General features: G+C 49.6%; 1 protein-coding gene across 1 annotated transcript; it reads left to right on the forward strand.

The window, feature by feature from the left end:
* Positions 1-4,489: 4,489 nt before the first annotated feature.
* Positions 4,490-55,064, forward strand: ca12 (carbonic anhydrase 12). Its single transcript, XM_033014764.1, has 11 exons — positions 4,490-4,610; positions 4,854-4,874; positions 12,867-13,046; positions 14,576-14,718; positions 25,171-25,266; positions 25,494-25,557; positions 29,660-29,817; positions 34,178-34,301; positions 48,690-48,722; positions 50,539-50,620; positions 54,816-55,064. The coding sequence occupies exons 1-11, from the start codon at positions 4,541-4,543 to the stop codon at positions 54,889-54,891; spliced, it is 1,047 nt and encodes a 348-aa protein (XP_032870655.1). The 5' UTR covers positions 4,490-4,540; the 3' UTR covers positions 54,892-55,064.
* The last annotated feature ends 1,462 nt before the right edge of the window (positions 55,065-56,526 follow it).

Consider the following 56,526-nt stretch of genomic DNA (forward strand, 5'->3'; position numbering starts at 1 on the left):
GAACTTGAATAAAGGAGACTTTGAAGGTATGAGATGGGAATTGGCTGGAATAGACTGGCAAATTATACTTAAAGGGTTGACGGTGGAGATGCAATGGCGAAGATTCAAAGACCGCATAGATGAACTCCAGAAATTGTTCATCCCTGTCTGGCAAAAAAATAAATTGGGAAGTCGGCTCAACCGTGGCTGATGAGGGAAGTCAAGGATAGTGTTAAATCCATGGAAGAGGCATATAAATTGGCCAGAGGAAGCAGCAAACTGGAGGACTGGGAGAAATTTAGAACTCAACAGAGGACAAATGGGGTAATTAAGAGGGGAGAGCATGAAAGAAAGCTGGCGGGGAATATAAAAACTGACTAAAAGCTTCTATAGATATGTAGAAAGGAAAAGATTAGTGAAGATGAATGTAGGTCCCTTACAATCAGAGGCAGGTGAATTTATAATGGGAAACAAGGAAATGGCAGAACAGTTAAACGAGTATTTTGGTTCTGTCTTCACTAAAGAAGACACAAACAATCTCCTGGAAATACTAGGGGACCGAGGATCTAGTGGGAGGGAGGAAGGGAATCCACATTAGTCAGGAAATGGGGTTGGGTAAACTGTTGGGACTGAAGGCAGATAAATCCTCAGGGCCTGATGGTCTGCATCCCAGAAAACTCAAGGAGGTGGCCCAAGAAATTGTAGATGCATTGGTGATCATTTTCCCATATTCTCTCGACTCTGGATCTGTTCCTGTGGACTGGAGGGTAGCCAATGTAACTCCACTTTTAAAAAAAAGGAGGGAGAGAGAAAACAGGGAATTATAGGCCAATTAGCCTTACATCGGTAGTGGGGAAGATGCTGGAGTCGATTATTGAAGATGTTATAACAGAGCATTTGGAAAGCAGTGACAGGATCGGTCAAAGTCAGCATGGATTTATGTTGAAGAAATCATGCTTGACTAATCTTTTGGATTTTATTGAGGATGTAAGAAGTAGATTGGATAAGGGAGAGCCAGTGGATGTGGTGTATCTGGACTTTCAAAAAGCCTTTGACAAAGTCCCACACAAGAGATTAGTGTGTAAAATGAGAGCACAAGGTATTGGAGGTAGGGTATTGACATGGATAGGGAGACAGGAGGCAAAGAGCAGGAATTAACGGGTCCTTTTCAGAATGGCAGGCAGTGACTAGTGGGGAGCCACAAGGCTCGGTGCTTGTACCCCAGTTGTTTACAATATATATTAACGATTTAGATTACGGGAATTAAATTTGTGGATGACACAAAGCTAGGTGGCAGTGTGAGCTGCGAGGAGGATGCTATGAGGCTGCAGGGTGACTTGGATAGGTTGGTTGAGTGGGCAGAAACATGGCAGATGCAGTATAAAGTGGACAAATGTGAGGTTATCCACTTTGGTGGCAAGAACAGGAAGGAGGATTATTATCTGAATGGTATCAGATGAGGAGAAGGGGAGGTGCAACGAGACCTGGGTGTGCTTGTACATCAGTCACTGAAAGCAAGCATGCAGATACAGCTGGCAGTGAAGAAAGCTAATGGCATGTTGGCCTTCATTGCGAGAGAATTTGAGTTTAGGAGCAAGGAGGTCCTACTGCAGTTATACAGGACCCTGGTGAGACCGCACGTGTAGTATTGTGTGCAATTTTGGTCTCCTAATTTGAGGAAGTGTAAATTGCTCGTATCTAAGCTTCCCCCTAATCTAGTTTCAGTAAAACCACTGAATCAAGCACTTGAACAATTAATCTTTATTTTAACTAAAACACAATTACAGTACAACTACTGTACTTATCCCGCCGCGGGTTCGATCCTCGTATCTGCCTGCTCAAGCCCTCTAGACCTCGCTCAAACAGAGGCACAGCAGAAGGTCATGTAGTCCTAAGCACTCTCCCAGAAGATCGACGCTCGACCTCGTGGTAGCGGACTTTTATAGGTCCCGGGACTTCGAGGGGCCGAACCACATGGGGGTGGTCTCTGTACAATCCAATTACAGATATCGATTAACCCCATACATGACAGACATTTCCCTAACCCAATAATGCAGCAGCTCAGCACACTGCATTCAAACCGGGCTTCTCAAGGAAGCAAACATAGCAACATTTACCCTAATCTGCAAGAAACCCAGACAAGGCTCAATACCTCATCCAATGAACACTCGGCAAAGTAGAACTCTGCAACATTATTTACAATTATTTACAAGGTGTATGTCTGGTTTACAGCCATCCAATCCATTCTATGCATTTTGCACCTAATTGACAGGGCTTGCAGACGTTCTTATTCCTTTCTTGCAAATTGTATCTAGGCTCTAGACACACTGGCATCACTCCGCAGCTTGTACCAGCTCTGCAGAGAGCAATTCCAAATTGATCAAATCTTCCAGCAGCCCTGAGGCTTTTACCCCATTTTAAAGTCCTAGCCTCTCCAATTTAGCCAGGATTAACAGAAGGACATTATTGCTATTGAGGGAGTGCAGCGTAGGTTCACCAGGCTAATTCCCAGGATGGCGGACTGACATATAATGAAAGAATGGAGCGAATGGGCTTCTATTCACTGGAATTTAAAAGGATGAGAGGGAATCTTATAGAAACATTACATTCTTAAGAGATTGGACAGGGTAGATGCAGGAAAAATGTTGGGGGAGTCCAGAATCAGAGGTCATAGTTTAAGAATAAGGGTTAGGCCATTTAGGACTGAGATGAAGAAAAACGTTTTCACCCAGTCCCAGAGAGTTGTGAATCTGTGGAATTCTCTGTCACAGAAGGCAGCTGAGCCCATTTCACTGGTACTGATTTTGGATGATCAGCAAGGTCATATTGGATGGCTTGAAAAGCCTGCTCCTACACACATTTTCCATATTTCTATGTTTCCACGCAATAATAAACTAATTTGCCTGGGCAGTTTGCAAAGTAAAGTTTTTCACTGCATCTGGTTACAGGGTGACGTGGTGAAACAAGACTAATCTTGTTCAAAAACTAAATGCTGGTGGAACTCCGCGGGTCAGGCAGCATCCGTGGAGGGAATGGACAGACGACGTTTGTGGTTGGTACCCTTCTTCAGGACCCGCTGAGTTCCTCCGGCAGTCTGTGATTTGCTCGGAAGAGGACGTCTGTTTGACCACGGGTTGCGCTCTATCTCAGCGACCAGGTTTAAAATTGTCCGGAGTTTCGAACAGGAGAAACAAAATCTCTCCACTGCGCTTACAAAACATGGCCCGGGGCGGCACAGAGGGCCGCACAAACTAACTTGAACTTCACCCCATGTTGTGTAGGAAGGAACTACAGATAGACATAAAATGCTGGAGTAACTCAGCGGGACAGGCAGCATCAGTCTGAAGAAGGGCCTCGACCCATTCCTTCTCTGCAGAGATGCTGCCGGACACTCCAGCATGTTTGTGTCTATCTTCGGTGTGCCTTCCTGCACACAGCGGGCCAGGCAGCATCTCTGGAGAGAAGCAATAGATGACTTATCGGGTCGAGACCCTTCTTCAGAATCTTCAGAGTCGGGAGAGGGAGACACAGAGATATGGAAGGGTAAAAAGGCGTGGAAATGTCAGATCAAAGCATCGATGATCAAGGAAATGTGGAATGAGTCACCTTTCCGGTAGCTGATCATGAAACATTCTACATGTCCTTGTGTGGGGAATAACTGCAGATGCTGGTTTAAACCGAACACAGACACAAAATGCTGGAGTAACTCAGCGGGACAGGCAGCATCTCTGGAGAGAAGGAATGGGTGACGTTTCGGGTCGAGACCCTTCTTCAGATTACCTTGATCATCGCTGCTTTGATCTGTCGCGTTTACGCCTTACCCTTCCATATCTCTGTGTCTCCCTCTCCCCTGACTCTCAGTCTGAGGAAGGGTCTCGACCCGGAACGTCACCCATTCCTTCTCCCCAGAGATGCTGTCTGTCCCGCTGAGTTTAGTTTTTAGTTTTAGTTTTGAGATAGAGCGCGGAAACAGGCCCTTCGGCCCACCGAGTCCGTGCCGACCAGCGATCCCCGCACATATTAACACTATCCTACTGATGGCAATTTACAGAGGACAATGAACCTGCAAACCTGCACGTCTTTGGGATGTGGGAGGAAACTAGAGCACCTGGAGTCACGGGCAGAACGTGCAAACTCCACCCAGACAGCACCGGAGACCAGGATCGAACCCGGGTCCGTGAGGCAGTGGCTGTACTAGGAAGAAGGCGAGAGGTGGAAAGGGGAGAGCGAAGAGACGGGGAGGGAGGTAGAGAGTGACAGAGGGAGGGAGGGAGAAAAGTGGGGATGAGGAAGGGAGAGAGAGGGAGGGGGAGAGAGAAGGAGGGAGAGGGGGGGGGGGGTGGAGAAGCTGGCAGGGAGGAATGAATGTAGAGATGGAGAGAGGACATGGATGGGGGGAGAGGGAGAGGATGAGGGGAGGAGACAGGGTGCGAGGAGGGGCGGGTTCACTCCCCAGTGGGGCCGGGCTGGGGCGGGGCAGAGCCGGGGAGGGCAGTGGGTCCGTGTCCGCCCCGCCGGCTGGGCAGTTGCTTGCAGCGAGGGATCGCGGGCGGGCGGGACGATGGCGCTGGGACAGAGGACGATCCTGCTGCTGCTGATGGCTCTCGGCTCCCGGCTCCGGACCGCCGCAGGTGCGGGGACAGCGGGGAGCACCGGAGAGAGGAGAGGGGGGAGAGGGAGCTGGAGAGAAAGGGAGGAGAGGGAGAGGTGGGGGGAGAGTGAGAGGCAGACGAGGGGATGGGAACGGAGGGAGGAAGGGGGGGGGGGGGCGAAAGTTTGGAAGGAGAGAAGCGAGAGATGGAAGGGGAGAGGGGAGGGACATCAAGTGTCAACATTAACAGCGCATTTGACCTGATATATCTGTTGTGTTGCAGGTGACGAGTGGAGTTACAGCGGTAAGTCACTAAGTGTGTGTTGTTCAGTAGTTTCGGTGAGTGCGTGTGAGTGAGTGAGTGTGTGTGTGTGTGTGAGTGTGTGTGTGTGTGTGAGAGTGTGTGTGTGAGTGTGTGAGTGTGTGTGTGAGTGAGTGTGAGTGTGAGTGAGTGAGTGAGTGTGTGAGTGTGTGTGTGTGTGAGTGTGAGTGTGAGTGTGTGAGTGAGTGAGCGTGAGTGTGTGTGTGTGAGCGTGAGTGAGTGTGTGTGTGAGTGAGTGAGTGAGTGAGTGAGCGTGCGTGAGTGAGTGTGTGGGTGTGTGAGTTGCCCCGTGCGCTCCGGGACTGACAGGTTCTCCCAGCGCCGGTGGGGTCTGTGTGCGGGAGGGTGGGAGACAGAGAGGAAACGAGTGAGAGTGAGAGCGTGAGAGGGAACGAAGAGGACAGGGGTGGGAGGAGGAGAGGGAGGGCTGGCAGAGAGAAGGTGGCAGCCTGTGTGTGTAACAACGCGGCATGATTCAAGGACCCTGTCCCCCCTCCCTCCCGCCTGTCTGCCCCCGGGCCGGGTGCCAGTGTGGAGCGGGCCAGTGAGCCGGGCCGGACCGTGCCAGGAGGGAGGGGGGAGCGGTGGGCCTTTGAGGGTAAACCTCGCTTCCTTGTTCCTCGTCTGTTTGGCTGCGGGGAGAACTCAACACAAGGCGAGCAGCTCCGGAGAATCCTCGCCCAGCGCCTTGAACAATGTCCCACACACAGACTGAAGAAGATAGACATAAAACGCTGGAGTAACTCAGCGGGACAGGCAGCATCAGTCTGAAGAAGGGTCTCGACCCATTCCTTCTCTCCAGAGATGCTGCCGGACCTTCCCTGCACACAGTGGGACAGGCAGCATCTCTGGAGAGAAGGAATAGGTGACTTATCGGGTCGAGACCCTTCTTCAGATTGAGAGTCAGGGGAGACGGGAAAAGTTTAGGGAATTAAGGTCGGGACAATCTCCCGGCCCCTGTGGAAGATTTGCCAGAGACACGAGGAACTGCAGGTGATGCAATCTTGAGCAAGACACAAAGTGCTGGAGGAACTCAGGTGGTCCGGGGCGTCCTGTCCTCCATAGATGTGGCGCCTGCAATGTCTACTGATTCAAATCAAATGTCCCTCTCCCTCCTCCAGGAGTCGCGGGGAATGGAACAGAGAACTGTGTTCCTGCCCCCTCCCTCTCTCCCCTCCCTCTCTCCCCTCCCTCTCTCCCCCTCCCTCTCTCCCCCTCCCCTCCCTCTCCCCCCTCCTTCTCCCCCCTCCCCTCTCCCCTCTTCCTCCCCTCCCTCTCTCTCCCTCTCCTCCTCTCCCCTCCCTCTCTCCCCTTCCCCTCTCTCCCTTCCTCTCCCTCCCTCCCCTCCCCTCCTCTCTCTCCTCTCTCCCCTTCCTCTGCCTCCCCCCCCTCTCTCCTCTCCTCCCTCTCCCCTCCCTCCCCCTCCCCTCCCCTCCTCTCTCCTCCCCTCTCTCCCCCCTCTCTCCCCTCCCTCTCTCCCCCTCCCCTCTCTCCCCCCTCCCTCTCTCCCTCTTCGCCCTCCTCTCCTCTCCCTCTCTCCCCTCTCTCTCCCCTCCCCCTCTCTCCCTCTCCCCCTACCCTCCCTCCCCCCTCCCCTCCCCCATATGTGCGGAGCGGCCACGCTGTGACATTGCTGCGACCTGGCCCCGTGTTGCCAAAGACCGCTTCACACGGCAGTCATTTACTCGATCTGATAATGATAGACATATGTGCTTCAGCCACTGAGTAATCCCGCTGCCGGCTAGCGATGATAATGAGAAGCGTCTGTGCAATGTAGAGGTCAGGGAGGAGGGCAGCCAGCCAGCCAGAGACTGGAACATGTGTGTGGGTGGACGGTACAGAGAAGATGTGGGGGGAGGTGTTTACTGTACCTCGGTACACGTGACAATAAACTAAACTATACTAAAGATAGACACAAAAAGCTGGAGTAACTCAGCGGGACAGGAAGCATCTCTGGAGAGAAGGCATCTGCAGTTCCTTCCTGCACACTAAATTAAACTAAGAGGAGGTCATAAGTGATAGTAGCAGAATTAGACCATTCGGCCCATCATGGCTGATCTATCTCTCCCTCCTAACCCCATTCCTCTGCCTTCTCCCCATAACCCCTGTACTAATCAAGAATCCATCTATCTCTGCCTTAAAAATATCCATTGGCTTGGCCTCCACAGCCTTCTGTGGCAATGAATTCTACAGATTCATCACCCTCTGACTAAATAAATTCCTTCTCATCTCCTTCCGAAAGGAACGTCCTTTACTTCTGAGGCTGCGGCCTCTGGTCCTAGACTCTCCCACTCGTGGAAAAATCCTCTCCACATCTACTCTGTTCAGTCCACGGTGACGGTCAGAAAGAGCTAAGGGATTCAGAAGGAAGATAGACACACAATGCTGGAGTAACTCAGCGGGCCAGGCAGCATCTCTGGACAGAAGGAATGGGTGTCGTTTAGGCTCACGAAAGATAGAAGGCAGTGCAGATGTGAAGAAGGGTCTCGACCTGAAACGACACCCATTCCTGCTGAGTTACTCCAGCTTTTTGTGTCTATCTGCAGATGTGGAAAGGTGGCAAGTCCATTGCCTCCACAGATGCTGCCTGACCTGCTGGGATTCCTGCAGCACTCTGTGTTGCTGCAGCTCTCTGGTCTAATGCATGCAACAGTGCCATGCAATGCAGCTGCCTGCATGCTGCTGCTGCCCTGGGGTTGTCTGCCAGTGCCATGCAGTTCTTGCCAACAAGGCTGGCACTTGCTGCCAATTGAGAGCCCAGCTCCCAGCGGCTTGGCACGGTGCCAGGCAGCATTAACCCCCCGAGGTTTAGCTTAGTTTAGAGATACAGTGCAGAAACAGGCTCTGCAGCCCACCGACTCCACACCGACCAGCGATCCCCACACTAGCAGTATCCTGCATACACTAGGGACAATTTACAATTATACCTAAGCCAATTATCCTACAAACCTGTATGTCTTTGGAGTGTGTGGGGAAACTGGAGCACCCAGAGGAAACCCACCTGGTCACGTACAAACTCCGTACAGACAGCACCCTTAGTGAGGATCAAACCCGGGACACTGGCGCTGTGAGGCAGCAACTCTACCGCTGCGCCACCGTGCCACACCAATTCTGTGTTCCACACAGAATTCCAGGAGATGCAGGTGCCTTGTGTCTACAAGTGTCTTTTAAATGCTGTTATAGTACCTGCCTCAACTACCTCCTCTGGCAGCGTATTCCCTCTCAACCCCATAATAGGAGCAGAATTAGGCCATTCGGCCCATCAAGTCTACTCCGCCATTCAATCACGGCTGATCTATCTTTCCCTCTCAACCCCATTCTCCTGCCTTCTCCCCGTGGTCCTTGACTTACCAATCAAGTATCTGTCAATCTCCACCTTAAAGATATCCATTGATGACCTCCACAGCCGTCTGTGGCAATGAATCCCACAGATTCACCACCTCCTTACTAAAGAAATTCCTCCTCATCTCCTTTCTAAAGGTACGTCCTTTTTTTCTGAGGCTGTGCCGTCTGGTTCTAGCCTCTCCCACTAGAGGAAACATCCTCTCCATATCCACTCTATCCAGTCCTTTCACTACTTGGTAAGTTTCAATGAGGTCCCGACTCATCCTTCTAATTCCAGCGGGTACAGGCCCAGAGCCGTCAGACGCTCATCATGCATGCTCATCATGGGCATGCAGGTGCAGCAGGCAGTGAAGAAAGCGAATGGTATGTTAGCTTTCATAGCAAAAGGATTTGAGTATAGGAGCAGGGAGGTTCTACTGCAGTTGTACAGGGTCTTGGTGAGACCACACCTGGAGTATTGCGTACAGTTCTGGTCTCCAAATCTGAGGAAGGACATTATTGCCATAGAGGGAGTGCAGAGAAGGTTCACCAGACTGATTCCTGGGATGTCAGGACTGTCTTATGAAGAAAGACTGGATAGACTTGGTTTATACTCTCTAGAATTTAGGAGATTGAGAGGGGATCTTATAGAAACTTACAAAATTCTTAAGGGGTTGGACAGGCTAGATGCAGGAAGATTGCTCCCGATGTTGGGGAAGTCCAGGACAAGGGGTCACAGCTTAAGGATAAGGGGGAAACCCTTTAAAACTGAGATGAGAAGAACTTTTTTCACACAGAGAGTGGTGAATCTCTGGAACTCCCTGCCACAGAGGGTAGTCGAGGCCAGTTCATTGGCTATATTTAAGAGGGAGTTAGATGTGGCCCTTGTGGCTAAGGGGATCAGAGGGTATGGAGAGAAGGCAGGTACGGGATACTGAGTTGGATGATCAGCCATGGTCATATTGAATGGCGGTGCAGGCTCGAAGGGCCGAATGGCCTACTCCTGCACCTAATTTCTATGTTTCTATGTTTCTATGTTTCTATCATACGTTAATCCAGTCATCCCTGGAATTATTCCATCTTAAACCCATGGCCTCGACGTCTTCATTCCCCCCCCCTTGAGAAACATTCATGCTATCTATCCCTAATGTGAATAATGACCAGGGACCCACTTTCAAAAAGTTAAAATAATTAAAAACAAATTAAGTTTTACAATGTTTGAAAGAGGTGAACGTTATAAATCAGGTGTATGCTAAAGACAATTCGAGGATTTAAATAAAGTTTAGTAAATTTAGGACGGCACTGTGGTGCAGCGGTAGAGTTGCTGCTTTACAGCGCCAGAGACCTGGGTTCGATCCTGACTACGGGTGCTGTCTGCACAAGGTTTGTACATTCTCCCTGTAACCATGTGGGTTTTCTGCAGGTGCTCCGGTTTCCTCCCACATTCCAAAGACGTGCAGGTTTGCAGGTTAATTGGCTTTGGAATTCGTTGTAAATTGTCCCTAGTGTGAGTGGGATAGTGTTAGTGTACGGGAGGATCGCTGGTCGGAACAGACTCGGTGGCCGAAGGGCCTGTTTCTGCGTTGTGTCTATAAAGTCTAAAAAAAACAGCATCCCTGCACCACTTCCTCTCATCAAGTAATTATCCAATCCTCGTGCTTTACTGTCTGTCATCAACAATTTAAAAAAATATATCTCGTCTGCCCAGCTATTTATTGCTTGACCTTTACAAGAGAGAGAGAGAGAGAGAAAATACTCCAACACAAATTGCTGGTGTAACTCAGCGGGTTAGGCAGCATCTCTGGAGACAGGAATAGGTGATGTTTTGGGTTGAGACCCTTCTTCAGACTGAGCCTTTGATTAGTACGGGTGTCAGGGGTTATGGGGAGAAGGCAGGAGAATGGGGTTAGGAGGGAGAGATAGATCAGCCGTGATTGAATGGTGGAGTAGACTTGATGGGCCGAATGGCCTAATTCTGCTGCTATCACTTATGAACATTAACCTCAGTAATACTTGATCAAAAATATCAAAGGTTTCCAGCGGCAATGTAGTTTGAGCAATACTGTGGCTCCAGGACAAGTGATGCATGAATTGGTGACGATGTATTTATGCAGCTACAAGAGGCTTCACCATTACATTTGAGTCTGAAATCTCAATCACACAGAGCATGATGCTGATCGCATTCAGCCGAGCATTGATTGCATGTTGAGGGGCAGCAATGTTTGGTGCTTCAGGTGAAGTACCCTGGTACATCACTGTAGACATTAATGATGTAAAGAGATAAAGGCCAGAGAAGGTTAGATTGCATTGTGGCTCCAAACCTTTGATGTATTTTAATCAACTTTCATTGAGATCTTTGTTTCCATTTGTTTGTCTCTGGTAAAGGTTTCTCAGTAAAGACAATAGAAAATAGGTGCAGCAGTAGGCCATTCGGCCCTTCGAGCCAGCGCCGCCATTCAATGTGATCATGGCTGATTATCCCCAATCAGATGGCTGTGGAGGCCAAGTCAATGGATATTTTTTAAGGCAGAGATTGACAGATTCTTGATTAGTACGGGTGTCAGGGGTTATGGGGAGAAGGCAGGAGAATGGGGTTAGGAGGGAACAATAGATCAGCCACGATTGAATAGCGGAGTAGACTTGATGGGCCGAATGGCCTAATTCTGCTACTATCACTTATGAACATGAACCTCAGTAATACTTGATCAAAAATATCAAAGGTTTCCAGCGGCAATGTAGTTTGAGCAATACTGTGGCTCCAGGATGAGTGATGCATGAATGGCCTAATTCTGCTCCTATCACTTATGACAGGGTGATATGACTGCAAAGTTGGCCTGGATACTGCGTTGGGGTGGAGAGTGGGGAGAGGGAGGTCAGACTGGGGGGGTTAAAGCATGAGGGTAGTAGGCTGGGATCTTAAGTTGTATGGGAGTGGAGTGGAGTGTGTGGGAAATTAAATTAGAGAGCGGAAACTGAATGTGGTTTGTTGAGGTTTCATCCCACGCTGATATCTCTTATGTCCTGGACCACAGAAACTCCCCTTGAGCGGGCAGATCCGGCACTCCTGCAAAACATTGGGAAAACCGTAGGGAATGAGTTGTCAGAACTGATGGCTGGGATGGGAAACTTGTAATGAAAGGATAGTTTAGTTTTGTTGAGACCCTTCTTCACTTTGTGTCCATTCCCGACCCACAATGTCGCCTATCCATTCCCTCCACATATAAGAAGGGTCCATTCTCTCCACAGATACAGCTTTACCTGCTGTTACTCCAGCACTCTGTGTTTTGATCAAGATTCCAGCATCTGCAGTTCCTTGTGACACCACTCACATCAGTTGTCGTTAGTAAACCTTTGGCACTTTCACTTCAAGTGGCGCAGCGGTAGAGTTGCTGCCTCACAGCGCCAGAGACCCGGGTTCCATCCCGACCTCTGCCGCTGTCCGTGTGGAGTTTGCACGTTCTCCCCGTGACCGCGTGTGTTTCCTCCAGGTGCTCCTGTTTCCTCCCACACACCAAAGACGTGCGGGTTTGTAGGTCAATTGGCCTCTGTATACTGCCCCCTAGTGTGTAGGGAGTGGATGTGAAAGTGGGATAACATAGAACTAGTCTGAACGGGTGATCGATGGGCCGGCATGGACTCGATGGGCCGAAGGACCTCTTTCTCTGCTGTATCCCTAAAGCTAAAACTAAAACACTGACATTTGGACTGCCGGTCTCCATTGAGAACAAGAGGAGACCATTCGTCCCTTCAAAGCCTGTTCTGCCCTTCAATAAAATTGTGGGTGATCTGATCTTTGAGCTCAGCACTACTTTTGTGTTCTCTCCACCACATCTCTCCATGCTCTCATCATCTAAATGTCCAGCAGTCTGTGCCTTGACGATGTTGTGTGACTTCATCTCCACAGCCTTTGCACCGTAACTTCCAACCCTTCTTCAGACTGAGTGTCACGGGTGACAGATGACCCAGGAAAGGTGGAGTCCACAATGGTCCATTGGTGGCTATGGAGGAGGTAATAACGAAGGGTTACAAACAGTGAAACTAGCAGGATGACTAGAGTAGGGTGGTGTTTGTATCTCTTGGTTATCACCACTTCCACAGCCAACAATGGACCATTGTGAGCTCCACCTTTTCCTTGGTTATCGGTGCCGGCTCTGATCAGTGACAATTTTCCCTACCTCTAGTTTCCCTCTCCCCCGACTCTCAGTCTGAAGAAGGATTTCGACCCGAAACGTCACCTATTCCTTTTCTCCAGAGATGCTACCTGACCCGCTGAGTTTAGTCCAGTTTAGAGATACAGTGCGGTAACAGGCCCTTCGGCCCACCTAGTCCGTGCTGACCAGCGGGTTCCCACACACTAACTCTAGTTCTACACACACTAGGGACAATTTACAATTACCTACAAACCTGTACGTCTTTGGAGTGTGGGAGGAAACCGGAGAAAACCCACGCAGGTCGCAGGAAGAATGTACAAACTCCGTACAGACAGCACCCGTAGTCAGGATCAAGCCCGGGTCTCCGGTGCTGTGAGGCAGCAACTCTACCGCTGCGCCACCGTGCTGAGTTACTCCAGCATATTGTGTCTATCTTCGGTGTAAAGCAGAATTATTCTGTCCTGCACAGGAGCAGTACTAACATTGGTCTTTCCCCCAGGGCCAGAGGGTGAGGATCACTGGGCCTCACACTTCCCACACTGTGGGACAACGCTGCAGTCTCCCATTGACTTCCACTCTGGCATCTTCACTTTCAACCCTGCCCTGGAGCCCATCCAGTTACTGGGATACAACCTGTCCACCACACAGATGCTGTCGATAACCAACGATGGCCATGCCGGTAAGGACAAGGAGACGTGCGTTCTCTCACAGAGGCATGAATGAATGAATAAATGAGTGAATGAAAGTATGAATGAATACTTAATTCTCTGCCTCAGAGGGCGGTGGAGGCAGGTTCTCTGGATGCTTTCAAGAGAGAGCTGGATAGGGCTCTTAAAAATAGTGGAGTCAGGGGATATGGGGAGAAGGCAGGAACGGGGTACTGTTTGGGGATGATCAGCCATGATCACATTGAATGGCGGTGCTGGCTCGAAGGGCCGAATGGCCTACTCCTGCACCTATTGTCTATTGTCTATTTATTGTCACATGTGACAAGCCACAGTGAAATTATTTGCTTGCGTGCCCAAGGTGTTCCATCCATACACAGATAGAATAGGTTTGGAGGGGTACAGGCCACACACAGGCAGGTGGAAGCCCAAGATATGCAAAGGGTCACCACATCAAGGGCATCGACAAGGTTGCATATCCCACGTCAGGTCCTCCTTTCTTCTAACCCCCCACATGGCGGTCCCCCCACGCCCGGCTCCTCCTTTGTTCCCAGGCGGCGCGTAGTCCGACTCCCACGTGGCCCATCCTCGAGCGCCAATCCTCGGCAAAATCTGGGATGTGGGGCAAATGCTGCCGTTTGATAGTCATAGAGTGATACAGCGTGGAAACAGGCCCTTCAGCCCAACTTGCCTACATCGGCCAACATGTCCCGGCTACACTAGTCCCACCTGCCCGCGTTTGGTCCATATCCCTCCAAACCGGTCCGATCCATGTAAACGTTGGGATAGTCCCAGCCCCAACTACCTCCTCCGGCAGCTTGTCCCATACACCCACTGTCCTTTGTGTGAAAAAGTTACCCCTCTGATTCCTATTAAATCTTTTCCTATTCATCTTAAACCTAGGTTCTCTTGTCCTCGATTCCCCTACTCTGGGCAAGAGACTCTGTGTACTTACCTGATCTATTCCTATCATGATTTTGTACACCTCTATAAGATCACCTCTTATCCTCCTGCGCTCCAAGGAATAGAGACCCAGCCTACTCAACCTCTCCCTATAGCTCACACCCTCAAGTCCTGGCAACATCTTCGTACATTTTCTCAGAGTTCCTTCTAAGGAAGCCATTGGGCTGGGATTGCAGTGTTCCTGACTGTTTGTCCACAAGGTATGTCCATGGAGCATTTGGACAGGTACATGGATAGGAACGGTTGTGGGAGGGGTAGACACAAAATGCTGGAACAGCGGGTTAGGCAGCATCTCTGGAGAGAAGGAATGGGGGACATTTCGGGTTGAGATCCTTCATTAGATCCTTCATGGACTCGGATCATCACCTATTCCTTTTCTCCAGAGATGCTGCCTGACCCGCTGAGGTAGGTGAACACAGGCAAGGGAGGCTGTTGATCATTGGACAAAGACCAGAGGTGAAGGCGCCCATGTTGTGAGTGATGTTGGGGTGTTTGATTGCATTGCTTCTTTGGATGGCTTTGGGCTTGTTTTCCGGTGTCACTGACTGCGCCTGTGTGTGTGTGTGTGTGTGTGTTGCAGTGAAAGTCACCCTGCCTCCCACCATGCGCATCGTCAGCATGTCGCATCACTACACTGCCGTGCAACTCCACCTGCACTGGGGCAGCGAGACGGAGCCCGTGGGGTCTGAACACACCATCAGCGGGGTACACTACCCATCGGAGGTAAGACCCCAGCCTCACTCACCCCATTCACTCTTTGGCCGCTCTCTAAAACCCCTGTCCCACGTTACGAGTTCATTCCAAGAGCTCTCCCGAGTTTGCCCTGATTCGAACGCAGAGATTTACGGTAATGGCCACTCGTCGGTACTCGGGGCTCTCGTGGACATTTTTCATCATGTTGAAAAAGCTTCACGAGTCTTCCCGAGCTTACCTGCCGTTAGCGAGTCTTCCCGAACACCCACCGTTAGCGTAACGAGCCGCTAAGAGACGTCCCCGAGCTCCGACATTCATTCTCCGTGCTTACCACGAGTTTGATTTTTTTTAAACTCGGGAGAGCTCTTGGAATGAACTCGTACCGTGGGACAGGGGTCTAACTTTAATGTGATGGAGGGCCTGAGCGGCACGGTGGCACAGCGGTAGAGTTGCGGCCTTACAGCGCCACAGACCCGGGTTCCATCCTGGCCACGGGTGCTGTCTGCACGGACCCTGACCCACCCATGACCTGCCTGGGTTTTCTCTGAGATCTTCGGTTTCCTCCCACATTCCAAAGACGTACAGGTTAATTGGCTTGGTTTAAAATGTAAAATAGTCCCTAGTGTGTGTAATATTGTGTTAATGTGCGGGGATCGCTGGTCGGTGTCGACTCGGTGGGCCATAGGGCCTATTTCCACATGGGATCTAATACAACAAGAGAAAATATGATAGAAATGTCATACGTTTGTACATTTCTAAGTATTTATCAATCTGTGAAGTACCGTTCATGTGTAATCACTTTTGTTTTAACTTAAGGAACATGCCTGTCAATGTAGGTGAGGTGGCATCTTAGTCACTGAAGCCTTACTACACTGTCTGTCTGTCTATCTATCTATCTATCTATCTATCTATCTATCTATCTATCTATCTATCTATCTATCTATCTATCTATCTATCTATCTATCTATCTATCTATCTATCTATCTATCTATCTATCTATCTATCTATCTATCTATCCTATTACTAAAACTCTCATCTTGAACACTTCTGGTTTGCTTTTTTTAAATTGACCCTATATCACTAGGATTTTGTTGCAACTTTACTCACCGCTCTCCTCTGCTCCAAGCCACCACGTTCTGTTACGATCGGTGGAATATTACAAATGTTATGAAGGTTTAAAAAATCATGAGATCAGCAGATTGGTCTTCTCGCCTGTCAGTCACCACGAAGGTAACGCCCCTTCCAGAGGGGTATAAATCCCGGAGGCGGGGCTGAGTCCACAAGCCGTGTGGAGTCGGGGGAAGCCGCTGTGTGGAGCCGGGAGGTGCTGTGTGGGGCTGTGGCAGCTGAGTGGAGTCTCTCCCTCCCACACTCCCCTTCCCCCCTCTCCCCTTCCCCCTCCCCCACACACCCACACCGAGCTTTTACCCCTCCCCCGTTCCTCCCTCCTTCCCCCCCCAACACCCCCCCCCCTCCCCCTACACCACACCTCCCCCACACCCCTCATGTCAGTGGAACATTTTAAGGCAGAGATGGATTGATTCTTGATTAGTATGGGTGTCAGGGGTTATGGGGAGAAGGTGGGAGAGTGGAGTTAGGAGGGAGAGGTAGATCAGTCATGATTAAATGGCGGAGTAGACTTGATGGGCCGAATGGCCCAATTCTGTTCTTATTATTTATGAAGCTGCTCGACACTGCAGTTAACATTGCTACCCAGTCCCCATTGATCATTGTTCCCACCCTGTTGTGGTTTCCTCTGTTATGCTGCTGTAACCGCCCTTGTAGACTTCCGGCAGAAGAGAAATGGTTAGAAGCCATCTGTCCCATCCGCACACTCTAATGTTAGTGCAGGGTCACCAGGGAACACAGAGAGTTTAGTGTATTTTTTTAGTTAGAAATACAGCGTGGAAACAGGCCCTTCGACCCACCGAGTCCACGCCGACCACTGATCCTCACACACTAATGCTATCCTACACACATTAGGGACAATTTACATTTATACCAAGCCAACCCACACCACCCCCTCCCCCCCACACCACCCCCTACCCCTCACGCCACCCCTCCCCCCACATCGTCCCCTCCCCCCCCACACCACCCCTCCCCCCCCCACACCACCCCTCCCCCCACATCCCCCCCCCCCCCCCACACCCCCGCTCCCCCACCCCACCCCCTCCCCCCCACACCCCCCCGCCCCCCCCCACCACCCCCCCCCCCCCCACCTCCCCTCCCACCACTCCAACCCTCCCCGCACTGCTCCCTTCCCCCCTCACCACCCCTCCCCCCCACACCACCCCTCCCCCCCTCACACCACCCCTCCCCCCACACCGCCCCCTCCCCCCACACCAACCCTCCCCCCACACACCACCCCTCCCCACCACACCACCCCACCCCCCCACACCACCCCCTCCCCCCCACACCACCCCTCCCCCCACACCACCCCCTCCCCCCACACACCACCCCCTCCCCCCCACACCACCCCCTCCCCCCACACCACCCCCTCCCCCCACACCACCCCTCCCCCCACACACCACCCCTCCCCACACACCACCCACCCCTCCCCCCCACACACACCCCCTCCCCCCCACACCCCCCCCCTCCCCCCCCCCCCCCCCGACCCTCCCCCCCCCCCCCCCACCACCCCCCCCCCCCACCACCCCTCCCCCCCCCACACCCCCGGCCTCCCCCCCCCCCACCCCCCTCCCCCCCACCCCCCCCTCCCCCCCCCCCCCCCCCCCCCCCCCCCCCCCCACATCACCCCCCCCCCCCCCCCCCCCCCCCCCCCCCCACCACCCCCCCGCCCCCCCCCCCCCCCCCCCCCACCACCCCCCCCCCCCCCCCACCACCCCTCCCCCCACCCCTCCCCCCCCCCCACCACCCCTCCCCCCCCCCACCTCCCCCCCCCCCCCACACCACCCCCTACCCCTCCCACCACCCCTCCCCCACACACCACCCTCCCCCCCACCCACCACCCCCCCCCCCCATCCCCACCCCCCCCCCCCCCCCCCCCTCCCCCCCACCCACCCCCCCCCCCCCCCCCACCCCCCAGCCTCCCCCCCCACCCCACCCCCCCCCCCCCCCCCCCCCCCCACCCCCCCCCCCGCCTCCCCCCCCCCCCCCCCTCCCCCCACACCACCCCCCCTCCACCCCCACACCACCCCTCCCCCCCAACACCACCCCTCCCCACAACACCACCCCTATTTTACAGGCCGCCCACTGTACTGACGCTGCAAGCAATGCGGGAATGTGCAGCCTGGGTTGGGATGATGGATGTGAGCCCAGGTCCACAGGTGACAATGATACAATGATACTGCATTGTCACATGGACCTAGGTACAGTGTTGTACACAGCCCAGTAAAATCATACAGCAGACTAGGCAGTACTAAAGTGCTGACAAAAGTTACAAAAGTGGTGACAAAAGTTACAAAAGTTTACAAAAAATTACACTGAACATTTTCCCCTACTTCCTGCTTCCGCAGGTGCCCCCCCCCCCCTTCTTCTCAGGGCCCCCTCGCTGGGTCACTCTCGACGGCCTCAATGTATCCCATGTATTCAAGAGAGAGTTAGATTTAGCTCTGAGGGCTAACGGAATCTAGGGATATGGGGAAAAAGTCGGAATGGGGTACTGAATTTGGATGATCAGCCATGATCATATTGGATGGTGGTGCTGGCTCGAAGGGCCGAATGGCCTATTCCTGCATCTATTGTCTATGTTTTTATGTCTACCTTGCTTGCGGGTCCCTCCTCACTCTTATTTCGTGTCGAGACCCTTCTTCAGACTGCAAGTCACGGGAAAGTAAGCATGCAGGTACAGCAGGCAGTGAAGAAAGCGAATGGCATGTTGGCCTTTATAACAAGAGGAATCGAATATAGGAGCAAAGAGGTCCTTCTGCAGTTGTACAGAGCCCTGGAGTATTGTGTGCAGTTTTGGTCCCCTAATTTGAGGAAGGACATTCTTGCTATTGAGGGAGTGCAGCGTAGGTTTACAAGGTTAATTCCCAGGATGGTGGGACTGTCATATGCTGAGAGAATGGAGTAGCTGGCCTTGTACGCTCTGGAGTTTAGAAGGATGAGAGGATATCTCATTGAAACATATAAAATTGTTAAGGGTTTGGACACGCTAGAGGGAGGACACATGTTCCCGATGTTGGAGGAGTCCAGAACCAGGGGCCACAGTTTAAGAATAAGGAGTAAACCATTTAGAACGGAGACGAGGAAACACTTTTTCTCACAGAGAGTTGTGAGTCTGTGGAATTCTCTGCCTCAGAGGGCGGTGGAGGCAGGTTCTCTGGATGCTCTCAAGAGAGAGCTAGATAGGGCTCTTAAAAATAGCGGAGTCAGGGGATATGGGGAGAAGGCAGGAACGGGGTACTGATTGTGGATGATCACATTGAATGGCGGTGCTGGCTCGAAGGGCCGAATGACCTACTCCTGCACCTATTGTCTATTGAAAGGGAAACAAGAGATATAGACAATGATGTAGAGACTGTCAGTCTGAAGAAGGGTCTCGACCCGAAACGTCACCCACTCCTTCTCTTCAGAGATGTTGCCTGTCCCGCTGAGTTACTCCAGCATTTTGTGTCTTATCTTCAACGTTAATGTGCCGGTTCAACAAGCAGTGAGGATGGCAGAGACACGAGAGACTGCAGAGACAAGGAACTGCAGATGTTGGTTTATTTTTTAAAAAGGGTACATAGTGCTGGAGTAACTCAGCGGGCCGGGCAGCATCTCTGGAGATGATGGATAGATAATGTTTCAGGTTGGGGCCCTACTAGATCCTATAAATGCTGAAATCTTGAGCAGGTCAGGCAGCATCTGTGGAGAGAATGGACAAGAGACATTTTGGGTCAGAACCCTGCTTCACATTGTCGGCCTTTAGTTTAGTTTAGTTCTGTTTAGTTTAAAGATACAGTGCGGAAACAGGCCCTTCGGCCCACCGAGTCCGTGCCGACCAATGTTCCCACACATTAACACTACCCTACACACACTAGGGACATTTTTACATCTACAATTAACCTACAAACATGTACTTCTTTGGAGTCTGGGAACAAACTGAAGATCTCTGTGGAATTCTCTGCCTCAGAGGGCGGTGGAGGCAGGTTCTCTGGATGCTTTCAAGAGAGAGCTAGATAGGGCTCTTAATGATAGCGGAGTCAGGGGATATGGGGAGAAGGCAGGAACGGGGTACTGATTGGGGATAATCAGCCATGATCACATTGAATGGCAGTGCTGGCTCAAAGGGCCGAATGGCCTCCTCCTGCACCTATTGTCTATTGTCTGTTGTCTATCTCGGAGAAAACCCAAGCAGGTCACGGGGAGAACGTACAAAGGGTAGATGGACAGCACCCGTAGTCGGGATCGAACCCGGGTCGCTGGCGCTGTAAGCGTTGTACGTCAGCAACTCTACCGCTGTGCCACCGTGCTGCTCTTGACTGCAACAGGACTTTCAGAATCAGGAAAGGAGTAGTAACATTCTTACTTGCCACAACATTAGCGCAACAAAAGCAGAAATAAATACACAGTAAACAATAATCTAATAAATTATCAGTTATACTGGGTAACCAGACTGTGCTACTGTAAGTACGTAATACTTTGTATAGCAACCCGTACAACCCAAAGTCCACATTAGTTTGTGAACAAGACAGAATATTTTTGAGAATGCCTGAGAATATTTTACTCCAGTTCTCGAGCTAGAGGGAGGTCAGATCTGGGGTGTTTAAGAAGGAACTGCAGATGCTGGAAAATCGAAGGTACACAAAAAAGCTGGAGAAACTCAGCGGGTGCAGCAGCATCTATGCAGCAGCAATTTGCCTATTTCCTTCGCTCCATAGATGCTGCTGCACCCGCTGAGTTTCTCCAGCTTTTTTGTGTACCTCAGATCTGGGGTGTTGTGTCGAGGGTCACAAGTTCACAAGTTATAGGAGTAGAATTAGGCCCATCTACGCCATTCAATCATGCCTCCTAATCCCATTTTCCTGCTTTCGGGGAGTTGAAAGGATGTGTGGGGCAAGATTTTAGGGCAAGGAGATGTGTCTCCTTGCCCCATATAAAACATAAAATTATAACTGGACAAGCTAGATGCAGGAAAAATATTCCCGATGTTGGGCGAGTCCAGAACCAGGGGCCACAGTCTTAGAATAAAGGGGAGGTCATTTAAGACTGAGATGAGAAAAAAAAATTTCACCCAGAGAGTTGTGAATTTGTGAAATTCCCTGCCACAGAGGGCAGTGGAGGCCAAGTCACTGGATGGATTTAAGAGAGAGCTATATAGAACTCTTTGGGGCTAGTGGGGTCAAGGGATATGGGGAGAAGGCAGGCACGGGTTATTGATAGGGGATGATCTGCCATGATCACAATGAATGGCGGTGCTGGCTCGAAGGGCCGAATGGCCTCCTCCTGTACCTATTTTCTATCTATGTAAGTCTATGTTACGGGGGGGCCAAAGGGCCTGTTTCCGCGCTGTATCTCTAAAACTAAAAAACAGAAAACTCCTTCACCACTCGAAGGGCCGAAGGGCCTCCTGCTGCACCTATTTTCTATGTTCAACCCCATTCTTCTGCCTTCTCCCCAAAACCTCTGACACCTACACTAATCAAGTATCTATCTATCTCTGCCTTAAATATATCCACCGACTTGGCCTCCACAGCCTTCTGTGACAAGAAGAATTCCACAGATTCACCACCCTCTGACTAAAGACATTTCTCGTCATCCCCTTCCTAAAAGAATGTCCTTTAATTCTGAGGCTATGACCTCTAGTTCTGGACTCCCCCACTAATGGACTCCGAGAGATCTCTTCGATGGTGGGGAGGTCAGTACCTGTGACAGGCCGTACAATGTTTGGTGTACAGTAATCTCAGCTATGACCTTCTATGAATTGGGTTTGGGAGCACTGGGGTTTTCTTTTGGTTTGTTATCAATTAATTGAATGTGTGTTTATATTCTGTTATCTGTGTGCATTGTAATTGCAGGTTTGTTACGTTCCTGTAATCAAGAATTTCAATGTTCCCTTTGTCAGTGCATATGATGATTAAGTACTCTTGATCGCATTGAAATACACAAAATTGCAGAGGGATTAGACAGGAGCATGCAGGAATACTGTTCCCCCCTGAACACAGTTTAGTTTAAGGTAGACGAAAGTGCTGGAGAAACTCAGCGGGTGCAGCAGCATCTATGGAGCGAAGGAAATAGGCAACGTTTCAGGACGAAACATTGCCTATTTCCTTCGCTCCATAGATGCTGCTGCACCCGCTGAGTTTCTCCAGCACTTTTGTCTACCTTTGATTTTCCAGCATCTTCAACAGTTTAGTTGAGTTTAGATAGACACAAAAAGCTGGAGTAACTCAGCGGGTCAGACATCATCTCTGGAGAAAAGGAATGGGTGACGTTTCGGGTCGAGACCCTTCTTCAGACTAACACAGGAACCTTCTGTAATGAAAGTAAGCATGCGGGTACAGCAGGCAGTGAAGAAAGCGAATGGCATGTTGGCCTTCATAACAAGAGGAGTTGAGTATAGGAGCAGAGAGGTCCTTCTGTAGTTGTACAGGGTCCTAGTGCGTCCACACCTGGAGTATTGTGTGCAGTTTTGGTCCCCTAATTTGAGAAAGGACATTCTTGCTATTGAGGGAGTGCAGCGTAGGTTTACAAGGTTAATTCCCAGGATGGTGGGACTGTCATATGCTGAGAGAATGGAGCGGCTGGGCTTGTACACTCTGGTGTTTAGAAGGATGAGAGGGCATCTCATTGAAACATATAAGATTGTTAAGGGCTTGGACACGCTAGAGGCAGGAAACATGTTCCCGATGTTGGGGGAGTCCAGAACCGGGGGCCATTTAGAACGGAGATGTGGAAACACTTTTTCACACAGAGAGTTGTGAGACTGTGGAATTCTCTGCCTCAGAGGGCGGTGGAGGCCGGTTCTCTGGATGCTTTCAAGAGAGAGCTAGATAGGGCTCTTAAAGATAGCGGAGTCAGGGGATATGGGGAGAAGGCAGGATTGTGGATGATCAGCCATGATCACATTGAATGACGGTGCTGGCTTGAAGGGCCGAATGGCCTCCTCCTGCACCCATTGTCTATTGCCTATTGACCCTCTACCCTGCATACCGATCGCTCCCCCTATCCCACCCCCTTTCACATCCCTCCTTTCCCCTTCCACCCATATCCCTCCCTCTCTCCCCCTCTTCTCGCCTTATCTGCCAGCTTTGACATTTCCTTCATCTGGTTTGGGTTAACCCAATATCAGTCTAAAGTTGCCTGCAGGCTCTCGTGTCCAAAGTCCAGCGACATACCTCCAGCACTACATTTCACTCTTCTCCTCTCTCCTTATCTGACAAGTCTTTGTCTCCTATTCACCTTTGCCACTTACTCCACCCATCTGCAAATCAAACGCACCTCAGCTGTATCCACCTATCACTTGCCAATGTTGTCCCTGCTTCCCCCCCACTTCTCCAGCTTTCCCAACCCCCTACAATCAGCCTGAAGAAGTGTCCCGGCCCGAAATGTCGCCCATCCATTCCCTCCACAGACGCTGCCTCACCCGCTGAGTTCCTCCAGCACTTTCTGTTTTTCTCAAGATTCTAGCACCTGCGGTTCCCTCTGCCTTCAGCCGGTTACAGTGGTTGGAGTAGAGGTGTGGACTGTCCGGTGTGCGTCTAGCTGGCCTTTCAGTGATCAGGGACAAGGTCTGTGTATGTTGTACGTTGGAAAGACTCGGGACTGCTGGTCCATTCCCAGAAGGTTCACTTGCAAATTGAATTGGTTGTACGGAGATGACTAGACTGTAAACCAGGATGTAATGTTGAGGCTTTAGAAGGGTCTGGTCAGACCGCATTTGGAACATTGTGAGCAGTTTTGAGCCCCATATCTGAGGAAGCATATACTGGAGTTGGAGAGAGTCCAGAGGAGGTTTTACGAGAATGATCTTGTGCAGGAACGAGTGGGTTAACGTATGATGAATGTTTGATGACACTGGGCCTGTACTCGCTGCAGTTTAGAAGGATGAGGGGGAACCTCATTGAAACATACTGAATAATGAAAGGCTTGGATGTGGAGAGGATGTTTCCACTAATGGGAGTGGAGTGTCTAGGACCAGAGGCCATATCCTCAGAATTAACGAGCGTACGCTGAGAAAGATGAGGAGGAATTTCTTTAGTCAGAGGGTGGTGAATCTGTAGAATTTATTGCCACAGACGGATGTGGAGGGTGTCAATGGATATTTTTAAGGCAGAGATTGACAGATTCTTGATTAGTAAGGGTGTCAGGGCTTATAATAATAATAATAATAAATTTTATTTATGGGCGCCTTTCAAGAGTCTCAAGGACACCTTACAAAAATTGAGCATGTAGAGGAAAAACATGTAAGGGGAATGAAATAAATAGTAGAGACATGACTAGTACACAAATTAAAGACAGAATTCAATACAAAACACAGTATGAGGCAATTAATGCACAGATGAAAAGGGACGGGGACGTGGGGCTAAGGATAGGCAGAGGTGAAGAGATGGGTCTTGAGGCGGGACTGGAAGATGGTGAGGGACACGGAATTGCGGATCAGTTGGGGGAGGGAGTTCCAGAGCCTGGGAGCTGCCCTGGAGAAGGCTCTGTCCCCAAAACTGCGGAGGTTGGACTTGTGGATGGAGAGGAGACCGGCTGATGTGGATCTGAGGGACCGTGAGGGTTGGTAGGGGGAGAGGAGGTCAGTGAGATATGGGGGGGCCAGATGGTGGAGGGCTTTATGGGGAGAAGGCAAGAGAATGGGGTTGAGTGGGAAAGATAGATTAGCCATGATTGAATGGTGGAGTAGACTTTTAGTTTAGTTTGAAGATACAGTGTGGAAACAGGCCCTTCGGTCCATCGAGTCCATGCTGACCAGCGATCATCGCACACTTACACACACTAGGGACAATTTACAATTTTACCTGTACGTCTTTGGAGTGTGGGAGAAAACCGGAGCACCTGGAGAAAACCCACGTGGTCACAGGGAGAACGTACAAACTCCGTACAGACAGCACCCGTGGTCAGGATCGAACCCTGGTCTCTGGCGTTGTAAGGCGGGAACTCTGCCGCTGTGCCACCGTGCTGCCCACTTGATGGGCCGAATAGCCTCATTCTGCTCCTATGTCTGTGGAACACCTGAAGAGCAATGTGTTGTATGTATTGAAGGCAATGCTGGCGTAACTCAACGAGACAGGCAGCATCTCTGGAGAGAAGGAATGGGTGGGACCTTTCGGGTAGAGTTTACATCAATGGACTAAGAAAATACGATCTTCAGCAAACTCTTTCATCTTATATTATGGAACCCTGTGAATTACGAACACAGAGCTTACGTCCAGTGACTTCTGAAGACCCGAAAAGTCACCCATTCCTTCTCTCCAGAGATGCTGCCTGTCCAGCTGAGTTACTCCAGCTTTTTGTGCCTATTTTTGGTTTAAACCAGCATCTGCAGTTCCTTCTTACACACCTCTCCACCGTTACTTCTCCACACAGTTGCACATTGTTCACTACAACTCTGAGAAATACGAGAATATATCGATGGCGATGGACAAGGCGGATGGGCTGGCCGTGATAGGGATTCTGCTAGAGGTATCTGTTCCGTTTCCATTCCTCCCCGCTTCCATATGGTATGAAACTGCACTTGAATGTGTTGGCCCTGCACCTTGCATGAAATGGTATGAAACTGCACTTGAATGTGTTGGCCCTGCACCTTGCATGAAATGGTATGAAACTGCACTTGAATGTGGTGGCCCTGCACCCTGACTCCATCATTGAGGCAGCAGCCCCACTCAGCTAACTCCTCTTCTCTGCTTCAGATTGGGCCCTTCAACCCTGCCTACGACCAGATCTTTAAGCATTTGATAGACATTCAGTATAAAGGTAAGGAGGGGGCCGGGTTGGAAACTGATCTCCACAAAGTGAATCCATGCTTGTTTTCCACTAAGGTGATTTGTAGGAAGGAAATGCAGATGTTTAATGATAGGATCATGAGATTGTAAGTGACAGGAGTAGAATCAGGCCATTTGGCCCATCAAGTCTATTCTGCCATTCAATCATGGCTGATCCATCTATTCCCCCCTGACCCCATTCTCCTGCCTTCTCCCCATAACCTCTGACACCCGTGCACTAATCAACAATCTAATTTGGTGTGATTTACTAATAGTATTAACTATTATCATCCAAATTGTTAGTGTAGAAACAGTTTGAATACGCACACCTCCAGATTCAGGGACAGTTTCTTCCCAGCTGTTATCAGGCAACTTAGCCATCCTATCAACAACTGTACTAATCAAGAATCTATCTATCTCTGCCTTCAATATATCCACTGACTTGACCTCCACAGCCTCCAGTGGCAAATTACACAGATTCACCACCGACTAAAGAAGTTTCTCCTCATGTCCTTCCTAAAAGAACGTTCTTTAATTCTGAAGCTGTGACCTCTAGTCCTAGACTCTCCCACTAGTGGAAACATCCTCTCCACATCCACTCTATCCAAGCCTTTCACTATTCTGCACGTTTCAATGGGGTCCCCCCTCATTCTTCTAAACTCCAGCGAGTACAGGCCCAGTGACGACAAACGCTCAAGCTACATACAAGTACAACAGCTAGTGCAGAGGCAAATGGCCAGAGGGAAGGATGTCGTGTTACAGCGGAATAGAGTTACAGCTCCAGAAAAAAGTCCAGATTTTAAAAATAGATCTCTGTTGTCAAGTTGCATAAAATACCACTTGTTTATCCACAGAAATGACGGTAATTGTCTATACTGAAGATAGACACAAAATGCTGGACTAACTCAGCGGGACAAGCAGCATCTTGGAGAGAAGAAATGGGTGACGTTTCGGGTCGAGACCCTTCTTCAGACCCATAACGTCACCCATTCCTTCCCTCCAGAGATGCTGTCTGCCACGCTGAGTTACTCCAGCATTTTGTGCCTATCCTCCACTCAGACAACCCTGCCTTAACACGATAATTGAGTTGCTTAAAGACCTCATGTGATATAAAGCTATGTTAAGGGGCTGTCCCACTGCGGCGACCTGATCCGCGAGTTCAGAAGAGTGTCGTTGACGTTCAAGCTCGAGGGCACTCACCTGGAAAACCACGAGCTGGATCGACCGACCACACACACACACACACACACACACACACACACACACACACACACACACACACACACACACACACACACACACACACACACACACACACACACACACACACACACACACACACACACATCGCAAATGCGGAGGCCAGGGAAAGCGGGGGAGCGCTGTCTGAAATTCACACCCGCGATGAAGAGGAAAGTAAAAGACGGCTGCACAGTGTACGGTAAGTCCATTAGAGAGCGCAGAGGGGGAGGGGGAGAGAGAAGGGGGAAGAAGGGGGGAGAGAAGGAGTGGAGACACTTTTAAGAAGTATAATAAAGTTTAGCGGGCATTTTACCTACCGGGCCAGTTTTCCTTGGCCCTGAAAACTCCAATGAGCCAATTAAAATGCCTGGTCAGCGAAGGAGGTTGCCTACGGCTGCCCTCGACTGCCTGTAACTACATAGCGACCCCACTCCACTGCACTACGAGTTCAAAAGAACCATGCCGACCAATTTCTACTCGCGGAAAACTTTTCAACATGCTGAACATTTTCCGTGACCTAGCTGAGGCCGGGAGTATGCGGGAACTTCCCTCGAGCATGAAGGAGAGTTCCAGTGACCTCATAGGACCTCATAGGACCTTGTGTCGACCATGCTGCGGGTTTGAGTCAAGGGCAAACTCGTCTAAACTCACAGATTAGGTCGCCGCAGTGTGACAGACCCCTTTACAACATCAAACAAAGCTTTTCCCCGATACCTCAGTACATAAGACAATTAACTACAACTGGACTGGTACAACTGAAATGGGGACAGGGACTAGGGGACTCACACTAACAACATTTCTTTCCCGCAGATGGACACAAAATGCAGGAGTAGTAACTCAGCGCGTCAGGCAGCATCTCACTGAGTTACTCCAGCATTTTGTGTCTATATTTGGTGTAAACCAGCACCTGCAGTTCCTTTTTATTCCATTCTTTCCCACAGGATTTTCAAATATAGTCTTATTTAACATTATTTTTGTTACTGCAAACTAAAAAAAAGAGTATAGCCTCCACGTTTAACAGATTCTTGTTGCAATAGTAGTGATCATTCATCACTTACAGTGGCCAGCTTCAGTCAACGATGTCTGATTACTGCAGGGAGGTTACATGGAAACAATCTAGACTGTTTGTTTCCAAGGCAGCTTTTTTCGTGCTTGTCAATTTCCTAAGTAACTTTTAAATGTGTCTCTAGTTCCCGATAGAAGTTGCATTATATCCAATTCACCTTCTGAAATTGTGCGTTAGAGCAGTACTACCTGCAATTGGTAGTGAGGAAAATGAATAGATGCTGGTTTATGCCTAAGACAGACACAAAATGCTGGAGCCATTCAGCTGGTCAGGCAGCATCCCTGGAGAACACAGATACTGTACAGCGTGGAAACAGGCCCATCGGCCCAATGAGTCTGTGCTGTCCAGCGATCCCTGCACACGAACACTAACCTACACACACGAGAGATCATTTACATCTTTACCCAAGCCAATTAACCTTCAAACCTTTACCTCTTTGGAATGTGGGAGGAAACTAGAGATCTCGGAGAAAACCCACGTAGGTCACGGGGAGAACGTACAAACTCCATACAGACAGCATCTGAGTAACGGCAAGATGTGGACTCAGCACTTCCTGCCTCACCGCCAGCTGTTCCTGACATCAACGCCTCTACTTCCTGAGAAGGTTTAGGAAGTTCGGCATGTCCCCAACAACTCTCACCAACTTCTACAGATGCGCCGTAAAAAGCATTTTATCGGGATGCATCACAGATTGGTTTGGGAACAGCTCCATCCAAGACCGCAAGAAATTGCAGCGAATTGTGGACGCAGCCCAGACCATCACACAAACCAACCTCCCTTCCATTGACTCCATCTACACCTCACGCTGCCTCGGCAAGGCCAGTAGCACCATCAAGGATGAGTCACACCCTGGCCACTACCCCTTCTCCCCTCTCCCATCAGCCAAAAGGTATAGAAGTGTGAAAACGCGCACCTCCATATCCAGGGACAGTTTCTTCCCAGCTGTTATCAGGCAACTGAACCATCCTACCACAACCAGAGAGCAGTCCTGAACAACTATTTACCTTTGGACTATTTTAGATCGGACTTTGCTGGCTTTACCTTGCACTAAACGTTATTCCCTTATCATTTATCTGTACGCCGTAAATGGCTCGATTGTAATCATGTATTGTCTTTCTGCTGACTGGTTAGCACGCAACAAAAGCTTTTCACTGTACCTCGGTACACGTGACAATAAACTAAACTGAACTGAACTGAGAAACCACATCAAGGTCTTTACTTTTTTAGAAGATGGCGGAAATTTGTCATTCCCCAGTGACATGTACCAATGTGCATCATAGAAACTATCAGTCTGAAGAAGGGTCTCGACCCGAAACATCACCCATTCCTTCTTTCTAGAGATGCTTCCTGTCCCGCTGAGCTATTCTAGCTTTTTGTGTCTATCTTCAGTTTAAACCAGCATCTGCAGTTTCTTCCTACACATAGAAACCATCCTATCGTGTTAGGAGTCTTACTTACGTAAGGCCCGTATATACAAGCGTTTGGGAGACGGGAGGTACAGCTTTTCACTGTACCTCGGTACACATGACAATGGTGTACGTGCATGTGACACGTGTATGGAACAAGCTGCCAGAGGAGGTAGTTGAGGCTGGGACTAACCCAACGTTTAAGAAACTGTCAGACAGGTACACGGATAGGACCAAACGCAGGCAGGTGGGACTAGTGTAGCTGGGACATGTTGGCCAGTATGGGCAAGTTGGGCCGAAGGGCCTGTTTCCACACTGTATCACTCTATGCCACTAATACACGAAACTGAAACTGACATGTCGACGTTGATCTTTCGCAGGTCAAAAGATCGTGATCCCGGGATTTGATATACACGACCTCCTGCCAGGCCGACTGGACAAGTATTTCCGGTACAACGGATCACTGACCACCCCTCCATGTTATCCCAGTGTGCAGTGGACAGTGCTGAGAGAGCCAGTGCAGATATCCAGTGAACAGGTAAATATACCCATCGCCCTACATTCCTCTGGCGTTTCCCCGGGTCAGAACCTGAAAGGTTGAGTCCACGAAGGTTGCGCGTCACGGTGGCGCAGCGGTAAAGCTGCTGCCTCACAGCGCCAGAGGCCCGGGTTCGATCCTGACTACGGGTGCTGTCTGTGTGGAGTTTGTACGTTCTCCACGTGACCTGCGTGGGTTTTCTCCGAGATGTTCGGTTTCCTCCCACACTCCAAAGACGTACAGGTTTGTAGGTTAATGGGTTGGGTATAAGTGTATATTGTCCCTAGTGTGTGTAGGATAAGGTTAATGTGCGGGGATCGCTGGTTGGCACGGAGTTAGATAGAGCTCTAGGGGCTAGTGGAGTGAAGGGATATGGGGAGAAGGCAGGCACGGGTTATTGATTGGGGACATCAGCCATGATCACAATGAATGGCGGTGCTGGCTCGAAGGGCCGAATGGCCTCCTCCTGCACCTATTTTCTATCTATGTAAGTCTATGACACGGGGGGGGGGGGGGGGGGGGGGGGGCAAAGGACCTGTTTCCACGCTGTATCTCTAAACTAAAAAACTGAAAACTCCTTCACCACTTGGGCTAAGTCCAGGAGCTCCCTCCCATTCTCCACACAGATGACAGCAGTTCAAGGAGGCAGCTGTTAATCACAATCTCAGCAGGGGTGGGCAATCATTGTGGATGTTGCCAGCAACATAGAGGCCATGGTGACCTGTGAAACAATCTGTGCTGTCACACTAATGTTCTATCTGATTCCTTAGCTACTACCTGTCCCGACCTTCTGTTGGGTGGGGACTCAAATGTTCACCAGAGGGAGACTGGAAAATTGTGCTGACATCATTAGTTTAAAAGTAATATCTCAGTGATACACTCCGCCTTCCTCCCACATGCCCAGCCTGACGACACAAGGATCCCTGGTGTGTAAATGCCCCTGTCCCACTTAGGAAACCTGAACGGAAACCTCTGGAGACTTTGTGCCCCACCCAAGGTTTCCGTGCGGTTCCCGGAGGTTGCAGGTGGTTGCCGGAGGTTGCAGGTGGTGGAAGCAGGTGGGAGACTGACAAAAACCTCCGGGAACCGCACGGAAACCTTGGGTGGGGCACAAAGTCTCCAGAGGATTCCGTTCAGGTTTCCTAAGTGGGACAGGGGCATAAATCGAATTTTCAGCATGGAAACAGGCCCTTCATCCCTTCATCCCATGTCTACCTGAACTAGGTCTCATTACCCGCGTTTGGACACATCTTTCGTCTGTAGAGAGACAGTGTGGAAACAGGCCCTTCGGCCCGACGAGTCCCTGCCGACCATCGATCACCCGTACACCAGCACTATCCTGCACACACTAGGGACAATCTCTAGAATTTTACCAAAGCCAATTAACCTACAAACCCGTATGTGTTTGGAGTGTGGGAGGAAGCTGGAGCACCTGGAGAAAACCCACGCGGTCACGGGGAGAACGTGCAAACTCCGTATAGACAGCACCCGTAGTCAGGATCGAACCCTGGTCTCTGGCGCTGTGAGGCAGCTACTCTACTCCTGCACCACCGTTCCCACCCCCCTAAATCTTCCCTATTCATGTCCACATGTTTATATGTATCCCCTCCACCACTTCCTCTGGCAGCTCTGTGTGAAAAGGTTTCCCCTCACGTTCCCTTGAAATCTTTCCCCCTTCAACTTAAAATTATACCCTCTAATGGGTTAGACTCTCCTACTTTGGGTTAGAATCTGTGGCCATTCACCTTATCTCTGCCCATCATGATTGTGTATTCCTCTGTAAGGTCACCCATCAGCCTCTGACACACTCTCCCAGACTATCCCGCATTATGAGATCATAGACCTACACAGCAAGAGAACAGGCCCTTCGGCCCACCTTGCCCATGCTGACCAAGTTGGTATTCTGTGCTAGTCCCATTTGCCTGCATTTGTCCATAGCCCTTCCTATCCATATATCTGTCCAAAAATCTTTTGAAATCATAATTAGATCCACTTTTATAACCTCCTCTGACAGCTTGTTCCAGACACGGACTGCCCTCTGAGTGAAAAAGTTACCCCTGAAGTCAATAGACAATAGACAACAGGTGCAGGAGTAGGCCATTCGGCCCTTCGAGCCAGCACCGCCATTCAATGTGATCATGGCTAATCATCCCCAATCAGTACCCCGTTCCTGCCTTCTACCCATATCCCCTGACTCCGTTATTTTTAAGAGCCCTATCTAGCTCTCTCTTGAAAGCATCCAGAGAACTGGCCTCCACCGCCCAGAGAATTCCACAGACTCACCACTCTCTGTGAGAAAAAGTGTTTCCTTGTCTCCGTTCTAAATGGCTTACTCTTTATTCTTAAACTGTTGCCCCTGGTTCTGGACTCCCCCAACATCGGGAACATGTTTCCTGCCTCTAGCGTGTCCAAGCCCTTAACAATCTTATATGTTTCAATGAGATTCCCTCTCATCCTTCTAAACTCCAGAGTGTACAAGCCCAGCTGCTCCATTCCCTCAGCATATGACAGTCCCGCCACCCCGGGAATTAAACTTGTAAACCTACGCTGCACTCCCTCAATAGCAAGAATGTCCTTCCTCAAATTAGGGGACCAAAACTGCACACACTACTCCAGGTGTGGTCTCACTAGGGCTCTGTACTACTGCAGAAGGACCTCTTTGCTCCTATATTTGATTCCTCTTGTTACAAAGGCCAACATGCCATTCGCTTACCCTCTGAAACATTTCACCTCTCTGAGAGGATTCTAGTTTTAGAACCTCCAACTCTGGGGAAGAGGCAGTGAGTGTTCACTTTGCGATGCCCCTCGTGATCTAGTCCACCTCAATAAGATCGCCCCTCTGCCTCCAAAGTCCCAGCCTATCCGACCAACCTCTCTCGTAACTGAAGCCTGAAAGTCCAGGTGACCTCCAGGTGAATCTTTTCCGCACCATTTCCACTTACTGACATCCTTGTCTACATCTGGGTGACAGAAACTGCACGCAGTACTCAAAATATGGTCTGACCAATGACTCCAATAACTGTATCATGATGTCCAAACTATTGTACTCAGTAGCATTTCCAATGAAGGGAAGTGTGGCAAAGACCATCGCCACCCTCTTCACCTAAACCACCGCTTTTAAGGAACCATATACCTAAGATCATAAGTGATAGGAGCAGTTAGGCCATTCGGCCCATCAAGTCTACTCCGCCATTCAATCATGGCTGATCTATCTCTCCCTCCTAACCCCATTCTCCTGCCTTCTCCCCATAACCGCTGACACTCGTACTAATCAAGAGTCTATCTATCTCTGCCTTCAATATATCCACTGACAAGGCCTCCACAGCCTTCTGTGGCAAAGAATTCCACAGATTCACCACCCGCTGACTAAAGGAATTCCTCCTTACCTCCTTCTAAAAGAATGTTCTTTAATTCTGAGGCTACGATCTACTGACTCTCCCACTAGTGGAAACATCCTCTCCACATCCACTCTATCCAAGCCTTTCACTATTCTGTAAGTTTCAATGAGGTTCCACCCCCCTCATTCTTCTAAACTCCAGTGAGTACAGGCCCAGTGCCGACAAACACTTATATGTAAACCCACTCTTTTGTGGATCTTCTAGATCTTTCTGTTCTGCAACACTCTCCAGTGCTCGACCATTTACTGTGTGAATCTTTCCCTATTTCAAGACACCGAAGGAAGTGCAACATCTCACACTTGTCACAGTTAAGGGGCTGTCCCACTGTGGCGACCTAATCTGCGAGTTCAGAAGAGTGTCTTCGACCTTCAAGCTCGAGGGCACTCGCCTGGAAAACCTCGAGCTGGATCGACCGACCACACACACACACACACACACACACACACACACACACACACACACACACACACACACACACACACACACACACACACACACACACACACACACACACACACACACACACATCGCAAAGGCGGGGGCCAGGGAAAGCGGGGGAGCGCTGTCTGAAATTCACATCCGTGATGAAGAGGAAGGTAAAAGACGGCTGCACAGTGTACCGTAAGTCCTTTAGACAGCGGGGGGGAGGGGAGTGGAGAGAAGGGGAGAGAGGGGGAGAGAAGGAGAGGGAAGTGGAGAGAAGAGGAGGAGAAGGGGTGGAGACACTTTTAAGAAGCCAGACAACGTTTAATAAAGTTTAGCGGGCATTTTACCTACCGGTCGGTTTTCCTTGGTCCTGAAAACTCCATTGAGCCAATTCAAACGTTATCTTGTACCTAACGCTATCCCTTTTATCATGTATCTGTACACTGTGGATGGCTTGATACATATGACAATAAACCAAACCAAACCGATCCAGACCAAACGATCTCCTGTAACCACAACTGTTTGATCTGCCGCAGCTTCTGGAGCTCGAGAGTGATCTGTACTTCTCCAACAAGGGTGAAGGCAATCAAACAGCATTGGTGGACAATTACAGACACGTCCAGGATCTCGGCGAGAGAGAGGTCTTCATTTCCTTCCAAGGTGAGAGGGCCTCAGGCGTTGGGAGCAAAAGTGGAGAAGTTCATATCATAGCAGCAGAATTAGGCCATTCGGCCCATCAAGCATACTCCACCATGGCTGATCTATCATCCATCTTTCCCTTTCAATCCCATTCTCCTGCCTTCTCCCTATAACCCTCGACATCCTTACAAATCAGTAAGTGATATAGTAAGCGGTTCAGCAGTAGAGTTGCTGCCTTACAGCGCCAGAGACCCATGTTCAATCCTTACCACAGAAGCTGCGGAGGCTAAAGTCAGTGGATATATTTAAGGCAGAGATGGATAGATTCTTGATTAGTACGGGTGTCAGGGGTTATGGGGAGAAGCCAGGAGAATGGGGTTGGGAGGGAGAGATAGATCAGCCATGATTGGATGGCGGAGTAGACTTGATGGGGCTGAATGGCCTAATTCTGCTCCAATAACATGATCTTATGATCTTAGATATACAGTTCCTTGCAAGCGGTGGTTCGGGTGTTCAGGGTGGTGAAGGTGTTTGCCTTCATTGGGGAATGGTACTGGGTACAATAGGTTGGATATCATGATACAGTCGTTGGTGATCAGGGGGGGAGTCAGGGCTGTGTTGAAGGTGGTGTGGGTGGGAGTTACGTCAAGGAGAACCATCTTCGTGTAACAGAGTTACGCAATGCAACAGAGGTGACACGATGGCACAGCGGTAGAGTTACTGCCTCACAGCGCCGGGGATCCGGGATCGATCCCGACTACGGGTGCTGTCTGTACGGAGTTTGTACGTTCTCCCCGTGACCACGTGGGTTTTCTCCGAGATCTGCAGTTTTCTCCCACACTCCAAAGACGTACAGGTTTGTAGGTCAATTGGCTTGGTATAAGTGTAAATTGTCCCTAGTGTGTGTAGGATAGTGTTAGTGTGCGGGGATCACTGGTTGGCGCGGACCCGGTGGGCTAAAGTGCCTGTTTCCGCGCTGTATCTCTAAACTAAAGAGCTATTTGCATGGGCCTTGGCCAAGGGTGCCACGGGCAATCTGTCGGACTAGAGAAGTTTCTCCCAGATCTCACTACTCCAGGTCCCGCCTCAGACAGTGATGCAGATGTTCGGAGTAACGAGGACAGGGCGTGCCATCACCAATAACCATCGAAACTTCCGCCGCCCACAGACATGGGATACCGGCGCTCAAAGCAGTGGGACAGGACGTTCAGGGAAAACATAGAATGGAATGAAACATTTCTTGTAAAGCCAGCGTCGTTGCTGCAAGGCGTTGGTGAGGGTTCTGGTAATTAGTTTCCCAGTAATTGCACCTGCCATTGAGAAATGATGTAATTTCTCAATGCAACTTAATGAATGGGCCTGGACAGAGTGGATGTGGAGAGGATGTTTCCACTGGTGGGAGAGTCTAGGACTAGAGGTCATATCCTTCAGAATTAAAGGACGTTCTTTTAGGAAGGAGTTGAGGAGGAATTTATTTAATCAGAGGGTGGTGAATCTGAGGAATTCTTTGCCACAGAAGGTTGTGGAGGCCAATTCAGTTGTTATATTTAATGCAGAGATAGATTCTTGATTAGTAAGGGCGTCATGTGTAATGGGGAGAAGGCAGGCGAATGGGATTAGTACGGAGAGATACTGTAGATCAGCCATGGTTGAATGGTAGAGGAGACCTGATAGGGCTGAATGGCCTAATTCTACTGTCACTTATGATCTTGTGATCTTATGATCTAATGAATATGTATAGAATGGAGTTTGCCCAAAACCCATTGTATCCTAAATTATATTGAATGAGGCCATTCGGCCCATTGAGTCCGTGATGGCTATCATGCTGATATATTTCAGGACAACACAAGTCTGTTCTCTGAATTCCCCGGTAAAAACAGCTGAGGTTTTCATTCAAGACCTCAGCCATCTCCCCGACTCCACACACAGGCAGCAACACTGGCCCTTAATGGGACCGAGTTAGCTCTTTGCTCTTAGAATACACAGTATCTTTTAGAATTTTCCTTTACCTTATCTTCTAAGGGTGCCTCATGTCCCTTTGTAACTATTTCTGCACGACTCTAGCTTGTTTGTTTTTATTTGTATGTGTGTGCGTGTATATATACTAGACCAAGTGCAGACCCGTTGGGTATGTTCCCCCAACGTGCAGTTGTGGGGGGGGGAGGCGGCATGCAGCGTCACACACACTAACTATCCCCCCCCCCCGCACTCACGCTAATTACCCCCCTTGATATTATATTAATATTATTAATTTGCTCCTTTTACCCCATAACCACCCTATCTACTGATGCATAGCCCCCAACTTGCAGTCACATCTAGAGAGGGAGGGGGGGGGGGGGCGGGGTTAGAGAATGAGGGCAGAGAGAGAAGGGGCAGAGACAGAGAGAGACAGAGACACAGAGAGGGGTAAGAGGGATGGGGGGTGGAGAGGAGGAGAAGAGGGAGGGTGGGTGAGGGGGGAAAGGTAGGGGAGGAGGGGAGGAGAGAGAGAGGGTGAGAGTGAGGGGGAGAGAGAGGGGGTGCTGAGAGGGAGGTGAGGGGGAGAGGTGGGGAGCAGGGAGGGGAGGGTGGAGGGAAGAGGGTAGGGGGTGTAGAGGGGAGGGGGTTTAGGGGAGGAGGGTGGGGGAGGGGATGGAGGGGGGGAGGAGAGAGGGGGAGGAGAGAGGGGGGGAGAGGGTGTGCTGAGAGGGGGGTGAGGTGAGGGGAGGGGGAGAGGTGGGGAGCAGGGAGGGGGAGGGAAGGGGGTAGGGGTGTGTGGAGAGGAGGGGGTTTAGGGGAGGGATGGTGGGGGAGGGGATGGAGGGGAGGAGAGGGAGAAAAAGAGGGGAGGAGAGAGGGGGAGGAGAGGGGGGGAGAGAGGGTGTGCTGAGAGGGAGGTGAGGGGGAGAGGTGGGGTGCAGGGAGGGTGGAGGGAAGGGGGTAGGGGTGTGTGGAGGGGAGGGGGGTTTAGGGGAGGGATGGTGAGGGAGGGGATGGAGGGGAGAAGAGGGGAGAGAGAGAGAGAGGGGGGGGAGAGGAGAGGAAGGGGGAGAGGAGAGGAGAGGGGGAGAGGAGAGGAGAGGGGGGGGGAGGAGAGGAGGGAGGAGAGGAGGGAGGAGAGGGGTAGAGAGACGGGGGGGGGAGAAAGAGAGAGGGATAGGAAGAGAGAGAGATGGGGAGAGAGAGAGAGAGAGAGGGTGCCTTTTTACTTCAACCCAACCATTTGCAGGCAGTGCTTTTTTCCTCAAACTAACCACATTTTCATTTTCAAACCACATTATGGGTACTCACAGCTGTGGAGACATTTGTTCAGTGTCATTCAGAGCTCTGATTGAGGCACACCACTTGCAGAGACTGATTGAGGCACACCACTTCCTGGTTTTATAGTCCCTCCCCCTCCCTCCAGCAGGGGCAGCAGAGAGAATGGGGAATTTTGTAAAAACATTAATATCTCTGTCATTTTACATCGACGGGAAAGATCCTCGGCACACATGCGGCGGAGGGGGGCTCTGAGCGAGGTGGCCAAAAATGACGACCGTAGGTGGCGGCGTTCTCGCGGAAATCGCAGCACAGAAGGCCAAAAGCGGTCAAGAACAGAGATTTAATAATATAGATATATATATATATAGCTGGTGAGAAGGAACGGGTGACGTTTCGGGACAAGACCCTTCTTCAGACTGAAGAAGGGTCTCGACCCGAAACGTCACCCATTCCTTCTCCCCAGAGATGCTGACTGTCCCGCTGTGTTGCTCCAGCTTTTTGTGTCTATCTTCGGTTTAAACCAGTATCTGCAGTTCCTTAATGTTTAAGAAGGAACTGCAGATGCTGGAAAATCAAAGGTACACAAAAAAGCTGGAGAAACTCAGTGGGTGCAGCAGCATCTATGGAGCGAAGGAAATAGGCACCGTTTCGGGCCAAAACCCTTCTTCAGACTGATCGGGGGTGGGGGGGGGCGGGGAGAAGAAAGGAAAAAGGAGGGGCAGGGGGGGATCACAGAGAGGGGGCAGTTAGAGAGAAAGTTGTGAAACTGTCTCCGGAGAGAGGAGGAGAACTTCTTCAAGGTAGGCATACCTTGAAGAGATTTTGCAGTGAAGTATACAAAGTGTTAAGAAGGAACTGCAGATGCTGGGAAATCCTTCTTCCTTTCTTCTCCCCGCCCCACCCCCCCGATCAGTCTGAAGAAGGGTTTCGGCCCGAAACGTTGCCTATTTCCTTCGCTCCATAGATGCTGCTGCACCCGCTGAGTTTCTCCAGTTTCTTTGTGTATCTGCAGTTCCTTCCTATTCACATACACACACACTCACACATATATATATATTTGTGTGTGTATTTTTTTGTGTATATACTAGACCAAGGGGGACCCGTTGGGACCCGTTCAGCCAACGCAATATTCCACCACTCACCTAACTGCGCAGGCGCGGCTCTTACACTCCCGTCCCCTCCTCTTCACCCCCCACTTCTCTCCCCTCTCCTCCACTCCATCCCTCACCTCTCCCTCCCTCTCCTTTTTCCTACCCTCAGTCATTCCTTCCCTCACCTCTCCCCTGTCGCATTCCCCCACTAAACACAATGTTTAAATGACATTTCTCCTCCCCTCTCCCATTCCCTCTCTCTCCTTACAGCAATGTAGCAAATCTCTCATTGCACTGGGTGGAACACTGTAGATGGGCAGTTTATGTAAATGAGATCACATAATGATAATAATAATAATAATAATACATTTTATTTATGGGCGCCTTTCAAGAGTCTCAAGGACACCTTACAAAAATTGAGCATGTAGAGGAAAAACATGTAAGGGGAATGAAATAAATAGTAGAGACATGACTAGTACACAAAGTAAAGACAGAATTCAATACAAAACACAGTATGAGGCAATTAATGCACAGATGAAAAGGGAGGGGGACGTGGGGCTAAGGATAGGCAGAGGTGAAGAGATGGGTCTTGAGGCGGGACTGGAAGATGGTGAGGGACACGGAATTGCGGATCAGTTGGGGGAGGGAGTTCCAGCGCCTGGGAGCTGCCCTGGAGAAGGCTCTGTCCCCAAAACTGCGGAGGTTGGACTTGTGGATGGAGAGGAGACCGGCTGATGTGGATCTGAGGGACCGTGAGGGTTGGTAGGGGGAGAGGAGGTCAATGAGATGTGGGGGGGCCAGATGGTGGAGGGCTTTGTAGGTGAGGACCAGGATTTTGTAGGTGATCCGGTGGGAGATGGGAAGCCAGTGAAGTTGTTTGAGGACTGGAGTGATGCGATGCCAGGATTTGGTATGGGTGATGAGTCGGGCGGCTGCGTTCTGGACCAGTTGGAGTCGGTTGATGTAGGTGGAGCTGATGCCAAGGAGAAGTGAGTTGCAATAGTCCAGTCGGGAGGAGATGAAGGCATGAATGAGTCTTTCAGCAGCGGGCGGTGTGAGAGAGGGTCTGAGTTTGGCGATGTTGCGGAGATGAAAGAAGGAGGTTTTAATGACATGGCGGATGTGAGGCTCAAGGGAGAGGGTGGAATCAAAGATCACGCCAAGGTTGCGGGCCTGGGGAGATGGGGAGACAGTGGTGCCGTCGATGGTGAGAGTGGGGTTATTGATTTTGCTGAGTGTGGCTTTGGAGCCTATGAGGAGGAATTCTGTCTTATCGCTGTTGAGTTTGAGGAAATTATGTTGCATCCAGGTTTTTATAGCTGACAAACAGGAGTTGATATGGGAGAGGGGGAGGTTGTGGGGGGATTTGGTGCCAAGGTAAATCTGGGTGTCATCAGCATAACAGTGGAAGTCCAGATTGAAGTGGCGGAGTTGGTTGGAATCAATGGATTTTAGATTACGGAAGGTGATTTCTCGGAGGAAGCGGGGGCGAGGTGTCGGAGAAGGGATGGTGAACCGTATAAGCTTATGATCAGAGAGGGGGAAGAGGCAAGGATGGAGGTCGAGTACCGGTTGATTTGTGGAGCAGACCAGGTCAAGGATGTGACCTTTGTCATGGGTGGGAAAGGTGACGTGCTGAGTGAGAGAGAAGTTGTCCAGTAAAAAGGCGAATTCAGATGCAAGCTTGCAGGTGGGGGAGTCCATGTGAATATTTAAGTCACCAAGTAGCAGCAGACGTGGGGAGAGGGATGAGGCAAGTGTGAGGAGTTCAGTGAAGTCAGATAGGAAGGAGGGGTTTGGTTTATGTGGCCGGTAAATGAGGATGACTGTCATGGAGGAAAGGGCTTTGAAGGCGAGGAATTCAAATGATGTTACTGGGTCATTGTCGGGTGGAGCACTGTTCACAGGCAGTTTATGTAAATGAGATCCCATTGTGACGTCATAGCTGTAACTGCCAGCAACTACCACTGCAGTGTTCAAGTCATTCTTTCTCAAACTGGATTTTGTAAAGTTTAAAATGTGAATAACTTGTAAAATATAACATCAATGTGAACGAAACTTGATAAAAACATACCACAAGACAATTGTGAGTAAGGTGGTTCAAAAATTGTAGCACTATCGTGTATCGTTTTGGCGTAATTGCAGGATCTTACAGCCAGACATCCAAACAAACAAGATGAGAGTTTGAGTATTATATATAGATATATGTACGTATATATAATCTGTGTGTGTATATCTATATAATTAAAAGTCTCATCTTGACCACTTCCTGTTTGTACTGTATATAGATTTTAGAAAAAACGCTACCATATATCGCTGTGATTTTTGGCCATCTTACTCACAGTCCTCCTCCGCTGAGCAGGCCCTGAGGATTTTTCCCATCGATGAAATATAAAAAAGTTATGAATGTTTAAAAAACCTTGAGATCCACTCGCCTGTCAATCACTGCGATGAAGGAAACGCCCCTTCCGGGGGAAGGGGGGGGGGGGGAGCAGGACTATGAAACCTCAGATGTCTGGAGTCAGTCACTCCACAATATCGCGAGGGAGGGGCCACAACTCTCATTCTGAATCAACTGAACTGTGAGTCTGCAATGTACTTGCAATAAATTATTTGTTAACCTTTAATGACAATGCCATGAGTTGTTTGGCCTGCTGCCCTGCCTGTGCTTGAAACTGCAATGCTGTGTTTGGAAGGAATAAATGCTTTATTATGTCCGACTCATTCCGTGTAGTGGACAGGTCGTGCTGTTTGCGTAATTTCCGGTAAGTGCAGAGGTCTCGCTGATTGCGGAAGTGCCGCTGACTGCGGAAGCCCCAAAGTGGAGAAGCCGCGCTCAGCCATGTGATTTATTCAAGAAAGTTTACTGCCATATATATGGTGTGTGTGTGTGTGAGTGTGTATGTGTGTGTATGTGTTTGTGAGTGTATGCATGTGTGTGTGTTTGTGAGTGTATGTGTGTGTGAGTGTATGCGTGTTAGTGTGTATGTGTGTATGTATGTGTGTGAGTGTGTGTGTTTGTGAGTGTATGTGTGTGTGTGTGTATGTGTGTGTGTGTGTGTGTGTGTGTGTATGTGTGGGAATGTGTGTGTATGTGTGTGTGTGTGTGTGTGTGTGTGTTTGTGAGTGTATGTGTGTGAGTGTGTGTGTGTGTGTGTGTGTATGTGTGGGAATGTGTGTGCATGTGTGCGTGTGTGTGTGTGTGAGTGAGTGAGTGTGAGTGAGTGTGTGAATGGTCTCAGTGACTGAGCGGCCAGCCCAAGAATCCATTCGGCCCACAATGTGCATACTAGCCCTCTGGAAACCTGGCCTTTCAGCCCACAACACCATGCTAGCGTTCCAGAAAGCGCCCCCTCACTGGCCAGCAAAATTGGAATTGGTGGAGAGGTGGAATATTGTGTTGGGGACCAGCCCTCCCGTGTACTTAGTCTAGTATTATATATATCTCAGGCAGCATAACTGGATGATGTTTCGGGTCGAGACCCTTCTTCAGACTGAGAGCCTCTGTGAGATAACGGCCTGACTTTCAGTGTGAAGAAGGGTCTTTACTCCAGAGATGCTGCCTGACCCGCTGAGTTACTCCGGCACTTTGTGTCTATCTTCAATGTAAACAGCTCCTTCCTGCACATTTTGTCTGCCTCACTATGACAGGTGTCTCTAGGCCTGATGTAGAACAGGCCTAGCACAGAAAAGGCCCAACTCATCCATGCCAGCCAAATGAACCAGCCTTCCCTGATCCCGTCAGCCATGTGTTTCACGGGAACATATTGGCCCTGAACTCTCCCTACCTCTCTTTAATAAAACTTCCCATTTGCCAGACACCCTTTCAACTGCTAACAGCCTCTTCCAGTCAACCTTGAGAAAATTCCTGTCTAATGACGGCAGGATTGGCTTTGTCCCTATTTAGGGCTTTAACTTGTGGTGCATTCCTAACCTCTTCCATAGCTTTAGTTTACTTTAGTTTAGTTTAAAGATACAGCACGCAAACAGGCCCTTCATCCCATCGAGACCATGCTGACCAGCGATCCCCACACACTAGCACTATCCTACACGCACGAGGGACAATTTAACCAAAGCCAATTAACGTACAAACCTGCATGTGTAGGAAGGAGCTGCAGATGCTGGTTTAAACTGAAAATAGGCACAAAAAGCTGGGGTACCTCAACAGGGACTGGCAGCATCTCTGGAGAGAAGGAATGGGTGACGTTTCGGGTTGAGACCCTTCTTCAGACTAGTTATGGATAAGGGAAACGAGAGATATAGATGATGATATATAGAGATAAAGAACAATGAATGAAATATATACAAGAATGTAACAATGATAAAGGTAAACATTGTTAGCTGTTTGTTGGGTGAAAATGAGAAGCTGGTGCGACTTGGGTGGGGGAGGGATAGAGGGAGAGAGGGAATGCCGGGGCTACCTGAAGTGAGAGAAATCAATATTCATACCACTGGGCTGTAAGCTGACCAAGTGAAATATGAGATGCTGTTCCTCCACTTTGCGTTTAACCTCATTCTGACAATGGAGGAGACCGAGGACAGAAAGGTCTGTGTAGGAATGGGAAGGAGAATTAAAGTGTCCAGCAACCGGGAGATCAGGTTGGTTCACGCGGGCTGAGCGAAGGTGTTCGCGAAACGATCGCCCAGTCTGCGTTTGGTCTCGCCGATGTATAAGTGTCCACATCTTGAACAATGGATACAGTAGATGAGGTTGGAGGAGGTGCAAGTGAACCTCTGCCTAGCCTGAAAGGACTGTCGGTGTCCCTGGACAGAGTCGAGGGAGGAGCTATAGCGACAGGTGTTGCATCTTCTGCGGTTGCAGGGGAAGGTACCTGGGGAGGGGGTGGTTTGGGTGGGAAGGGATGAGTTAACCAGGAAGTTGCGGAGGGAACGGTCTCTGCGAAAAGGGGTGGAGATGGGAAAATCATAATAATACTTTATTAGCCAAGGATGTTTTGCAACATACGAGGAATTTCATTTGCCAAACATTGCAAAATAGCCTCTAGGGAGGCTATTTGGGTGGAACTGAGAAGTGGGAAAGGTGTAGCAACACTTATAGGGGTGTATTATAGACCGCCAAATGGGGAACGAGAATTGGAAGAGCAAATATGTAAGGAGATAGCAGATATTAGTAGTAAGCACAAGGTAGTGATTGTGGGAGAATTCAACTTTCCACACATAGACTGGGAAACACATTCTGTAAATGGGCTGGATGGTTTGGAGTTTGTAAAATGTGTGCAGGATAGTTTTTTGCAGCAATACATAGAGGTACCTACTAGAGGAGGGGCAGTGCTGGACCTCCTGTTAGGAAATGAGACGGGACAGGTGGCGGAGGTATGCGTTGGGGAACAGTTCGGGTCCAGTGATCACAATACCATTAGTTTCAATATAATTATGGAGAAGGTCAGAACTGGACCTAGGGTTGAGATTTTTGATTGGAGAAAGGCTAACTTTGATGAGATGCGAGATGATTTAAAAGGAGTGGACTGGGACATTTTGTTTTATGGGAAAGATGTAGAAGAGAAATGGTGGACATTTAAAGGGGAAATTTTAAGAGTACAGAATCTTTATGTTCCTGTTCGGTTGAAAGGAAACAGTAAAAATTGGAAAGAGCCCTGGTTTTCAAGGGAAATTGGACATCTTGTTCGGAAAAAGAGGGAGATCTACAATAATTATAGGCAGCATGAAGTAAATGAGGTGCTTGTGGAGTATAAGGAATGTAAAAAGAATCTTAAGAAAGAAATTAGAAAAGCTAAAAGAAGATATGAGGTTGCTTTGGCAAGTAAGGTGAAAGTAAATCCAAAGGGTTTCTACAGCTATATTAATAGCAAAAGGATAACGAGGGATAAAATTGGTCCATTGGAGGAACAGAGTGGGCAGCTATCTGCAGAGCCAAAAGAGATGGGGGAGATATTGAACAATTTCTTTTCTTCGGTATTCACCAAGGAGAAGGATATTGAATTATGTGAGGTAAGGGAAACGAGTAGAGTAGTTATGGATACTATGAGTTTCAAAGTAAAAGAAGTACTGACACTTTTGAAAAATATAAAAGTGGATAAGTCTCCAGGTCCTGACAGGATATTCCCTAGGACATTGAAGGAAGTTAGTGTAGAAATAGCCGGGGCTATGACAGAAATATTTCAAATGTAATTAGAAACGGGAATAGTCCCCGAGGATTGGCGTACTGCGCATGTTGTTCCATTGTTTAAAAAGGGTTCTAAGAGTAAACCTAGCAATTATAGACCTGTTAGTTTGACTTCAGTGGTGGGCAAATTAATGGAAAAGATACTTAGAGATAATGTATATAAGCATCTGGATAAACAGGGTCTGATTAGGAACAGTCAACATGGATTTGTGCCTGGAAGGTCATGTTTGACTAATCTTCTTGAATTTTTTGAAGAGGTTACTAGGGAAATTGACGAGGGTAAAGCAGTGGATGTTGTCTATATGGACTTTAGTAAGGCCTTTGACAAGGTTCCTCATGGAAGGTTGGTTAAGAAGGTTAAACTGTTGGGTATAAATGCAGGAATAGCAAGATGGATTCAGCAGTGGCTGAATGGGAGAAGCCGGAGGGTAATGGTGGATGGCTGTTTGTCGGGTTGGAGGCAGGTGACTAGTGGGGTGCCTCAGGGATCTGTGTTGGGTCCTTTGTTGTTTGTCATGTACATCAATGATCTGGATGAAGGGGTGGTAAATTGGATGAGTAAGTATGATACCAAGATAGGGGGTGTTGTGGATAATGAAGAGGATTTCCAAAGTCTACAGAGTGATTTAGGCCATTTGGAAAAATGGGCTGAAAGATGGCAAATGGAGTTTAATGCTGATAAATGTGAGGTGTTACACCTTGGCAGGACAAATCAAAATAGGACGTACATGATAAATGGTAGGGAATTGAAGAATACAGTTGAACAGAGGGATCTGGGAATAACCGTGCATAGTTCCTTGAAGGTGGAATCTCATATAGATAGGGTGGTAAAGAAAGCTTTTGGTATGCTAGCCTTTATAAATCAGAGCATTGAGTATAGAAGCTGGGATGTAATGTTAAAATTGTACAAGGCATTGGTGAGACCAAATCTGGAGTATGGTGTACAATTTTGGTCGCCCAATTATAGGAAGGATGTCAACAAAATAGAGAGAGTACAGAGGAGATTTACTAGAATGTTGCCTGGGTTTCAACAACTAAGTTACAGAGATAGGTTGAATAAGTTAGGTCTTTATTCTCTGGAGCGCAGAAGGTTAAGGGGGGACTTGATAGAGGTCTTTAAAATGATGAGAGGGATAGACAGAGTTGATGTGATCAAGCTTTTCCCTTTGAGAATAGGGAAGATTCAAACAAGAGGACATGACTTCAGAATTAAGGGACAGAAGTTTAGGGGTAACATGAGGGGGAACTTCTTTACTCAGAGAGTGGTAGCGGTGTGGAATGAGCTTCCAGTGGAAGTGGTGGCGGCAGGTTCGTTGGTATCATTTAAAAATAAATTGGATAGGCATATGGATGAGAAGGGAATGGAGGGTTATGGTATGAGTGCAGGCAGGTGGGACTAAGGGAAAAAAGATTGTTCGGCGCGGACTTGTAGGGCCGAGATGGCCTGTTTCCGTGCTGTAATTGTTATATGGTTATATGGTTATTCATACCAATAAAAAGCAACGGAACACACAAAATACATTTCAACATAAACATCCTCCACAGTGACTCCTCCACATTCCTCACTGTGATGGAAGGCGAAAAAAAGTTCAATCTCTTCTCTTCTTTGATCTCGCGCAGTCGGGGGCCTTGAGCCTTCCGTAAACGGGACGATCTTGGCTCCTGTAGCCGGCGGCGTTTGTGCCCCTCGCGTTGGGGCGATCACGTTCCCGCATCGGGGGGGAATCTCATCTACCTCGCGCCGGGCGATCGGACCCCGGGTCGGGGCTGGTCGAAACCTTGTGCATCATTTGGAGCTTCCTGACATCAGTCTCTAACCGAGACTACCAGCCCCTCGATGGTGAAATCCGCAGGCCACAGTTGGAGCATCGATCCCAGGCAAGGGATGGCAAGCCCACGGCCCCACGGTGGGGCTCAGAGTCAGTCCCGAGCAAGGCCGGCAGCTCCGTGATGTTAGGCCGCAGAACGACTGGATATACAATCGGGAAAAAAATCACATCTCCGGCAATGTAACAGATTGAAAAAAAGTTTCCCCGACCCCCTCCCTCACCCCCCACATAAAACAAACCACAGAACACTAACACAAACTTTTAAAACACACTAAAAATAACTAAAAGACAGACAGACTGTTGGCGAGGCTGCCATCGTGCGGCACCCCCTGGTGATCTACTAATGTGGATAATGGTGGGATCCTGTTGCGAAGGTGATGAAAACGTCAGAGGATTATGTGTTGTATGCGATGGCTGATGGGGTGGAAGGTAAGGATTAGGGGGACTCTGTCTGTTGCGACTAGGGGGAGGGGGAGGGGGAGCAAGGGCGGAGCTGGGGGGTACTGAGGAGACATGAGTGAGAGCCTCATCTATGATGGGAGAGGGGAACCCCCGTTCCCTAAAGAATGAGGACATCTCGGGTGTTCTGGTATGGAACGCCTCATCCTGGGCGCAGATGCAGCGTAGACGGAGGAACTGGGAGTCGGGGATAGAGTCTTTGCAGGAAGCAGGGTGGGAAGAAGTGTAGTCGAGATAGTTGTGGGAGTCAGTGGGTTTGTAATAGACGTCGGTCAATAGTCTATTTCTTGTGATGGAGACTGTGAGATCAAGAATAAGGAGGGAGGTGTCGGATATGGTCCAAGTAAATGTAAGTGCGGGATGGAAATTGGTGGTGAAGTTGATGAAATCCAAACCTGTACGTCTTTGGAGTGTGGGAGGAAACCGGAGCATCCAGAGAAAACCCACGCACGCCACAGGGAGAACGTACAAACTCTGTACAGACAGCACCCATAGTCAGGATCGAACCTGGATCTCTGACACTGAACTCTATCGCTGCGCCACAGTGCCACTATTTAAAACCTAATAGAACTACAGTCAGTGGTCCCTAAGTGTTCCCCCACACTGACAACACGTCACTTGCTCAACCTCAATTCCCAATAGATCAGGTAGACGCACAGTCTCTTGCCCAGAGTAGGGTCATAAGGTATAGGAGTCGAACTAGGCCATTCGGCCCATCAAGTCTACTCCGCCATTCAATCGTGGCTGATCTATCCCTCCCTCCTAACCCCATTCTCCTGCCTTCTCCCCATAACCTCTGACACCTGTACTAATGAAGAATCTATCTCTGCCTTAAAAATATCGACTGACTTGGCCTCCACAGCCTTCTGTGGCAAAGAATTCCACAGATTCACCACCCTCTGACTAAAGACTTTTCTCCTCATCTCCTTCCTAAAAGAACGTCCTTTAAGTCTGAGGTTATGTCCTCGAGTCCTAGACTCTCCCATTAGTGGAAACATCCTCTCCACATCCACTCTAACTTTCCCTATACTGTCTGTTTCAATAAGGTCCCCCTTCATTCTTCTAAACTCCAGCAAGTACAGGCCCAGCTCTGTCAAATGTTCATTATAGGTTAACCTACTAATTCCTAGGATCATTCTTGTAAACCTCCTCTAAACCCTCTCCAGAGCCAGCACATCCTTCCTCAGAGACTGTGCCCAAAATTGTTCACAATATTCCAAATGTGGCCTTACCAGGATTTCTGGATTCTCTCCCCATTTAGAAATTCGTCTACGCCTTTATTCCTACTACCAAAATGCATGACTCCGACTTTGCTACACTATATACTATCGTCCACTTCTCTGCCCACTCCCCCAACCTGTCCAAGTCCTTCTGCAGAGTCCATTACCTGCCCTCCACCTATTTTTGTATCATCCGCAAACTTGGCCACAAAATCTTCGATCCCCTCGTCCAAATCATTAACATACAACGTGAAGATGATAGTACTAGTGTACGGGGTGTTCGCTGGCTAGCACCGATTTGCTGGGCCGAAGGGCCTGTTTCTGCATCGTATCTCTAAAGTCTGGAGTCTAAAGATTAGATGGTTATATTATAAAATGGTTTTGAATGTATAAATGAATTGTTGTAAATATTGTTTCTCTTTCAGAGCCAGTAAATGCGGGACAGAGCCTGTCTCCAGGTAAGGAATATGATTACACTGTGTTGCCCAAACTGACAATGTTTCTGTGACACATCTACACAAGGTACCAACACATCAACGATCCTCAGACCGAGATTTTAGATGAAGAAGGGTCTCGACCCGAAACGTCACCCATTCCTTCTCTCCAGAGATGCTGCCTGTCCCACTGAGTTACTCCAGTTTTTTGTGTCTATCCACCCATCCCTGTAGGAGCACTTCTGCCTCAGGAACTGCAGTTCTCTCATCTCGCTGCTACCCTCGGGAAGAAGGTACAGGAGTCTGAGATCCGTGATTTCCACGTTCAAGAACAACCTCTTCCCAACAACTTGAACACAACGGCAACACTAACCTCAGCAAGACAGATACAAAATGCTGGAGTAACTCAGCGGGTCAGGCAGCATCTCTGGAGAAAAGTGATAGTTGACATTTCAGATTGGAACCCTTCCAACCCGAAACATCACCTATTCCTTCTCTCTAGAGATGTGTTTGTCTGTCCTGCTGAATTACTCCACCACTTTGTGCCTATCTTCGGCATAAACCAGCATCTGCAGTTCCTTCCTGCATCGTGACCTCAGTATCTATGACCTTCCATGGACTGCGTCATTTGATGCACGGCCATCTTTGTTTTTGGTGCTATTATGGTTAGTTGGTGTTATGGTCAAACGTCATCATTAGTTAGTGGCGGCACATTGGCGCAGCGGGTAGAACCGCTGCCTCATGGCGCCCATGACCCATGCTCGATCCTGACCTTGGGTGCTGTCTGTACGGAGTTTGCACGTTCTCCCTGTGACCGTGTGGGTTTTCTCCAGGTGCTCTGGTTTCCTCCCACATCCCAATGACATTGGTCCTCTGTAAATTGTCCCCTGGTGTGTAGGGAGTGGATGAGAAAGTGGGATAGCATAGGACGATCGCTGGTCGGCGTGGACCCAGTGGGCTGAAGGGCCTGGCTCCTTGCAGTATCTCTAAAACGACAACTAAATCTGTATGTGTGTTATTGTGTTTATGTGGCTGTTAAACTGTAGCAAGTTCAATTTCATTTCCTTGTTCCATTGTTGGCACATTTCACAATTAAACTCTGTGGACTCTCATGACTCATGAGAGGTTGAGTCAACCTTAGTGGTTGAAGGAGTCATCTCAGAGAGCCTGCAGGCATGTTGGCACCACGGTGTAGGCTAGACTAGTGATTCACCGGTGTCTGTGGCTGCTTGCCGTAGTTGAGTTGAGTTTAGTTTAGAGATACAGCGCGGAAACAGGCCCTTTGGCCCACGTGCCGAATGGTGATCCCCCCCCCCCCCCCCACACACTTACACTTATACCAAACCAATTAACCTACAAACCAGTACGTCTTCGAAGTGTGGGAGGAAACCGAAGATTTCGGGAAAAACCCGCACAGGTCACGGGGAGAACGTGCAAACTCCACACAGACAGCGCCCGTAGTCAGGATTGAACCTGAGTTGCTGGCGCTGTGAGGCTGCAACTCTACCGCTGCGCCACCGTGCCGCCCTGGATACTAGCTACCTATCAGTTCTTTGAAATCCTTCTCATGTCAAGCGACTGATGGCATTGACATTCTGAGACGTGCCTTCACCCAGTGTACACAGTGTCCTCCCTTGTCCACTGACTCAGTGAAGTCCGTGCATGCATAAGTTAAGTGATAGGAGCATAATTAGGCCATTCGGCCCATCAAGACTACTCCGCCATTCAATCATGGTTGATCTATCTTTCCCTCTCAGCCCCATTCTCCTGCCTTCTTCCATAACCCCTGATCCCTGTACCCCCGTACCCACGTACTAAGATGCTGCCACTTTCTCTGCAGGTGTAATCGTGATCATCGCACTCTGCTGCCTGTTTGGTGTCACCATCGCTGTGGCCATCACCATCTTCTTTCTGAAGAAGAGGTAAGATGTAACGGCGTCACCAGTATACTCTGGCTCTGTAGCCGAGCTCCCCTTCTGCCCTCTACACCTTCGCCATCCCCCACCTGCTCCTCCGTCGTGCCCTCACCAGCTCACGGACGGATCCCTTCCCCAGACCGCCATGGGTCATCCCAGGAGCAGGCTCAGCGGAGGGAGGTGGCCACGGGGTCTGGTTAGAGGAGCCCCAGGAATGTGAGGCTGCTGCTCCTGCGCTGGGGGGTGGTGATGGGGGGGTAAAGACACAACCAGATCAACTAGAGTGTGCAGGAGGAAGGAAGTGACACGGATAGCGGGATGGGGAATAGAGGAAGTGACATGGGTAGCGGGATGGGGAATGAAGGAAGTGACACGGATAGCGGGATGGGGAATAGAGGAAGTGACAACGGGTAGCGGGATGGGGAATAGAGGAAGTGACACGGGTAGCGGGTTGGGGAATAGAGGAAGTGACACGGGCAGCGGGTTGGGGAATAGAGGAAGTGACACAGGCAGCGGGTTGGGGATGGGGAAGGAAGTGACACGGGTAGCGGGATGGGGAATAGAGGAAGTGACATGGGCAGCGGGTTGGGGAATAGAGGAAGTGACACAGGTAGCGGGTTGGGGAATAGGGGAAGTGACACGGGTAGCGGGATGGGGAATAGAGGAAGTGACACGGGTAGCGGGTTGGGGAATAGGGGAAGTGACACGGGTAGCGGGATGGGGAATAGGGGAAGTGACACGGGTAGCGGGATGGGGAATAGAGGAAGTGACACGGGTAGCGGGATGGGGAATAGGGGAAGTGACACGGGTAGCGGGATGGGGAATAGAGGAAGTGACACGGGTAGCGGGATGGGGAATAGAGGAAGTGACACGGGTAGCGGGTTGGGGAATAGAGGAAGTGACACGGGTAGCGGGATGGGGAATAGAGGAAGTGACACGGGTAGCGGGATGGGGAATAGAGGAAGTGACACGGGTAGCGGGTTGGGGAATAGGGGAAGTGACACGGGTAGCGGGATGGGGAATAGAGGAAGTGACATGGGTAGCGGGATGGGGAATAGAGGAAGTGACATGGGTAGCGGGATGGGGAATAGAGGAAGTGACACGGGTAGCGGGATGGGGAATAGAGGAAGTGACATGGGTAGCGGGATGGGGAATAGAGGAAGTGACATGGGTAGCGGGATGGGGAATGAAGGAAGTGACACGGGTAGCGGGATGGGGAATAGAGGAAGTGACATGGGTAGCGGGATGGGGAATGAAGGAAGTGACACGGGTAGCGGGATGGGGAATAGAGGAAGTGACACGGGTAGCGGGATGGGGAATGAAGGAAGTGACACGGGTAGCGGGTTGGGGATGGGGGAAGGAAGTGACACGGGTAGCGGGATGGGGAATAGAGGAAGTGACACGGGTAGCGGGATGGAGATGGGGAAGTGACACGGGGGAAGATGTGAAGTTATTGGTGAAGTTTGAAGGTGAATCTCTGATGGTTTGATGATGGAGACGGGAGTGAAGGATGAGCCGATCTTAGTGAGAGTTTGGATGCAACAGCAGGTATCAACCAAGCACAGGAACAGGCCCTTTGGCCCATAATGTCTGTGTAATACATGAGGACAGGTTAAACTATCTCTGCCTGCCCGTGATCCATATCCCTCTATTTCATAAGTGATAGGAACAGAATTAGGCCATTCGGCCCATCTAGTCTACTCCACCATTCAATCATGGCTGATTTATCTCTCCCTCCTAACCCCATTCTCCTGCCTTCACCCCATAACCTCTGACACCCGTCCTAATCAATAATCCATCTATCTCTGCCTTAAAGATACCCATTGACTTGGCCTCCACAGCCTTCTGTGGTAAAGAATTCCGCAGATTCACCACCCTCTGGCTAAAGGAATTCCTCCTCACACATATCCATGAGCCTATCTAAGCGCTATTAAATGTCACGATTGTATCTCACTCCACCACCAGCCCTGGCAATGTGTTCCAGGCCTCCACCACCAGCCCTGGCAATGTGTTCCAGGCCTCCACCACCAGCCCTGGCAATGTGTTCCAGGCCTCCACCACCAGCCCTGGCAATGAGTTCCAGGCCTCCACCACCCTCTGTGTTAAAACCTGCCCCCACATCTCCATTAAACGTTGCCCTGGGTCAATTTTACCGTGCGGTGAATATTTCCCTCCTCAGCCTCCCTCCCATATAAGTGACCGGGAGCTGTTGGAGTGGACAATCTGTGCCGGGCTGGGGTCAGGCAGGCAGGGTGTTGTATCGTTCAGCAGCAGCATTAGTGTCAGTCTGGTCCAGACCACACACTGGGTATTCACATAGAACAAGCGGCTCAACACTGCCCACTGGTGGAGGAACATCCTCAACACCATTGCAGTTCACAGTCATATTCTGGAGATCTGTCTCTCTCTCTGTCTCTCTCTCTCTGTCTCTCTGTCTGTCTCTCTCTCTGTCTCTCTCTCTGTCTCTCTGTCTCTCTCTGTCTCTCTCTGTCTCTCTCTTTCTCTCTCTGTCTCTCTCTGCCTTTTACGATCAGGACCATCCCACTTCTTGAGGACCTGAGTCAGACAGTCCCCTGTATTACTGATGTAGAGGAGAGCAGGTCCCCAAACCCCTCCTGCCTGTGCTCTTCATTAGAACATAGAACAGTACAGCACAAAAACAGGCCCTTCAGCCCACACTGTCTCTGCTGGACACGATGCCAAGACAAGCTCTTACCTGCCTGCATATATCCCTCTATATCCAAGTGCCTATTCAGCATCACTATAGTATCAAGCTCCACCCCCACCCCAGGCAATATGTTCCAGCAACTCATCACACTGTGTAAACAAACTTGCCCCTCTCATTGCACCCTCTAGTCTTTGACATTTCCATCCTGGGAAAAGGTTTCTGCTGCCTGTGCAATATACGCCTCTCATAATATTATATGTTTCTATCAGTTCCCCCCACAACCGCTGGAGTTCCAGAGAAAACTATCCAAGCCTGTCCAACCTCTCCCTGTAGCCAACACCGCTTAAAAGACTAATAATGTTAAATAGATACAAACAGCTGGAGTATCTCAGCGGGTCAGGCAGCATCTCTGGGGAAAAGGAATAGGAGACATTTCGGGTGGGAATCTGAAGAAGGGTTCCCGAACCAAAACGTCACCTGTTCAATCTCTCCGGAGATGCTGCTTGACCCACTGAATTACTCCAGCATTTTGTGTCTATCATTGGTGAAAACCCAGCATCTGCAGTTCCTTCCTCTACACAACATTGTGATAAACTTGTTCCGCACGCTCTTCGAAGCCTCCACATCCTTACTGTAATGGGGGCGACCTGAATGGCATGTAACACTCCAGGTGTAACCTAACCAAAGTCCTATGAAGATGCATCATGAGTTTCTGATACTCAATGTCTCAATTATATACCCATGCCTTCTTTATCAATGGGGCCCTTATTGTCATGGGTGGCAGATACAGTGAACTATTTATTACATCAGCCCAGCAGGACTATGTCAGTACATAAACACAATCACCCAGTTCAGTTCAGCGCGTGGCTATTTTTGCGCTGTTACAGTCCCATCCACAGCCCGTTGCAGCCGTCACCTCCATTCCGCTCGCCCTGTGATCCGATGTCCCTCTCACGCACGGCCCGTCTCTTCAGACCCCTCTGGCCTCAGACCTCCCGCAGCCGAGCTCGATGGTGTTGGAGGAGAGACCTTTAGAAACGTATACAATTCTTAAAGGACTGGACAGGCTAGATGCAGGAACAATGTTCGGGGGAGTCCAGAACCAGGGGTCACTGTTTGAGAATAAGAGGTTTTAGACTCCTTTAGGACTGAGATGAGGAAAAATTTTCCCACCCAGAGAGTTGTGAATCTGTGGAATTCTCTGCCACAGAAGGCAGTGGAGGCCAATTCACTGGATGTTTTCAAGAGAGAGTTAGATTCAGTTCTTGGGGCTAACGGAATCAAGGGATGTGGGGAGAAGGTAGGAACGTGGTACTGATTTTGGATGATCAGCCATGATCATATTGAATGGTTCGAAGGGCCGAATGGCCTACTCCTGCATCTATTTTCTATGTTTCCATGTTTCTACGCCCCGCGCCGGTTCTGCTCACTGTTGTCCAGTGTCCGTGGGCGTGGCGGTCTCTCTCCCGTCCACGTGCGTTGCTGCTCGTTCTTCTCGCCGCTCTGTTCTCAGCTGAATCCTCGTTCCCACAGAGCGCGTAAAACGACAGAGGACGGGGGGATGGTGTACAAGGCGGCAACAGCGGCAGACACTCCCGCGCAGGCCTGAGCCGCCGGCAGCGTCTCACGTGGCCACCAGCGCACTAACGTGTCGGGACATCGAGCATCGATACGTGGAGATGTGGCAACAACCTATAACTGTTTGCAGTGCAGTGTCATCTGTAGTGTCCTCTCCTGAATCCTGACCCTACCGTTGATTGAAATGTTCTCTTTAAATGACAATGTTTCATTACTTTCTTTTTTCCATTTCTTAAACCACTCCTGAAAACGCACGCCTGCCCATTGTAGAAGGGGAATATTCATCGGAGTTTCACACCTGTGACTGCACTCAGGAATCGAATGAACTGCAGATTGTGGAGCCTTGATCAAAACACAAAGTGCTGGGTTACACAACTGGTCAGGCAGCATCTATGGAGGGATGGAACCGCTGAGTTACTCCAGCACTTTGTATTTTACTCGATTCCAGCATCTGCAGCCCATCGTGCCTCCATCTCACCGCAGAATCCCCTCAAGGGTATGTCCACATTGAAGACGTTCTCCTCCTCTCTCCAACTGGAGTTTAGTTTAGTTTAGAAATACAACCTCTAGTTGTCTGGAAACAGACCCTTCGGCCCACGGAGTCCGTGCAGACCAGCGATCCCCGCAAACTAAAACTATCCCACACACTCTAGGGACAATTTACAATTATACCAAAGCCAATTAATCTACAAACCTGTACGTCTTTGGAGTGTGGGAGGAAACCGGAACACCAGGAGAAAACCCACGCAGGTCACGGGGAGAACGTACAAACTCCGTACAGACAGCACCCATAGTCGGGATCGAACCCGGGTCTCTGGTGCTGCAAGGCAGCTACTCTACCACTGCTCCACCGTGCCGCCCTCTCTCACTGCTCCCCCTCTGTGATTTTCCTCCTGCTCTCCTGTCCGAACCATGTCCTCCACGATGCTGCCCGACCTGCTGAGTTTGTGTTTCATTCATGAATTTAATCATATGAGATGGGACTTTGATCATTTTACCACCGAGGATATGTCAGATATTTATTCCAAATCGTCAATCTGAGGTTAAAAGAATTTGGTTCAACAAATTAAAAAGTAAAATGGTGTTTCTCAGTTAATTAGACCACAGCTGATAAGCTACAAACTGTAGCAACATAAATGTAGGAATGTGAGTTTTCTGTGTTCACCAGTAGATAGGTGAATTGGTTCCAGTTTGTCCAATACCAGCAATATAACAGTATAGTTTTTGTTTTAGAGGTACACAAGGAAACAGGCCATTCGGCCCAGCGTCTTCATGTCGACCATCGATCACCATTCACACTAGTTCTATGTTATTCCAATTTCCCATCCACTCCCTACACAATAGGGGCGATTTACAGAAGGCCGATTAACCTACAAACCCGCTTGTCGTTGGGATGTGGGAGGAAACCGGAGCACCCGAAGGGAACAGAGCGTTTGTCAGCCCTGGTCCTGTATTCGCTGGAGTTTAGAAGCATGAGGGGGAACCTCATTGAAACATACAGAATAGTGAAGGGCTTAGATAAAGTGGATGTGGAGAGGATGTTTCCACTAGTGGGAGAGTCTAGGCCTGAGAATTAAAGGACGTTCTTTTAGGCAGGAGATGAGGACGAATTTCTTTAGTCAGAGGGTGGTGAATCTGTGGAATTGTTTGCCACAGACGGCTGTGG

This window comes from Amblyraja radiata, chromosome X (assembly GCF_010909765.2).
Source record: "Amblyraja radiata isolate CabotCenter1 chromosome X, sAmbRad1.1.pri, whole genome shotgun sequence".
NCBI lineage: Eukaryota > Metazoa > Chordata > Chondrichthyes > Rajiformes > Rajidae > Amblyraja > Amblyraja radiata.

Coding starts and splice junctions, on each gene's coding strand:
- ca12 (XM_033014764.1), top strand. CDS start 4,541: ATGGCGCTGGGACAGAGGACGATCCTGCTGCTGCTGATGGCTCTCGGC. Junction 4,611..4,853: donor CCGGCTCCGGACCGCCGCAG/GTGCGGGGACAG, acceptor GTTGTGTTGCAG/GTGACGAGTGGAGTTACAGC. Junction 34,302..48,689: donor GGTCTTCATTTCCTTCCAAG/GTGAGAGGGCCT, acceptor TTTCTCTTTCAG/AGCCAGTAAATGCGGGACAG.